The sequence below is a fragment of the Triturus cristatus genome, chromosome 2_2 (genome assembly GCF_964204655.1).
Source record: "Triturus cristatus chromosome 2_2, aTriCri1.1, whole genome shotgun sequence".
NCBI lineage: Eukaryota > Metazoa > Chordata > Amphibia > Caudata > Salamandridae > Triturus > Triturus cristatus.
The window spans coordinates 479,780,525-479,852,613 of NC_140582.1; positions in this window are offsets into that span (position 1 = coordinate 479,780,525).

The window sequence follows — 72,089 nt, forward strand, 5'->3', positions numbered from 1 at the left end:
TTTCATTGGGCTTAGCATCAACATTCGGAGGAAACAAACGCATAAGTGGGGATTCAGCATTTAGAAAAGGACGGTTATTCAAAATCAATAGCGCTTGAGGCAAAAAGTCTCGCCAATTCTTATGCTTGTCATCTGTTAATTTACGTAACTGATCTTTCAGCAGGCCATTCAACCTCTCCACAAGACCCGAGGCCTGTGGATAATATGGTATATGAAACACCCATTCAATATTGTTTTCCACACAGAATTCCTGTACCAATCTTCCACGAAAATGGGATGCATTATCAGATTGAATTTGGAATGGCACACCATAATACATCATAATCAATTCCAATGTTTTAATAGTATTCAATTGGGTAGCTTGCTTACAGGGAAGGGCCACCAGCAGGCCACTGTATGTATCAACAATAGTGCAAACATATTGACAATTCCTACTCATAGGAAGTGGACCGATGTAATCAATCTGCCAAATTTGAGCGGGCAATTTCCCGCGATGTAAATGACCTTTAATAATTTGGGGCACTTTGCGCTGCCTGATATGCTGACAAATGGGACAATGTAGAATAACATTTTTGATTAAATCTAGGGGAATATAAATTCCTCGATCAGCGGCCCACCTGCTAGTGGCTTTCTCTCCAAAGTGTCCTGCTTTCTGGTGGGCCCATTTCGCCAATCCCGCAATATCAGAATCTTGCCTGTCCACCACTGCCTCAGCAATTTTAGATTTCTCATCTGCAATGTTATGAAAGAATTTGTCAAGAGAGTCTATCGGGGTATGAGCATCCACATGGAAGACTGTAACAGTACTCTGTGGGAGCATTTCCCAAATCCCCTGCCATAATTCTTTTCCCCACAGTTCTTTTGAATGCAATTTCCAACTATGGGAATGCCAAGTCGGTAACCAAACTGCCAGTCCATTGGCAGTAGACCAAGAATCGGTGAAAATATGACATGTGCCAGGTAACTCTTGTTTCAGAACTTGATAAACAGCATAGAGTTCAGCAAATTGACTGCTCTTACCCTCACCAGTTGTACTCAGCAATTTTTGTGTGATCGGATTATAGGACACCGCCTTCCAATGCCGTTTCGTCCCTATGAACCTTGCTGAACCATCCGTAAACCAGACATGGTTTCTGTCCTCCGCGGACAAATCATCAAAAGGTCTACCCCACTTAACAGGAGACTCCTGTACTAAAGGTACGGAACATTCACTCTCAGTCTCAGTCGATGGCGCCCGCGCCACCTGCTCATGCAAAGATGCAACTCCTTTTTGTCCCACACGTGCCCTGTCTTGTATATACCATTTCCATTTAATCACACTCGCCTCTTGAGCGTGTCCAATTCGGTGAGTTTTCGGCGAACTCATAACCCACTGCATGATAGGAATTTCAGGTCGCAAAACTATATCATGTCCCAAAGTCAATTGCTCGGTATCCACCAGAGCCCAATAACATGCAAGTAACTGTTTCTCAAAAGGTGTATAACGCTCACCAGCATCAGGTAACTTTTTGGTCCAGAAACCTAACGGTACTCTACTCTTGCCTTGTTTCTGCCACAAACTCCAATTCGCATAAAGGCCTTGTACAGACACATTCAAATCCACATCACCATCACATACAGGCCATAAATCCAGAGCATGCTGAATTGCTTCTTTTGCCAGACTGAACGCATCTTGCTGTGGTTTATCGCATTCAAATGCATTCTTTTTACGAGTGACATGGTACAAAGGGGCCAATATTTGACTCAAATGAGGAATATGCTGGCGCCAAAAACCAAACAAACCAATGAAGCTTTGGGCTTCTTTCCTATTCCTCGGAACTGCAAAATCAAGAATTTTCTGTTTAACCTGAGGGATCACTTCTCGGTGCCCCTCATGCCAATTAATACCCAAAAATTTCACAGCCTGGGACGGACCTTGTAATTTATCCGGGTTGATTTCCCAACCTTTCTCACGCAGGCACTCAATGACTCTGTCCAATTGGGTCTGAACTTCCTCTTGTGTTTCGCCTTGGATCAAAATATCATCAATATAGTGACATATCTGAATTTGCGGATGAACCGGTACCTCAGCCAAATGCTCTGCCACCAGCCGGTGACATATCGTAGGACTATGCACATAGCCCTGGGGAAGACTTCTAAACGTCATCTGACGCCCGTTCCACGTAAAACTGAATTGTTCCTGACACTCAGGGGCAATCGGAATCAAAAAGAAAGCATTAGCAATATCAATGGACGCATACCATGTACCTGGATGTTTTTGGATTCTTTCAATTAGGGTAATAACATCCGGTACTGCAACAGTCAAAGAGGGTGTGTGTCTATTCAATTCTCGATAATCAACAGTCATGCGCCAAGAATTATCACTCTTACGTACAGGCCAAACAGGATTATTCCAAGCAGAAGTAACTGGGGTTATAACTCCTGCATCCACCAACTCCTGAATAGTGGTACTAATCTCTTCATGACCACCTGGAATACGATACTGCTTCTGACAAACCACTTTTGTCGCCTGGGGAACTTTTATGGGGGGCATTCTTAAACGACCAACCCGTACAGGCCTGGACGATATATAATGTTTAGTTCCAAATTGGTAACATCCATCATCTAAGTGCAAAGTCATTCCTTTCAAAATATCAATTCCAATTATGAATTCTAAGAGTGGCACCACTAATACAGAGTATTCTTTTCTAGGAATTCTACCTATTCTCATTTCAAGTAAAGTTTGAACTGCGGGAGTTTCCTTTCCACCTAATCCGGTAATTGTAAAAGGCTGACCTTTAAACTTCTTTGATTTTCCATGAATAAGAGTGGCCTCCGCTCCTGTATCTACCAATGCTCGGGCCCTTTGGACATTACGATGTCTCCAATAAATATCAATATCTACATAGGGTCTATTATCTCTGTGAGCCCATCTGTGTACTGGAGCTTGACCTATTTCCTAGTCATTTTTACTGCGTTCTGTGTACCAGGATAAATCAGGATAAAGACTCTCACGTTTCTCAGGTATCGATACCTCCTGTTCATATCCATCTCTATTACGAAATGGATTCCTGTCCTCTGCATTGTACTGCGGGTTACGATCGGCCAATCTGTGTCGATCCTCTCTCCTTCTCAACTCAGTGGATTGATCCCTATCATCTCTACGTCTGCTGTTAACATAATCATCTCTCCCCCTTTCTCTTTCCCCCTCTCTCTCTCTGTCTCTCTCACGACGGGGGGACAAATCACGTACATAATGTCGATCATCACGACGATCAGAGCGCCCACGGCGGTCGTCATCACCGCTACCGTCAGAAAAACCACGATCACACTCAGTCGTCCGAACACGCCGAGCACCCTCCTTTCGATCCAAACCACGTTTGCGAAACATTTCCCACAAACGAGGAGTAGTCTTACCGTCAATGTCCTCCTTCCGCACACCATCGGCCATAAGACCAAAAAACATATCACGTCTAGTAAGTTTATTGTCACCAGGAGTACGAGTGTCAGGCCGGGACTGCCGTTCAGGTTTAAACCACTCACCCAACTTACCGAGTTGGCGTACCGATTCCAGCACCATAGATAACATGTTACCAGTCTGATTAATCAATAAAGTCATCATGACCTGCTTATAAGCAACAGGGGAAGAACGAATAATACGATTCCGCACAGAAGATGTCAACAAACCATCAAGCAACCTGTCAGCAGTATTCAGAAAAATTGCCGTTTTCATCACCTCCTCTTTGAGACGTTGTGTAGCATCGCGCAAAGTATACCACGGTTTGTCATTCACAGGCCAGTCAGACTCAGTAGGATATTTTTGATTACAACCCTCAGTCGCCAATTGAAGCAAAGTAATTTGACCACCACCATTAAAGTTACGAAAATGATCCTGTATAGTAGAATCCGAACTCAAGGAACAAAACTTCAAACAATCGCCAGCATCCAACATAATGCCAGCAGCGCCCAGTTCATAAAGGCGCACCATCCATGTGAGTAAGGTCTCACCAGCTCGCTGCCGAAATCGCTGCACAATATCACTAATTTCTTGTTGAGTAAAATCCTCCAAAGAGTCTAAAGCAATACCATTCGGAGCACCGGGAGCCTGCTGCAACTTCCGCCGAAAAACTGGATGCACCGAGACCGCGGGACGAGCATTACAAGGAGCTCGATCAGTACACGTAGAGGAACAATCAGTGTAAGAAGCATCGACCCCACTCGAAGGACGAGCGCAATCACGGGGTGCACCATCAGAGGCGCAAGAAGCAGACTTACAATCACGGCCGGAGCGAGAGGACTCGCACTTGGCAGACTCCTCACCCGAGGAACGAGAATCACTCGAGTTCCAGATATTACCATCCCATTCATCAGGATTCCAATCCAGTCCGGCTTTCGCCACGACCAGACGCACCTTTCGCGTCGAAACCCGACCACGCCGATTCTTGTATTTATAACGAGCAATTCGCACAGCCGCCCTCTCGGCAATAGTTTGGTACGTCTCAAGTTTGTCAGCAAGCAACTTATTTTGACACCGCAACAAAGTATGAGCATTCTGAATCTCAACAAAGTTCGCTTCCACATCCTTATGCAATTTCTGTAACTTGAACAACCTCTCATGCAGAATCCTGTACGCAGACAGAACAATCCAACCTCTGCGCCCCAAAACGGGAAGCTCATCACCCTTAGATACCGGCGCCTTCTGTAAACAAGTAATCACATTAGCCGGCTCCGCCAGCTCCATAAAAGAATTCCAATTCTCACTCAAACCAGTAGAATCAGCCCACTCACGGGCTAAGGCTTCATAAGGTGTTGAATCCCAGCCGGGAATATCAACGGGCAACTTAAAAGTAGATTTCGACTTTCTAGAAAACATCTCGGAAAAGAAAGGAAAAAAAAAAAAAAAAAAAAAAAAACTATACACACAATTATATACAAATAATATACAAACGAAACCACGCACGCGCCGAAAGCAAACACGACACAACCACAACGCACACAGGTTTCGTAAACGGTTCGTGACGCCAAATGTTCTGCTTGGGTTTTCGAATCAGATAGAACCCGCTCATCCGAGCCTCACTAACCCAGCCAGAACGTTACCCCCTCCCCCTCCCTAGGGCCTATTTACAATAGGTAACCACATATATCTACCACCTAAGGACAGGGAATTCCTACTATACATACCAAGACCTCTTATAATCGGCGGCCTCGCGATCCCATACGGATCCAGACCTCTCTACCCAGACGGCAGTCTCAGCACAAGTGGCGGCCTCGCGATCCCATACGAATCCAGACCTCTCTACCCAGACGGCAGTCTCAGCACAATCGGCGGCCTCGCGATCCCATACGGATCCAGACCTCTCTACCCAGACGACAGTTCATACGACAGTTTATCCTATGATCACCATAACATACAAAAAGGGAATCAGTCTCACTATTCATCAGATCACACAAGGACTGCCAGTTCGAGCATAGCCTGTTCTCCGGTTCGAGGGGCTCCTCTCTCCCTTATTCAGTTACCACTTACCTGATCAGGGTTAACATCTGTTCATGTAGCCGCAGCTGACTAGAAGAATAGGCTACCCTCTCATACAAGAACACGCAGCACATGTTGGTTCACTACAAACTGGGTACTTTATTACTCATTACATACGCAATCACATAACATTACAAATAACACATAACCTGCAAAGAAAAGTGAAAGATTAAGTTGTGCACTCTAATAAGAAAGGGTCGACATCACCTTAGTAGTGTGTAGCCTGCACTCAGTGGTCATCTAGGTCCCCTTCTCGTCTGTGCCTCGGCTCGCCTGGAAGTCACACCTCCGCAGTCACGGATACACGTCTGCACCACTATGCGCTGTTCCCTTCACCCTTCTCCGAGTCACTGGGACCTCTTCCTTATCGGCTACTCTCTCCTCTCTGGCTATTCTGCTAGGAGAGTATCTGTCTCTCGGTTTTCCTCCGCCTTCAAGATGGCGTCTGTCTTCCCTGGAATAAGTAGTAGCTTTACTGCTAACGGCTAGATGCCGCCTACGGACTGAACATGTAACTGCCTCAGACTTTCACTAATATAGAGGTGCGTTTCCTCATGGAAAATTCCGGCCCGTAACCTGCCGCCCACCAAATTCTTGTACCTCCCCGTACCAAGGACACGTTCCCAGCCGGCCGGCCTGATGTAGTGTCTTCGGCATGAAGAAAAATATAATCCTTCGATAAGGGCCGGCCTGAACCGGTTCTCTCCAAGCGAATAACACCTCATAACTAAAACATTACATTTGACCTAGAAGCATCCCAAGCTGCCGGAGCAGAAAGAAAGATGGTGTCTCTCCCGCTTGAGGCCTACCAGGCCTGAATTCAGCACGGCTCCATGAAATACCCTCACTACAGGACAGGTTATCCCTAATACTAACGAATCTATCCCCTAGGCTATGTGTGCAAGTCCTGATCTATGGGGAAGAGCACAGGATCATGTCGAAGTGCCTAGTAAATAGGCTCCATTCACTACTCTAACCCTTAGACTTGAATGGTAAGAGACTGAAGTCACATTCAATCACCTTTCCTCACAAGAAGGCCGGGAAAATCGAGCAGAACACACTCTCACAGTCATTCACTCTCATGTATAGTCATTTATATACTCCAACACTCACACGTACTGCCTTTCACATATGAAGTTACTCACACATATTCCATTGAGACATCCATTCACTCACCAACACACCCATACACACACTCACCCACCCACTCAGCTCTTCAAAGATGCACTCTTGAACCTATACACCCAGTGAATCACCCACTCACACATCTATGCACCGAGTCACATACTGTACACCCCCACCCACTCACACAGACAATCAGGCACCCATATATATACTCAGACAGTCAATCAATAACTCACATAGACAGTGATATAGCTACTCACCAACCCATACAGCCACTAATACACCAACTGACAGACTGATACAGACATTTACACAGTTTACTCACTAACCCATGCATTCAGTAAGACACATTTAGTTACTCACTTATACAATCAGTCACACACCTACTAAATCATCCATTCAGACACTTATACACCCACTCATTCTTCAATACACCTTAGCATATATCTACATAAAACATATTTAAACTTTACAGAAACACACATTCACTGGATGATGTCATCAGTGATGTCATTTGAGATGTCATGAGTGATGTTATCAGTGATGTCACTGACCATGTCATGAGTGATGTAATATGTAACGTCATAGGCAGTGTATTGCGGGAGCGCGAGTTATAGTTATCTCTACTAACTATAATGGCTGAATTTCTCTGGTTTGTACGAGTGAAATGTCCAACTAACTATAACATCCCTGATACCTGTGTTTTTTTTTAGTGAATTTCTAAGGTTTTTTAAATGCTAATTTCTAACTATAACTTCCCTGAAACCTATGGATGGATAGATAGATAGATAGATAGATAGATAGATAGATAGATAGATAGATAGATAGATAGATAGATAGATAGATAGATAGATAGATAGATAGATAGATAGATAGATAGATAGATAGATAGATAGATAGATAGATAGATAGATAGATAGATAGATAGATAGATAGATAGATAGATAGATAGATAGATAGATAGATAGATAGATAGATAGATAGATAGATAGATAGATAGATAGATAGATAGATAGATAGATTCACTGAAAAAACATAGGTTTCAGGGATGTTAAATAGTTAGTTGGACTTTTCACTCATAGAAAACCAGAGAAATTTGGCTGTTATAGTTAGGTGAGCTAACTATAACTCCCGCCCCTACAATGCCCAGCTGATGACGTCACTCATGACATGGTCAGTGACATCCCTCATGACATCACTGATGACATCACAAATGACAACACATTTGGCTATAAAATGTCCAGTTAGAGTACTGAATTAGGGTGACAAAATATATTTATTGCAACTCTGTTCCTATTCTAGACCCGTATCAAGGGGTTCAAGACCATTTGAAACAACATTTATGGCGATGAGAGTAAAAACATTCGGACAAAAATAAGATTAGGCTCAACGCCCAGCACCACAAGTTAAGGTGAGAATAGTTAAATGACATTTTTTTCTAAACTAAATAGGCTAGTATTTTAGTCCTTTCACAATATCTACAAATAAATCACCTCTTTTTACCATACAGACTAACAATTGTAGAAACTGAGGCAAAGGATCCAAGGTTATTAAGAGACCGTGAAGCTCTTTTATTTAGGAGTACAAGGTAACTGTCTTAAGTTGTGATTAGAATAAAGAAGTCTTTATATCTAGCAGCTCCTTGCTTATATTTAGCTCATAAGAGGTGATGGAGCACTTATTGTGAACAGCATGTGATACAGGTCACATAGCCAAGTGCGATATAGTATGAATAGCTGAATGTATATTTCTCAATTTTAATTGTAATTTTAGTTTGGTTTAATTTGTACCGTTATCAAGGTTCATCATTGTAAGAAAACATCTAAATATCTGACGATTTGCAACTGTTCAGGACATGTACTCTTTGTAGTCAGGAAGTGAATTTGAAAGTAAAATCTTCTGTACAGTATGAAGAGTGTTGTTAAATAGGATAGTCATTGTCTATAGCTTTAGATATGTATAATTGATATTAAGTTTATGTTTGTAACAGCTCTGAAGAAGCGCGGTGGAGTGCGAAACACGTGTTGGCTGTTTTCTGTGGCTGTGTATTGTATTAAGACTAATTGGCTATATTGCCAAAAAGAAAAAACTGAAGAAAGAATAAAGAGTAACTAAAGAGTCCAAACAAGAAGTTCGTTAATCATTGGTGTTTGCTGAAGTCTCAGTACTTTGTGTTTTATATGTTTAGAAGAATATACTGGTGGGGACCAGTGAATGGGATACATAGCACCGGGCAAGGTTTCTGTTACCCAAAGTATACGTTATGTATATATATATATATATATATATTACCTATAGGTAGTTATAGTTAGGACCCCTTTTCCATAGGAAATCCGCAACATTCTATTTTGAATAACTTTGGCGCCGGTCGACGAATCCTCGCGAATTTTTCAAAATAGATTGGGCGCTACGCTCCGCTCCTACCCTGAAAGTCTCGGGGGGATTCGTCAAGCGGGGGCTGAGATAAAAGGGGGGTCCCAAAACGCGTTTTTCCCATGCATTTTTCCATAGGACCTTTAGACAGGGCTACAGCCCGAACGGCTGAACAGAATTACTAGAAATTTGGCAGAGAGGTAGTCCCTAGGTCAAGGAAGTGCCTTTTGTAGGTTTGGTGTAAATCTGTTCAGTAGATTCTGAGAAAATAGCCTTTAAATCAATATATATATCTGAGCCAGCTTACGGTACGCGTACCGTAAGCTTACCGTACGCGTACGGTGGCGTGCGCGAGCGCGATTCTGATTGGCTGTTAGATCTTAGTAAACATTTGAATCGGCCGAAACCAGGAAGCGGCGGCCGCCATTTTGTGTGTTTCACTCAGAAAAAAAAAGAGTGAAAACAAGAAAAGGGGGCAAGGAGGAGAGTTACAGACCCCCTTACATCCATTTACTTGCATATACAGTTATACACACACCACCACACTTACTTCTACGGAAACTTGCACATAATTAGTCTTTTAAACAATCACTTATAGAAACACATACTTATTCATACAGGAACTCTTTCAATCTCTCACTCTCACATATACTCACTTATATACACCAATAGTCACATATACTAGTTTAAAGCATATGTAGTTACTCATAAAGACACTATTGAGACAGTCATTCACCCACTAACACACCCATGCACACACTCATCCACCCATACAGTCCTGCACACATGCTGTCTTCAACACATACAAAGAGTGAGTCACTCATTCATGCACCTATGCACTACGTAATACCCCCCACCGAACCATACAGATACTCAGACTCATACTCAAAAAAACAACTAATAACCTATATAGACACCCATGTAGCTGCTCACCAACCCATGCAGCCACTTATACACAAACTGAGAGACTGATACAGATATATACATATTTAAACATTACTCACTAAGCCATGTATTCACTATGATACACCTAATCATTCAGTTACACAATCAATTTTTCAAAAACATATCATCCATTTAGACACTTATATACCCATTTATTCTTCCATTGACCTTGAGATATACATATATAAAACATATTTAATTTTCAGAAAAACACACATTCACGGGATGATGTCATCAGTGATGTCATCAGTGATGTCATTTGAGATGTCATCAGTGATGTCATGAGTGATGTCACTGACCATGTCATGAGTGATGTAATATGTGACGTCATCAGCAGTGCATTGCGGGCGCGCGAGTTGTCCAGCTAACTATAACGTGTGTGAAACCTTTGGTTTTTTCATTGAATTTCTAAGGTTTTTTAAATGCTAATTCCTAACTATAACGTGTGTGAAACCTATGGTTTTTTCATTGAATATATATATATATATATATATTTCCTACTGGCGGTCGCCAGTAGGTAGTTATAGTTAGGACCTATTTTCAATAGGAAATCCGCAACATTCTATTCCCAATAAGTCTGGCGCCGGTTGACAAATCCTTGCAAAATTTTCCAAACTTTTGGCCAGCTCCGCTCCGCTCCTACCCTGAAAGTTTTGTGGTGATCCATCAATCGGGGGCCGAGAAAAAAGGGGGGTCCCAAAACACATTTTCCCCATGCAATTTCCCATAGGATCTGTTGTCGCAGCTACAGCCCGAACTGCTCAACGGAATGACACCAAATTTTGCAAAGAGGTGGTCCCCAGTTCGGACTCGTGCCTTTTGCATATATGGTGTGAATCTGTTCAGTAGTTCCTGAGAAAAGTAGAGTTAAAAGTACATATATATCTATGGCCTCGGAGGATCCGCGCACCCTACCCGCACCGTAAGCGCACCCTCCCCGAACCGAGCGTGCACCCTCCTGATCGCGCGCTGAATGCTAATTGGCTGTCGAGTGTCTCTCTACATTCAAAATCAGGAACTGTTGGTGGCCATTTTCTGCCTCGGTAGAAGAGAGGCTGAAGAAGCAAGGGGAAAAACTGTGTAAGAGTGGAAATACTCTAACCCTCTAGAGGTGCTTAGGGGGTCCCAGAAAGACCCCCTGGGGCCCCTTTCTTATAAAAAAAAATAAGGCGAAATGCGCGCACGGTGCGCTCATCCTGTCGCGTTGGATGCACGGATCCTCTCGCGGTGGGTTCGCGGATCCAAGGGAAAAAAAATGAAAGCGTAGGAATCGTGAACGGTGCGCTTAGGGTGCGCGGATCCAAAAACATTTAAAAAAATATATATAAAATAAAGTTTTGTACATATAGTTCAAATAATAGTTTGAAAAATATAAAAAAATATGTTTGAAAAAGCAATTAATTTCAAATAATATTTTTTAATTTTTAAAAGAATTAATTGAAAAAATAAGTTTAAAAAATGGTGATAAAAAAGTCTATAAAAAAACATAATTAATGAATTTGACACACTGAATTTGAAAAATATACAAATCCAATCAAAATCATTAAATATGACATCTTCAGAGATAAGTTAAAGATAGGAATTAGCATTTAAAAAACCTTTGAAATTCACTGAAAAAAACATAGGTTTCATGCATGTTTTAGTTAGGAATTGGCATTTAAAAAACCTTTGAAATTCACTGAAAAAACCAAAGGTTTCAGGCACGTTATAGTTAGGAATTGGCATTTAAAAAACCTTATAAATTCACTGAAAAAACCATAGGTTTCAGGGGCGTTATAGTTAGCTGGACATTTCCCTCGTACAAAACCCTAGAAATTCCCCTGTTATAGTTAGTTCAGCTAACTATAACTCGCGCCCCCGCAATGCACTGCTGATGACGTCACATATTACATCACTCATGACATGGTCAGTGACATCACTCATGACATCACTCATGACATCTCAAATGACATCACTGATGACATCACTGATGATGTCATCCATGTGATAAATTAGTGCATCTTCTCACACCCTAATATAACCTTTGAGATACACCGACTCAAAATTTCAGACGGCCATTTTGACAACCATAGATACTCCAATACCAATAACTACTCACCCACTCATTGACTTTTAGGTCTACATACATGTCCACTCACTCACCTCTACAGTCACTTATACTTACAGTCACTCTGTGCATTTATACACCTATATAGACACTCACACACCGCCAATCATCCATTAAGGTACTGACACATCTAGTCAGTCATGCAAATAATTAATCACAGTAACATTTTCTCACCTATACAGTTAAACACACTCAAGTTCACTTACTCATAAAAATACTAACACATTCTGTGTCTTCCTGCAGAAAAAACAAACAGCACATGACACAGATATCCTTGCACTATGGCACATACAGCCTCTCCCAAAATCACACACTCTCACATATAGATAGTTATATACTCTTACACGCATATACACTGCGTTTCACATATGTAGTTACTGACACATGTACAACTGAGATATACATTCAATCACTAACACACCCATACATACACTCACCCAACCATACAGTGCATCACAGATGCACTCTTAAAACCATGCACCCACTGAATCACCCACTCACACATCTAGTCACAGAGTCACACACACACTACCCACACAAATACTCAGGCACCCATACAGATACTCAGACTACCAATCAATAACCCATATAGACACTCATATAGCTATTCACAAAACCATGCAGCCACTTATACACCAACACACAGACACATACAGACATTCACACAGTTTAGTCACTAGTCTGCAGTAAGATACATTTAATGACTCACTTATAGAGTCAGTTACGCACCTAGAAAATCATCCATTCACACACTTGCACACCCACTTATTTTTCAACAGGCCTTTCCCTATATATATATTAAACATATTAAAACTGTTCAGAAACACATACTCAATGAATGATGTCATCAGTGATGTCATCAGTGATGTCACTGACCATGTCATGAGTGATGTAATATGTGACGTCTTCAGGAGTGCATTGCGGGGGCGCGAGTTATAGTTAGCTGAACTAACTATAACAGGGGAATTTCTAGGGTTTTGTACGAGGGAAATGTCCAGCTAACTATAACGCCCCTGAAACCTATGGTTTTTTCAGTGAATATATATATATACACACACACACACATATATATATTTATATATCTCTGATGTGAGTAACTCTATGGATGAGTGGCATTGTGTGACTGCATGTATAGATGTATGAGTGCATATTATAGTCCTCTATTGATGAGTAACTACATGTATAAGTGACTGGATGTGTGTGTAGACCTAGGAAATAGTGAGTGCTATGTAGTATATGGCATACTTATGTGTATGGTTTAAAAAATAGTAATCAGCATTTTGCAATGGGTGTATCAAAGTTTATATTAGAGCATCAGTATGTGCATCAGATTGTAAAGAGTGATGTCATCAGTGATGTCATTTGAGATGTCATCAGTGATGTCATCAGGGATGCATTGCGGGCACTAACTTTTCAACTACATAAAATAAACTGCAAAAGTACTATGTAACGTAATACATTTCACAAATTACAATGAGTTTTTAAATAATACAAAACAATTTAACATTCAGATTACAATTTTTCTCCCTTTTTTTGCTGTCATCAGCTACTACTTAACTTCACTATTCACAGTGATGCCAGTGTAGTTTCATCATAAACAGCAGGAAAAAAAACGAATTCTCTCAAATATAATACAACATCAACACAAATAACACATTCAATAGTTTTTCAAATGTTCAAAGCTTACCTTTACTTCGTAAATTGTCTGCAAATTTACCCAATACGCCTGATAATGTATCAAAAATTTTGCTTTGAAAGCATCCAGTAGGAATTCCTTCAAGATCTTACGTAGTGTCTCTGCACATTTTCCCAATACATCAGATAATATATCAAAAATGTCGCTTTGAAAGCATCCAGTGTGAATTCCTTAAAGATATTACGTAGTTTCTCTGCACAATTTTTCCAATACATCACATAATGTATAAAAAAATTCGCTTTGAAAGCATCCAGTATGAATTCCTTAAAGATCTTACTTAGTTTCTCCGCACATTTTCCCAATACGCCAGATAATGTATCAAATATTTCACTTTGAAAGCATCCAGTATGAATTCCTTAAAGATCTATACACCTTCCCATTAAAGCCGAATAATGTATCTAAAATCTTTGTTTCAGAAAAATTAAGTATGAGTTGGGTAATTCATAAGGCAATCTCAGTTTCATTTCCAAGTGTGTATCATTACAGTGACTCCAACCATTATTACACTATAAATAAACTGCATAATGTCCACTTGTAGTAGTACTTCCAGAATGGAAAACAATAGCAACTGTTGCAAAAGTTCTTCCAGAAATAGATACTTGATTAGCAACAACATTTTACATTTTGGTTTCCACTTTTGTTCCATTTGGTCGACAGCGTTGCAGCATTATAATCAAATATTTTCCATTTCTTTGTAGGCATAATGCAGATAGCATTCTTGATTTACAACGAGAACACATCATCTCATGATCAGCTTCTTTTACTAATTTGGAAAATGGTACAGATTTGCAGTCAGGTATTGTTAAATATAAAAATCATTCTCTGTCAACTATAGTCCTTGAACATAATAAACACATTGATGTTCCCATTTGTAACTGAGTCCAAATAAACCCTCAATCTGAATTCCTTCATCTTCTAGTACTCCAAGCATAACCATCAGAAATTCTTGTGCATCTTTCTGTATATTAGCACTGAATATTACAGATTCAGTACATGTATCCAACAGTTGGAGAATACCAGAATCAGAATGAATCTTACTTCTATCAGTTCTCAATTCTTGAAATAAAGTGTAGAGTGCAGAACATAAAGTTTTTTCCTGACTTTCCATAATTTCACCACAAACATTTTCAAGATAAAATATAACATTTAGAATGACATTACCATAGCAGTTGACACCAGAAGCATTTTCTCATTGGTATCCAACAACATCATCACTTGTTTGTATTTTCTGCTTCTTTACATCTTTTCTTTTCTGTTGATTTTTTTTCTGCTTTTCAACCATAGTTAACTCTTCAACATATTTGCATTTTGAACACACAACAAGTTTCTCATAAATAGGATAGTCACCTAAATGGGGAGCATAAAGCCTTCTCAAATGATTATATTCTCTTACACAATTAACATCAGCACTAACCTTGTTCTCATCAAAATCAATTAAATACAAACCAGACAACGTTCTAACTAGAGATAATGCAACATATACCATTCCCTCTTTAAACACAGTTTTTCCAACATTTACCAAAGCATTAGCCTCACTTAAACCTTGTGATTTGTGAATAGTTATTGCATATGCAAAACAGAAGGGAAACTGTTTTCTACGAACATACAAGTCTTTTACAAGCAAAAAACGTGCGGCAGAATGTGCAATCTGTCTTACCTCTGCAATTTGATCAAATTTAACTTTCAAAAATTCAATTACATTTCTATTTTGATATTTTACAAAATCAACAATTTCCCCATTGCTCCATTCACTAAACCTTCTTCTACATTCAGATTAGGCTTCAAAATTACCCGACAGTTTAAACATACATCTACATTTTTTTCTAAGCCAGCAGTTTTTGATACAGACTTTTCCAAAGAATCTAATTTAGTCTGTAGTTTTTCTGAAAGAACAATTGTTATTCCTTGATGCTTTATTTTATCAATAGCTTCCATGTGAACTATTTCTTGATTTTACAATTTCATAAGCTCTCTATTAAATGTATAACACTCTTCTGCTGGTGTGTTTTCATTTGTAAACAAGTTCTTTAGTAGACGACTTAGAAAAGCTTGTTTACCATGTTTGCTTAGAACACCAATTCTTACATCCTTTAGAATATTTGCATAATCTTCATTTCTTGCTTGTCGCATATTGTGAGTGAGTTCTTTATATTCAAAATGTAACCTCAGATTCACATTTCCAACACTTCCCAAAGATTTCTTAGTTTCTTCATGTAGAAGAGTTTTAAACACTGGTTTTGCTTTTACAGGGGTTAGTTGTAGCAGATCTCCAAATACAATTAAATGTTTTCCCCCAAAGAGAACGTCATAATCTGTTTTTAATACCTGTTGCATTGTTAAGTGTTGAAAAGCAAGCATTAAGTTTGAGACCATGCTCACCTCATCAATAATTAAAAGTTTCATTTTCTTCAGCACTCTTGACACTTCATAAGAAGCTTCTCGAGACAACTTCTGATTTCTAATTTATTATCATGCTCCACTGGGAACATCAATAATCTATGCAAAGTAACTCCTTTAACATTGTGTGCAGCTAATCCAATTGGAGCTGTTACCACACACCATAAATGTGAACCAGTAGTTTTTTGAAGATAACTGGTCAAAACTTTAATTAAAATACTTTTACCTGTCCCAGCTTGACCACTGATGTACATCAGAAGAGGTTTAAAAGATGAACACAGACATTCTTTTTTTCATGCAACAAACCGTGTTCTATCTGTTCTCTCACTTGCACATATATTTCTTTCTGTTCAACATTTACTTGTTCTTCTAACTTTTCCAATGTTATATTCTCCTAGTGTGCTTGTTGCATTTCAATTTCGACTTCATGCATAGCAATCGCTGCTTCATTTTCCAGCATTGGTTTTCCAAGAGGATCTTGACTGCATGGACCACTACTTTGACTATCTTGAGAACTTTCATGAGCTATTTCAGCTATAATAGTCTTTTCCTGTTCAACTTCATCATTCAACATTTTTAAATATGTAGGGAACTTTAGACATCGGATGCTATCTTTACAAGCATTAAAAGAATCTTCGTAGCAGTCAAACTCTCCAAATAATTCCCTTTCACTACGCCATGGTTTAAACAGCTGCAGAAGTGCTGAATAGTAAACTTCTCGCTTATCTGGAGTTTCACAACTAAGGTGCCGATTCCGATCCTGTAAAACCCGGGTACGAACCGTCGTACGGAGCGCTTTCTCCATCCGACTCATACCCGGGAAAACCACCTTACAAACCTGCAAGTACGATTCGTACAGAAATACCATTTCCGTACGAGTCGTACAAAACACCGACCGGCTAAAATATACCCACAATTCCGATCCGGGACACCGCATACGTGACGTCCGGATGGAGTCAGGCAGCGTTTTACTAACCAGCAAGTACGATTCGTGCCTACGTCACTCGCACGTAGCATTTTTTACGGGAGCCAAAAACTGCTGGGAAATTGAGGATGACGCGAGGAAGGAGCACCTGTACGTGACGGATAGCCATGGACCCCATCCTACGTGTCATCCCGGCCCTCATAGCCTACGACCTGGTGCACAGGAACCGATGCAGACGCCGCAGAAGGTCAGAACAACACCCAGGGGCAAGATTAAGTTGTGCACTCTAATAAGAAAGGGTCGACATCACCTTAGTAGTGTGTAGCCTGCACTCAGTGGTCATCTAGGTCCCCTTCTCGTCTGTGCCTCGGCTCGCCTGGAAGTCACACCTCCGCAGTCACGGATACACGTCTGCACCACTATGCGCTGTTCCCTTCACCCTTCTCCGAGTCACTGGGACCTCTTCCTTATCGGCTACTCTCTCCTCTCTGGCTATTCTGCTAGGAGAGTATCTGTCTCTCGGTTTTCCTCCGCCTTCAAGATGGCGTCTGTCTTCCCTGGAATAAGTAGTAGCTTTACTGCTAACGGCTAGATGCCGCCTACGGACTGAACATGTAACTGCCTCAGACTTTCACTAATATAGAGGTGCGTTTCCTCATGGAAAATTCCGGCCCGTAACCTGCCGCCCACCAAATTCTTGTACCTCCCCGTACCAAGGACACGTTCCCAGCCGGCCGGCCTGATGTAGTGTCTTCGGCATGAAGAAAAATACAATCCTTCGATAAGGGCCGGCCTGAACCGGTTCTCTCCAAGCGAATAACACCTCATAACTAAAACATTACGTTTGACCTAGAAGCATCCCAAGCTGCCGGAGCAGAAAGAAAGATGGAGTCTCTCCCGCTTGAGGCCTACCAGGCCTGAATTCAGCACGGCTCCATGAAATACCCTCACTACAGGACAGGTTATCCCTAATACTAACGAATCTATCCCCTAGGCTATGTGTGCAAGCCCTGATCTATGGGGAAGAGCACAGGATCATGTCGAAGTGCCTAGTAAATAGGCTCCATTCACTACTCTAACCCTTAGACTTGAATGGTAAGAGACTGAAGTCACATTCAATCACCTTTCCTCACAAGAAGGCCGGGAAAATCGAGCAGAACACACTCTCACAGTCATTCACTCTCATGTATAGTCATTTATATACTCCAACACTCACATGTACTGCCTTTCACATATGAAGTTACTCACACATATTCCATTGAGACATCCATTCACTCACTAACACACCCATACACACACTCACCCACCCATTCAGCTCTTCAAAGATGCACTCTTGAACCTATACACCCAGTGAATCACCCACTCACACATCTATGCACCGAGTCACATACTGTACACCCCCACCCACTCACACAGACAATCAGGCACCCATATATATACTCAGACAGTCAATCAATAACTCACATAGACAGTGATATAGCTACTCACCAACTCATACAGCCACTAATACACCAACTGACAGACTGATACAGACATTTACACAGTTTACTCACTAACCCATGCATTCAGTAAGACACATTTAGTTACTCACTTATACAATCAGTCACACACCTACTAAATCATCCATTCAGACACTTATACACCCACTCATTCTTCAATACACCTTAGCATATATCTACATAAAACATATTTAAACTTTACAGAAACACACATTCACTGGATGATGTCATCAGTGATGTCATTTGAGATGTCATGAGTGATGTTATCAGTGATGTCACTGACCATGTCATGAGTGATGTAATATGTAACGTCATAGGCAGTGTATTGCGGGAGCGCGAGTTATAGTTATCTCTACTAACTATAATGGCTGAATTTCTCTGGTTTGTACGAGTGAAATGTCCAACTAACTATAACATCCCTGATACCTGTGTTTTTTTTTAGTGAATTTCTAAGGTTTTTTAAATGCTAATTTCTAACTATAACTTCCCTGAAACCTATGGATGGATAGAAAGATAGATAGATAGATAGATAGATAGATAGATAGATAGATAGATAGATAGATAGATAGATAGATAGATAGATAGATAGATAGATAGATAGATAGATAGATAGATAGATAGATAGATAGATAGATAGATAGATAGATAGATAGATAGATAGATAGATAGATAGATAGATAGATAGATAGATAGATAGATAGATAGATAGATAGATAGATAGATAGATAGATTCACTGAAAAAACATAGGTTTCAGGGATGTTAAATAGTTAGTTGGACTTTTCACTCATAGAAAACCAGAGAAATTTGGCTGTTATAGTTAGGTGAGCTAACTATAACTCCCGCCCCTACAATGCCCAGCTGATGACGTCACTCATGACATGGTCAGTGACATCCCTCATGACATCACTGATGACATCACAAATGACAACACATTTGGCTATAAAATGTCCAGTTAGAGTACTGAATTAGGGTGACAAAATATATTTATTGCAACTCTGTTCCTATTCTAGACCCGTATCAAGGGGTTCAAGACCATTTGAAACAACATTTATGGCGATGAGAGTAAAAACATTCGGACAAAAATAAGATTAGGCTAAACGCCCAGCACCACAAGTTAAGGTGAGAATAGTTAAATGACATTTTTTTCTAAACTAAATAGGCTAGTATTTTAGTTCTTTCACAATATCTACAAATAAATCACCTCTTTTTACCATACAGACTAACAATTGTAGAAACTGAGGCAAAGGATCCAAGGTTATTAAGAGACCGTGAAGCTCTTTTATTTAGGAGTACAAGGTAACTGTCTTAAGTTGTGATTAGAATAAAGAAGTCTTTATATCTAGCAGCTCCTTGCTTATATTTAGCTCATAAGAGGTGATGGAGCACTTATTGTGAACAGCATGTGATACAGGTCACATAGCCAAGTGCGATATAGTATGAATAGCTGAATGTATATTTCTCAATTTTAATTGTAATTTTAGTTTGGTTTAATTTGTACCGTTATCAAGGTTCATCATTGTAAGAAAACATCTAAATATCTGACGATTTGCAACTGTTCAGGACATGTACTCTTTGTAGTCAGGAAGTGAATTTGAAAGTAAAATCTTCTGTACAGTATGAAGAGTGTTGTTAAATAGGATAGTCATTGTCTATAGCTTTAGATATGTATAATTGATATTAAGTTTATGTTTGTAACAGCTCTGAAGAAGCGCGGTGGAGTGCGAAACACGTGTTGGCTGTTTTCTGTGGCTGTGTATTGTATTAAGACTAATTGGCTATATTGCCAAAAAGAAAAAACTGAAGAAAGAATAAAGAGTAACTAAAGAGTCCAAACAAGAAGTTCGTTAATCATTGGTGTTTGCTGAAGTCTCAGTACTTTGTGTTTTATATGTTTAGAAGAATATACTGGTGGGGACCAGTGAATGGGATACATAGCACCGGGCAAGGTTTCTGTTACCCAAAGTATACGTTATGTATATATATATATATATATATATTACCTACTGGCGGTCGCCAGTAGGTAGTTATAGTTAGGACCCCTTTTCCATAGGAAATCCGCAACATTCTATTTTGAATAACTTTGGCGCCGGTCGACGAATCCTCGCGAATTTTTCAAAATAGATGGGGCGCTACGCTCCGCTCCTACCCTGAAAGTCTCGGGGGGATTCGTCAAGCGGGGGCTGAGATAAAAGGGGGGTCCCAAAACGCGTTTTTCCCATGCATTTTTCCATAGGACCTTTAGACAGGGCTACAGCCCGAACGGCTGAACAGAATTACTAGAAATTTGGCAGAGAGGTAGTCCCTAGGTCAAGGAAGTGCCTTTTGTAGGTTTGGTGTAAATCTGTTCAGTAGATTCTGAGAAAATAGCCTTTAAATCAATATATATATCTGAGCCAGCTTACGGTACGCGTACCGTAAGCTTACCGTACGCGTACGGTGGCGTGCGCGAGCGCGATTCTGATTGGCTGTTAGATCTTAGTAAACATTTGAATCGGCCGAAACCAGGAAGCGGCGGCCGCCATTTTGTGTGTTTCACTCAGAAAAAAAAAGAGTGAAAACAAGAAAAGGGGGCAAGGAGGAGAGTTACAGACCCCCTTACATTTGTGAGGGGGTCAAAGAAGGACTGTAAAGTACAAAGAAAACATTTATTGATTTTTAAAAAAATCACGGGGTACGCGTACGGTAAGCTTACGGTAAGCATAAGGAAGAAAAAATAAATTAAAAAAGAAATGAAATGCAGATTTAAGAGTTTAGATATTAGGGAGCTCTAAAAAGAGCCGTTGTGTTTATGAAGTCATTTTTTAAGTGGTACCTACAAGTAAGTACCGATGCAGAGTCTAAGGTTCAAGAGGAAGACTCTGTTCCCTTCATCATTGAAGTGCACACCATCTCCTCTATAAATGTCTTGCATGTCATAACGCAAGTTGTTGTGGTAAATGGCACCCATACCATAGTCACGGAGGAAAGCAGAAACAGATTTGTTGACGTGCTTTCTTGCTTTGTCAATTTGCGGACAGAAATGATTGGACCAGTTCCATTTTTGCCTTTGGCATATGTTGGAAAACACAAAGGCAGTTTTAGGGAAAAGTGAAAACAGTTGTGCAAAGGTGTCCTTCATAAGCATTTCCAGACCTACCCCAGTCAAAGTGCCTAGGTCATTGCCACCACAGTGCACTATTATGAGGTCAGGGTGTTGGATTTGCATGAAGGATTTCACCAATGGCATCAATTGGTGCCACTTTAACCCTCTCTGACCAATCCATTTAATGTCTACATTTGGCAAAGCAAGGTCTCTCACCATACCTGTTTTCTCTGCAAACTTTTCACTCCAGAAGACATAGCTGTGCCCTACAATCCACACTGTGAACATCTTCAAAGGAGAACTGGATGCACTCAGGAGGTGTCTTTCAGTAGAATGGCAATATGAAAAGAAAGACAGTTTGGAAATGGAGGCATACATATTTTTTTCAAAACAAAAATAACTGATTGGCTGTTTCATACCATTCTAGAATAAAAACTAGGCTGTATGTGTAAATTAATAGAAGCATGTTTTGTATTGGTACAAAAAAATGTGTTACCAAAGAACAGTACTATGGATTTGCTGTTAGGTTTGAAAAGTCAAGCACTCTTGCTCTGTGGAATTGAAACATTGTGTGGCGAACTTCTGACCTAACTCCACACAGCAGTGTTCCATGAGCTGTTGCTATGGTAGCAGGCAGAAGTCAAGTTGGGGGAAGGGTACTAGGCAGAAGTCAAGTTGGGGGAAGGGTACTTTTGGAAAAGGGTTGGTTTTCAACCAATAGAAATGTGTGATTACATTTGAAAAAAAGGGGGAAGCACTGAGATTTGAAACTTACATGTATATGTGTGGAAAAATAGAGGGAAAGTTTGCCATTATCTGGTTCTGCTGAGAGGAGAGAGGTGTAGAGAACAGAGATCCTGGCTCTGATAATCTGCTGTTTGAGTGCCACATTTCTTTCACAACTAACTAATTTTAAAGGTGAGTTTAGAGTTAGAGAGGGGATGTATATGGTAAATTAAGAAATGAATAATAGAATTGGAATTCCTTTTGTAGAAGTTGTGTTTATTATTTTCTGTTTTGGGAGAAATTTAAATGTGAGGAACATGTAAAATAATATAGACTATTTTTTCATGATAAATTAAGGTGTACTGGTAAAAATAAGGAATACTTTAAGGGTTTGAGGTTGCAGTCAGTAATGCAAATACATTCAGCATCACTAAGGCTGGTTGCCCTTGCTGGAGTGTAGGCAGTCACCGAGGATACAAAAATCAAAAAAGTGGATTCATAATGTGTCAGTCTGTAAAAGTGATTTTCACTTGCCAAAAAAAAAGAGCAGTAAGTGTGCATTTAAATTGGAAAAGAAATTTCGTTTTGGGACTAATGTGAAAACATGACTCTGTGTGCAAATAGGAATTACAGGCAGAGATTTATTGCGTTTTGCTCTGGTGATTTCACAGTAGCATTAGTAGGAAAAAGGGGGAGCGATTTTTTGGGGGAAGAAGCAGACTCTTAGCACACACCCAGCTGCTTGCCATGTATAATCATGCACAGTATTTACAAGCGAGTGGGGTTTTCAGGTTGCAGTCAGTAATGCAAATACATTCAGCATCACTAAGGCTGGTTGCCCTTGCTGGAGTGTAGGCAGTCACCGAGGATACAAAAATCTAAAAAGTGGATTCATAATGTGTCAGTCTGTAAAAGTGATTTTAACTTGCCAAAAAAAAAGAGCAGTAAGTGTGCATTCAAATTGGCAAAGAAATTTCGTTTTGGGACTAATGTGAAAACATGACTCTGTGTGGAAATAGGAATTACAGGCAGAGATTTATTGCGTTTTGCTCTGGTGATTTCACAGTTGCATTAGTAGGAAAAAGGGGGAGCGATTTTTTGGGGGAAGAAGCAGACTCTTAGCACACACCCAGCTCCTTTCCATGTATAATCATGCACAGTATTTAGAAGCGAGTGGGGTTTTCAGGTTTCAGTCTGTAATGCAAATACATTCAGCATCACTAAGGCTGGTTGCCCTTGCTGGAGTGTAGGCAGTCACCGAGGATACACATGGTGGTGGTCTGAAAAAGCAGTCTGGACATGTGCAATTAAAAAAATCTAAAAAGTGGATTCATAATGTGTCAGTCTGTAAAAGTGATTTTCACTTGCCAACAAATAAGAGCAGTAAGTGTGCATTTAAATTGGCAAAGAAATTTCGTTTTGGGACTAATGTGAAAACATGACTCTGTGTGCAAATAGGAATTACAGGCAGAGATTTATTGCGTTTTGCTCTGGTGATTTCACAGTTGCATTAGTAGGAAAAAGGGGGAGCGATTTTTTGGTGCAGAAGCAGACTCTTAGCACACACCCAGCTGCTTGCCATATATAATCATGCACAGTATTTAGAAGCGAGTGGGGTTTTCAGGTTTCAGTCTGTAATGCAAATACATTCAGCATCACTAAGGCTGGTTGCCCTTGCTGGAGTGTAGGCAGTCACCCAGGATACACATGGTGGTGGTCTGAAAAAGCAGTCTGGACATGTGCAATTAAAAAAATCTAAAAAGTGGATTCATAATGTGTCAGTCTGTAAAAGTGATTTTCACTTGCCAAAAAAAAAGAGCAGTAAGTGTGCATTTAAATTGGCAAAGAAATTTCGTTTTGGGACTAATGTGAAAACATGACTGTGTGCAAATAGGAATTACAGGCAGAGATTTATTGCGTTTTGCTCTGGTGATTTCACAGTTGCATTAGTAGGAAAAAGGGGGAGCGATTTTTTGGTGCAGAAGCAGACTCTTAGCACACACCCAGCTGCTTGCCATATATAATCATGCACAGTATTTAGAAGCGAGTGGGGTTTTCAGGTTTCAGTCTGTAATGCAAATACATTCAGCATCACTAAGGCTGGTTGCCCTTGCTGGAGTGTAGGCAGTCACCCAGGATACACATGGTGGTGGTCTGAAAAAGCAGTCTGGACATGTGCAATTAAAAAAATCTAAAAAGTGGATTCATAATGTGTCAGTCTGTAAAAGTGATTTTCACTTGCCAAATAAAAAGAGCAGTAAGTGTGCATTTAAATTGGCAAAGAAATTTCGTTTTGGGACTAATGTGAAAACATGACTCTGTGTGCAAATAGGAATTACAGGCAGAGATTTATTGCGTTTTGCTCTGGTGATTTCACAGTAGCATTAGTAGGAAAAAGGGGGAGCGATTTTTTGGGGGAAGAAGCAGACTCTTAGCACACACCCAGCTCCTTTCCATGTATAATCATGCACAGTATTTAGAAGCGAGTGGGGTTTTGAGGTTTCAGTCTGTAATGCAAATACATTCAGCATTACTAAGGCTGGTTGCCCTTGCTGGAGTGTAGGCAGTCACCGAGGATACACATGGTGGTGGTCTGAAAAAGCAGTCTGGACATGGGCTTTTTAAAAAAACTGAAAAGTGGTTTCATAATGTGTCAGTCTGTAAAAGTGATTTTCACTTGCCAAAAAAAAAGAGCAGTAAGTGTGCAATCAAATTGGCAAAGAAATTTCGTTTTGGGACTAATGTGAAAACATGACTCTGTGTGCAAATAGGAATTACAGGCAGAGATTTATTGCGTTTTGCTCTGGTGATTTCACAGTTGCATTAGTAGGAAAAAGAGGGAGCGATTTTTTGGTGCAGAAGCAGACTCTTAGCACACACCCAGCTGCTTGCCATGTATAATCATGCACAGTATTTACAAGCGAGTGGGGTTTTCAGGTTTCAGTCTGTAATGCAAATACATTCAGCATCACTAAGGCTGGTTGCCCTTGCTGGAGTGTAGGCAGTCACTGAGGATACACATGGTGGTGGTCTGAAAAAGCAGTCTGGTCATGGGCTTTTTAAAAAAACTGAAAAGTGGTTTCATAATGTGTTAGTCTGTAAAAGTGATTTTAACTTGCGAAAAAAAAAGAGCAGTAAGTGTGCATTCAAATTGGCAAAGAAATTTCGTTTTGGGACTAATGTGAAAACATGACTCTGTGTGGAAATAGGAATTACAGGCAGAGATTTATTGCGTTTTGCTCTGGTGATTTCACAGTTGCATTAGTAGGAAAAAGGGGGAGCGATTTTTGGGGGGAAGAAGCAGACTCTTAGCACACACCCAGCTCCTTTCCATGTATAATCATGCACAGTATTTAGAAGCGTGTGGGGTTTTCAGGTTTCAGTCTGTAATGCAAATACATTCAGCATCACTAAGGCTGGTTGCCCTTGCTGGAGTGTAGGTAGTCACCGAGGATACACATGGTGGTGGTCTGAAAAAGCAGTCTGGACATGGGCTTTTTAAAAAAACTGAAAAGTGGTTTCATAATGTGTCAGTCTGTAAAAGTGATTTTCACTTGCCAAAAAAAAAGAGCAGTAAGTGTGCAATCAAATTGGCAAAGAAATTTCGTTTTGGGACTAATGTGAAAACATGACTCTGTGTGCAAATAGGAATTACAGGCAGAGATTTATTGCGTTTTGCTCTGGTGATTTCACAGTTGCATTAGTAGGAAAAAGGGGGAGCGATTTTTTGGTGCAGAAGCAGACTCTTAGCACACACCCAGCTGCTTGCCATGTATAATCATGCACAGTATTTACAAGCGAGTGGGGTTTTCAGGTTTCAGTCTGTAATGCGAATACATTCAGCATCACTAAGGCTGGTTGCCCTTGCTGGAGTGTAGGCAGTCACCCAGGATACACATGGTGGTGGTCTGAAAAAGCAGTCTGGTCATGGGCTTTTTAAAAAAACTGAAAAGTGGTTTCATAATGTGTCAGTCTGTAAAAGTGATTTTAACTTGCCAAAAAAAAAGAGCAGTAAGTGTGCATTCAAATTGGCAAAGAAATTTCGTTTTGGGACTAATGTGAAAACATGACTCTGTGTGCAAATAGGAATTACAGGCAGAGATTTATTGCGTTTTGCTCTGGTGATTTCACAGTTGCATTAGTAGGAAAAAGGGGGAGCGATTTTTTGGGGGAAGAAGCAGACTCTTAGCACACACCCAGCTGCTTGCCATGTGGAATCATGCACAGTATTTACAAGCGAGTGGGGTTTTCAGGTTTCAGTCTGTAATGCAAATACATGCAGCATCACTAAGGCTGGTTGCCCTTGCTGGAGTGTAGGCAGTCACCCAGGATACACATGGTGGTGGTCTGAAAAAGCAGTCTGGTCATGAGCTTTTTAAAAAAAACTGAAAAGTGGTTTCATAATGTGTCAGTCTGTAAAAGTGATTTTAACTTGCCAAAAAAAAAGAGCAGTAAGTGTGCATTCAAATTGGCAAAGAAATTACGTTTTGTGACTATTGTGAAAAGAAATGTAGTAATATATTTAAATAAAAAAAAGGAATTTTTTTTTAGTTTTTTTCAGGTATTGCTGAAGAGCAGTGGACAAAATTTAAGATGCCTACAAAATCCAGAGTTCAAAAAATGCACAAAAAAAACCTTTATTTGAAGACAACTAGAGGACCAAAGTTAGTAGAAGATGCTCATGTTGGGAAAAAGAAAAAATCTTCTGGTAAGCAGACAAAACAATTTCTAAAAAATATATTCAAAAGAATGAAAAATGTACAAAATGTCTGTACTCGAAAGGATGTTTTGAACAAAAAAGGAGAGGAAAAAATTGACAATTTAGTTAATGCAAATATACCTTCAGCAACTGAAAAGATTTATATAAATAGAAAAACTGCGTTTAAAGAGATACGTAGAAAAATGTTTCAGAGAAGAGTTATGTCCAATTTGATGAAGGATGTGAAGAAATATAAGAAAAAGACAAAGTTTTATAAAAGAAAAAAAGAAATAGAAGCCATTGCAGCAAAGGCATTAGAATTAAAAAGGAAACTATTCATTTTAATTTTGAATAGGATGCGTACATTAGACAAAATGGTTAATGTACTGAAATCACATAGCAAAAGGAAAAGAGTAGTGAACAGAACAAACTTTTGTAAAGTGTTTTTAGGAAAGTGGATGCATAGTTCAAGTAGTGAACCTTTTTTTAATGAAGAGAGCTATTTTCAAAGTAATAGTTTGCTGCATGCAGTTGACACCAGAGGTCGTTCTTACGAAGTAAAAAATGGTTGCATAATGGAGAAGGAGATAATGGTTCCAAGAGATGAGGTACAAGTGATGGCAGATGAGGCTATGGGGAGACGTCCTAAAGCCCCAGTGTACACTTGGAATTGTAGTAGTATTTGCACTGTGCGTCAGGAATCTATTGACAAATTTGAGAGTTTCTAAGAGAATATAGTAAAAAAAGTATAAAACAGAAGATTAAGGTGCTTCAAAGTCTGGATCCATGCAGAGTGAGAGAGAATACTGGTTTGCAGGGTCATTCTCTGGCTTGTCTATCTAGAAAAGTGTGCAATAGTGTTTTCCATCATTTTAGGATGCTGGCTGTTCACCAAACTGAAATGAGAAAGTTTGTGAGACGGTTGTATTTTGCCAAAAGTCCAGCAATAAAGTTAAATGAGTTGAATAGGGCTCTGTTCCGAGGAACGGTATCAGATGTAGAGAAGGTTGTTGATGAAATTCAGTTTTGTTACTTTGGTCCTGAACAAAACAGTGCAGAGAAGGACACAGTAAATGAGGAAGAAGTGGAAGAGAATGTAGAACCCTCTGTAAGTAACACATTTAATGATCACATAAAAAAATTTGCAATAGTCTCTAATGAAAGACCAAATTTTACTTGTATTTGTTGCCGCAGAACTCATTATAGAAAACAAACTAGGAATGTTGATCTCTACAGAAAGAGTGAAAATGAAGATAATTATAAGTGGAAGGATTTTGCCACATATATATTTCTAGAAAATTGTTTTGATTTGGGTGAAGATCAGCGTATTTGTAAATACTGTTACAACAAGTTAGAGGAAAATAGAATGCCGACCAGAGCTGTACATAATAATTTAGAATTGGATGCTATTCCTGCTGAACTTTCTGAATTAAATACATATGAGTCTATACTCATTCAATGTGTTCATCCGTTCCAGACCATAGTACGTATGGAGCCCAAAACTGGTAAATTACCTCCTTCAGATTTACTGAGAGGTTTAAAAGGAAGAGTGGTGTATTTGCCCTTGGATTTGAAAAAAAATATGGAAACTATTGATGCGGATACTTTGGAAACTGAACCATTAGTTATTCTGGTTAATGGTGTACCTACAAAAAATAAGAAGATTTGGCAGGAGCTGGTAGATGTGCGGAAAGTACAAAGAGCAAATTTGTATTTGAAAAGGAATAACAAATGGTATGAATCAATTTATATAGAAGAAGAAGAAGAAGAAGAAGATTTACAAGAAGACACAGAAACACCAACTGGACAAATTGAAAAAGTGGACAAGTCAAAGGAAGAAGACATTTATGAACATTTTAGCATACATCCTCTTCATTCAAAAGAAGTTATGGGAGATAATATTGATCTCTTTCAGATGAAGAAAGCAAAAGGAACTCCCGTGAGTGTATGGGAGGAGAGCTTGGAAGATCGATGTTTTCCCCAGCTGTTTCCTAAAGGAAAAGGAGGACGATACGATGAACGTCCAGAACAGATTCCAGCTTCTGAGTATCGGACTACAAGACTATATGCTGAAGATCCCAGATTTCGACAAAGTATTCCTTATTTGTTCCATCTTTTATTTGAAAGCGACTTGTCTGCACTGTCTTATGCAGTAAATCACATTTTAAAAAGTGGAGTACATTTACAAAATGTGTCTGCTAAGGATTTTATGGAGAAAGTGCAGCACCGAGATGATCATTTGGAAACACAACTGATCAATCTGATGGCTTGTCAGCGTGGGACAAATGAATATTGATACCGACGCCATGGTGAACTAAAATGCATGTTACGCAATTTAGGAACACCAACATGGTTCGTTACCCTAAGCTGTGCGGAGTACGCTTGGGATGATTTACTGGATTTTCTACGAGAGGCAAATTCAAACATTAAAAACATCGAATACAAGACAGCAGGAGAACTGTGCTCATTGGATCCGGTTAATGTTTGCAGATATTTCAATCATAGATTTGAGGCTATGATGTCCTTCATCTGCAATAAAAAAAATCCACCTCTTGGAGAAGTAGTAGATTTCTTTTGGAGAAAAGAGTACCAGGCAAGAGGTGCTCCTCATATTCATATGCTGTTGTGGATCAAGGATGCCCCAAAGTTTGGAACAGATACTGATGAAGCAGTGTTATCTTTCATTGAAGAATATGCAACATGTGCTATACCAAAAAGCACAGAAGAGAAAAAGTTAAAGGAGCAAGTTTTACGTTTCCAAAGTCATCGGTGTGGAAAATACTGTCGACGGAAATACAAGAGCAAAGATAAATACTACACTAAATGTCGATTTGGATTTCCTAGACCTGTTCTTTCAAATGGAAGAGTCAACAGTTTTATGTCAGCTGTGAGACATACTATCACAAGAAAATCACCTAAGAATACCTACAACCTAAAAAGAAAAGAAGAATCAAAAAATATAAATGACTACAACCCAGTCATTTTATCCATGTGGAACGCTAACATGGATATACAGTATGTAGCTGACAATTCCATTGCTGTTGCTCGATATGTAACGTCTTACATTACGAAATCAGAAAAAACAGAATTGAAGGAAATGTGGGAAGAGATTTCTCACGAGAAGACTGTCAGTAAGAAGCTGTACAGTTTCAGTTTGAAGATGTTATCGCATCGAGAAATTGGATCCTACGAATGTTCAGATAGGTTATCTTCTGCAAGTCTCTACTCGAAGTCAAGAAGAATAATTTGGGCAAGTTTAGGCCTTGCAGCAATGAGAAATCGGGTACTGAAATCTGTAGGAGAAATTGAATATTTGGCCGAGAATGACCCAGAAAGTACAGATATTTTGAAATCAAACATGTTGGACACATATTATCCCAAGAGAAGTCAACATCTGGAGAACATGTGTCTCTATGAAGTGCTGCAGAACTACATTTATTCACGGAAAGCCGCAGAAGACATCAACAATGGAAAATATAAAGTCGTTGGTGAGGAAGGATGTTTGGTGAAGCAAACAAAAGGAAGTTTGATAAATCACAGGAAGCTGAGTTGCGACACTACTGACAAGAAGGAATTTTACTACTTGGCTCTTTTACAGTTGTTTAAACCATGGCGTACAGAGGATGAACTACTGGGAGAATTTCAAAGCTATGAAGATTCTTTTAATGCTTGCAAAGACAGCATACAATGCAGTACATTCTCAAGTTATCTGCAAATGTTAAATGAAGAAATTGAACAGGAAACTACAATTGCAGCAGAAATAGCTAGAGACAGTTCTCAGGACAGCCAAAGTTCAGGAACACTCAGTCAAGATCCCCTAGGACAACCAATCGTTGAAAATGAAGCATCAATAGCCATGAATGAAGTGGAAACGGCTATGAATCAAGCTCAAGAAGAATTTATAGACTTAGAAAATTTGGAAAGACAACTGAATCAAGAGCAGCAACAAATTTATGAAGAGATCAGAAACAAAATTGATCATGGATTTCTACATGAAAAAAAAGAGTGCTCATGCACATCATTTCATCCAATCAGGATGTATGTAAGCGGACAAGCTGGAACTGGAAAAGTTTCCTTATAAAAGTCATCAGAAGCTACCTACAGCAAAAAACAGATTCTACTTTGTCTTGTGTGGTTACTGCTCCAACTGGGTTAGCAGCATATAACATAAAAGGAATCACTTTACATCGTTTGCTAATGTTACCAGTGGAGCATGAGAACAAAATACAATACAACAAGCTAACTGGAGAAGCATCCTTGGAAGTTTCAAGAATATTGAAGAAGATGCAAGTTCTCATTATTGATGAGGTGAGCATGGTATCAAACTTAATGCTTGCCTTTGTGCATTTAAGAATGCAGCAAATTTTGAAGACAGACTATGACATGTTATTTGGTGGAAAACACGTCATAGTTTTTGGAGATCTTTTGCAACTTACTCCAGTTAAAGGACAACCAGTGTTTAATACTGTCACACATGAAGACACGAAGAAGTCATTGGAAAGCATCGGAAATACAAATATTTGGTCCTTCTTTGAGTACAAGGAACTTACTACTAATATGAGGCAAGCAAGCGATGAAGAATATGGAAGTATTCTGAAAGATATCAGAATTGGTCTACTCACAGAAGTTGGCAAAAAAGCATTACAGAGTCGGCTGCTACATAATTTATTTCCAAAGGAAGAAATAGTTGCAGAGAAAATATACAAGAACATTGCAGAAAACAAAAGTGTCATCTGCTTAATGCCAACTCTACGTGAATGCTCAATATTTAATGAGGAGCTTTTGAAATTGGAAAAGGAAGAGATCAGGAAATTGGAAGCAGTGGACAAAATTGAGGATGGAAGAATTACTGTCACAGTAACAGGCAAACTGAAAAATAAATTGGACTCACTAGAGAAGAACATCTCCAAAACAGCTGGATTAGAAAAAAATCTATATGTTTGCATGAACTGTAGAGTATTTTTAAGAAGAAATTTGGATGTTGAAAAAGGTTTAGTTAATGGAGCTGTGGGAAGAGTTGTGGGTTTTATTAATTATCAGAAAAAAGATGGAATTGAATGTTTAAAAATAAAATTTGATCAGATAGAAGAAGTTAAAGATATTTGTCGTTGTACAGTTCGTTTCATGCTTGTGAAAGACTTATATGTACGTAGGAAGCAGTTTCCGTTTTCTCTAGCATATGCTGTAACTATTCACAAGTCTCAAGGATTGACTGTAGATTGTGCATTTGTGAACATTGGTTCAACTGTGTTCAAAGAAGGTATGGCATATGTTGCTTTGTCACGAGTGAAAACATTATCAGGTTTATTCATGATAGACTTTGATGATTCAAAAGTTAGTGCTGATACAAACTGTGTAAAGGAGTATAATAGATTAAGAAGAAGCTATGCTCCTCATTTAGGTCAGTATCCTGTGTTGGAGAAACGTGTAGTTTCTCGTAAAAGAAAAAATGAGAATATCTGTAATGAAGATGTAGAGAAGAGGAAAAAAAAGAGGAGTGATGTAATTGCAAGCAAAAAGAAAAAGGAAAATGAAGAACAGGTTGTAGGATGTCATTTTGAAAATAGCTCTGGTGTCAACTGCTACGCAAATGTAGTGCTGAATGTTGCATTTTATCTGGAAAGTTTGCAAGAGCAGATAATAGTAAATCAGGGAAAAAGATTCTGTTCTGAGCTGAGTCTCCTTTTTCAAAAGCTGAGTAAAGATAAAACTCAAATAGAAAGTGCTACTGAAATTAGAAAACTTTTAGATATATGTTCAGGACGAACACAGTTTTCTCAAAATGAACAGCAAGATGCACACAAATTTTTGATGTATTTTCTTCAAGTACTGGAAGTAGAAGAAGTTGCAATTGATATTTTATTTGGTCTCTCTTATAAATGGGAACATAGTTGTGAAAACTGTTATAATATATGTGGCTCTAATGTTGATAATGAAAGGTTTATTTATTTGACATTGCCAGAGAGTAAAACAGTCACTTTTGCAAAATTAGTTAAAGATGCTAATCATAGCATGAAATGCAGTGAGTGTAAATCTGACATGTTTTCAACATTAATTTTAAAGGAATACGGACAGTATGTAATTTTAATGATGCAACGATGTAGAGCTGATGGTTCAAAATTGGATACTTTAATAAAGAAGTTTACAGGACAGCAATTATCAATTTCGGGAAAAACTTTTGTAACTGTTGCAATAATTTTCCATGATGGACCTACTGTTACTTCTGGACATTACACAGTTTATCTTAAATGTGAAAAAGGCTGGACACTGTGTAATGATTCCCAATTGATTTTCAAACAACGTTTGCCTTTTGATTTAGCAAATTCCTATCTAATCTTCCTGAAACCTAAATTTTAGAGAGACTTTGCAAGATCTGGACAAAATAATTTTACCATTTTACTGGATTACCATTGGAATTTTCTAAAAAAAAGATTTTTTAAATTATCATTTGGCCTAATGGAAAGATAACCAATTGTAATGTGGACTTTTTTAATTTTTAATGAAACTTTCAAAAACCAATAATTTAGAGATAATCGGTAACATCTGCACAATTTAAATTTTGGAATGTTATTGGAGTGCCATTGGAAATTTTTTCAAAAATGATTTTAAAAATTACTATTTGGACATGCGGAAAAGTAACCAATTCTATTGTGGACTTAATAAATTATTCAAAAAATTTTCGTGAACCAAAATGTTACAGAGAATCGGTGAGATCTGGACAAATTAAACTTTAGAATTTTATTGGATTACCGTTGGAAATTTAATCCAAAAAAAAATTTTAAATTACTATTTGGCCTAAAGGAAATGGAATCAGATGTATTGTGGAGTTATTTGAGATATAATATTGTGATTATACTTCTGAAACAAACATATCAGACGGTATTTTAAAGAAATAAGTATTGGTATTAGATGATATTTTTTTAGAATATTATGCATTTCTATAATGTTAAGTTTAAGTAAAAAGAGATTCTGGGCTTTTTTAATACAATCTTTGAGATTGTTATTTTTTTTTGCCCGCTGTAAAATGATGAATGCAATTGCTTTCACAATTTATAGTGAAATGCAATATATTCTGAAAACAGCAAAAATAAGGCAAAAATATTTTTTGAAAAATATGTAAATATGTGTACTGTATTATAAAATGTTTTAAAAATATTAATACTTTTTTCTTTTTTTTCAGATTGATATAGAAAATTTTCGAAAACTAGAACCATTTTTAAAGCAATTTTTTTTTTAAAACAAATGAATAAATATTTTTTTGAGTGGGTATGGTAAGTCAATAATAATAATTGTAGTCTCTCAAGGACCTTGTAATGTGATAATTGATTTTTACTGTTTAAAAAAAAAAAAAAAAAAAAATTACGCGTACCGTACGCGTACGGTAAAAAAAAAAAAAAAAAGTTTTTAAAAACATATATAAAAAATAGATGAAAGGTAAGGTTGGCTCTTAAAAGAGCCGTTGTGTTCATGCAGGGACAGAGGAAAGAAAGATTGGGAATATTAGACGGTACGACAAGTGTGCTGATCTATTTTACTGTTCACTAGGGAAACACTGGTCTCCCTATAAGTAATTAGATCGTGACAATGGGCGCACCGTACTTCAACCCTCGCAAACCGAGGGTTAATTTCCAGAGGGCCAGCAAAAGGAGATGCTCCCCCCACAGATGAAGGGCTCACCTGACCTGCAGAAGAAGGAGTCAGCCCTGCAGATGATGGTCCAGGCTGAGCTGCTGTGGATGTGCTTGGTTGACTTTCTGAAGAGTTACCTCCAAAAAGTCGAGCATGTGTCCTTCTGTGTACATCCTTGAGGTGTCTCTTCATGGTATGATTCCCAAAGGAATACTTCCTGTCAGGATTACCTCTTGAAAGTACACGCTTACACAGCCTACAAGTTACTAAGGGTGCATTTACCTTTTGCTGGCCTTCAGGAAAAGTAAAATAATCCCATACATAAGAAGTCTTTTGTTTCCTCGCTCTCTGCCTCAAGGTAGTGCTGCTAGTGCTAGCCTCACTCTCAGAAGAGCTCTGCTGGTCTGCCATCGTATCACAAAGACAACCCAGCTCCTTCTCCTAAGGGATCACAAGCAGAAATGAGAGGAATGGGTGTGGTGTAGGAGAGTTCTAGAACTGAAAGTAGTTTCAACCAATCAAAAGTTGTGTTTCATGATCACATGACCTACCGTACGCTTACGGTACGCTTACGGTACGCTTACGGCAAAAATGCGCATGCGCGTAAAAAAGTCACGCGCTTGCGCGCATACGCATAACAGTCACTACCCGACACTTCCGCGTAACGTGCGCGTGTAGCGTACGCGCGTACGCGTCCCACGCGGAGTACGCGCGGCTACGTAAATTGCGTAACTATACGCAAACAGCGTAGATAAATTACGGGCATTGCGTAAACCGTACGCTTACCGTAAGCTTACGGTACGCGTACTAAAAAAAAAAGAAAAAATGAACTGCAAAAAATTATAACATGTTTATTTTATGAAATATATTTAAAAAAACATATTAAAGAATTTTAATAATTTAACCATAGTCTTTATAAAAGGTAAGAACATTAAATTAAAAATATGTTTAAAAAAATAGAAGAAAAAAAAAAATTAGCATTTAAAAAACCTTGCTAATTCAATGAAAAAACCATAGGTTTCACACACGTTATAGTTAGGAATTAGCATTTAAAAAACCTTAGAAATTCAATGAAAAAACCAAAGGTTTCACACACGTACCAAAGGTTTCACACACGTTATAGTTAGCTGGACATTTTACTCGTAAAAAACCATTGAAATTCCCCCGTTATAGTTAGTTAAGCTAACTATAACTCGCGCGCCCGCAATGCACTGCTGATGACGTCACATATTACATCACTCATGACATGGTCAGTGACGTCACTCATGACATCACTGATGACATCTCAAATGACATCACTGATGACATCACTGATGACATCATCCTTGTGATAGAGTGGCAGACCTCCTCTCACCCTAATATAACCTTTGATACACACATTTATAAATAGAGACTACAATTTTCAAAACAAAGGACATACCAATACCAGTTACAACAACCTCTTCAGTAATTCTAAGATCCACATACACATCCACTCATTCACCAACAGTCCTATACAGTCACTCATACATGTACTCACTCATCATATGTACTCATACACCTATACATCCTGTTACACAATGCTACTCATCCGTAGAGTTACTCACACACATAGTCACTCATGCTAATAAAGAATCAAACATCCATTTACTTGCATATACAGTTATACACACACCACCACACTTACTTCTACGGAAACTTGCACATAATTAGTCTTTTAAACAATCACTTATAGAAACACATACTTATTCACACAGGAACTCTTTCAATCTCTCACTCTCACATATACTCACTTATATACACCAATAGTCACATATACTAGTTTAAAACATATGTAGTTACTCATAAAGACACTGTAGAGACAGTCATTCACTCACTAACACACCCATACACACACTCATCCACCCATGCAGTCCTGCATACATACTATCTTCAACACATACAAACAGTGAGTCACTCATTCATGCACCTATGCACTACGTAATACCCCCCACCGAACCATACAGATACTCAGACTCATACTCAAAAATATAGACACCCATGTAGCTGCTCACCAACCCATGCAGCCACTTATACACAAACTGAGAGACTGATACAGATATATACATATTTAAACATTACTCACTAAGCCATGTATTCACTATGATACACCTAATCATTCAGTTACACAATCAATTTTTCAAAAACATATCATCCATTTAGACACTTATATACCCATTTATTCTTCCATTGACCTTGAGATATACATATATAAAACATATTTAATTTTCAGAAAAACACACATTCACGGGATGATGTCATCAGTGATGTCATCAGTGATGTCATTTGAGATGTCATCAGTGATGTCATGAGTGATGTCACTGACCATGTCATGAGTGATGTAATATGTGACGTCATCAGCAGTGCATTGCGGGCGCGCGAGTTGTCCAGCTAACTATAACGTGTGTGAAACCTTTGGTTTTTTCATTGAATTTCTAAGGTTTTTTAAATGCTAATTCCTAACTATAACGTGTGTGAAACCTATGGTTTTTTCATTGAATATATATATATATATATATATTTCCTACTGGCGGTCGCCAGTAGGTAGTTATAGTTAGGACCTATTTTCAATAGGAAATCCGCAACATTCTATTCCCAATAAGTCTGGCGCCGGTTGACAAATCCTTGCAAAATTTTCCAAACTTTTGGCCAGCTCCGCTCCGCTCCTACCCTGAAAGTTTTGTGGTGATCCATCAATCGGGGGCCGAGAAAAAAGGGGGGTCCCAAAACACATTTTCCCCATGCAATTTCCCATAGGATCTGTTGTCGCAGCTACAGCCCGAACTGCTCAACGGAATGACACCAAATTTTGCAAAGAGGTGGTCCCCAGTTCGGACTCGTGCCTTTTGCATATATGGTGTGAATCTGTTCAGTAGTTCCTGAGAAAAGTAGAGTTAAAAGTACATATATATCTATGGCCTCGGAGGATCCGCGCACCCTACCCGCACCGTAAGCGCACCCTCCCCGAACCGAGCGTGCACCCTCCTGATCGCGCGCTGAATGCTAATTGGCTGTCGAGTGTCTCTCTACATTCAAAATCAGGAACTGTTGGTGGCCATTTTCTGCCTCGGTAGAAGAGAGGCTGAAGAAGCAAGGGGAAAAACTGTGTAAGAGTGGAAATACTCTAACCCTCTAGAGGTGCTTAGGGGGTCCCAGAAAGACCCCCTGGGGCCCCTTTCTTATAAAAAAAAATAAGGCGAAATGCGCGCACGGTGCGCTCATCCTGTCGCGTTGGATGCACGGATCCTCTCGCGGTGGGTTCGCGGATCCAAGGGAAAAAAAATGAAAGCGTAGGAATCGTGAACGGTGCGCTTAGGGTGCGCGGATCCAAAAACATTTAAAAAAATATATATAAAATAAAGTTTTGTACATATAGTTCAAATAATAGTTTGAAAAATATAAAAAAATATGTTTGAAAAAGCAATTAATTTCAAATAATATTTTTTAATTTTTAAAAGAATTAATTGAAAAAATAAGTTTAAAAAATGGTGATAAAAAAGTCTATAAAAAAACATAATTAATGAATTTGACACACTGAATTTGAAAAATATACAAATCCAATCAAAATCATTAAATATGACATCTTCAGAGATAAGTTAAAGATAGGAATTAGCATTTAAAAAACCTTTGAAATTCACTGAAAAAAACATAGGTTTCATGCATGTTTTAGTTAGGAATTGGCATTTAAAAAACCTTTGAAATTCACTGAAAAAACCAAAGGTTTCAGGCACGTTATAGTTAGGAATTGGCATTTAAAAAACCTTATAAATTCACTGAAAAAACCATAGGTTTCAGGGGCGTTATAGTTAGCTGGACATTTCCCTCGTACAAAACCCTAGAAATTCCCCTGTTATAGTTAGTTCAGCTAACTATAACTCGCGCCCCCGCAATGCACTGCTGATGACGTCACATATTACATCACTCATGACATGGTCAGTGACATCACTCATGACATCACTCATGACATCTCAAATGACATCACTGATGACATCACTGATGATGTCATCCATGTGATAAATTAGTGCATCTTCTCACACCCTAATATAACCTTTGAGATACACCGACTCAAAATTTCAGACGGCCATTTTGACAACCATAGATACTCCAATACCAATAACTACTCACCCACTCATTGACTTTTAGGTCTACATACATGTCCACTCACTCACCTCTACAGTCACTTATACTTACAGTCACTCTGTGCATTTATACACCTATATAGACACTCACACACCGCCAATCATCCATTAAGGTACTGACACATCTAGTCAGTCATGCAAATAATTAATCACAGTAACATTTTCTCACCTATACAGTTAAACACACTCAAGTTCACTTACTCATAAAAATACTAACACATTCTGTGTCTTCCTGCAGAAAAAACAAACAGCACATGACACAGATATCCTTGCACTATGGCACATACAGCCTCTCCCAAAATCACACACTCTCACATATAGATAGTTATATACTCTTACACGCATATACACTGCGTTTCACATATGTAGTTACTGACACATGTACAACTGAGATATACATTCAATCACTAACACACCCATACATACACTCACCCAACCATACAGTGCATCACAGATGCACTCTTAAAACCATGCACCCACTGAATCACCCACTCACACATCTAGTCACAGAGTCACACACACACTACCCACACAAATACTCAGGCACCCATACAGATACTCAGACTACCAATCAATAACCCATATAGACACTCATATAGCTATTCACAAAACCATGCAGCCACTTATACACCAACACACAGACACATACAGACATTCACACAGTTTAGTCACTAGTCTGCAGTAAGATACATTTAATGACTCACTTATAGAGTCAGTTACGCACCTAGAAAATCATCCATTCACACACTTGCACACCCACTTATTTTTCAACAGGCCTTTCCCTATATATATATATTAAACATATTAAAACTGTTCAGAAACACATACTCAATGAATGATGTCATCAGTGATGTCATCAGTGATGTCATCAGTGATGTCACTGACCATGTCATGAGTGATGTAATATGTGACGTCTTCAGGAGTGCATTGCGGGGGCGCGAGTTATAGTTAGCTGAACTAACTATAACAGGGGAATTTCTAGGGTTTTGTACGAGGGAAATGTCCAGCTAACTATAACGCCCCTGAAACCTATGGTTTTTTCAGTGAATATATATATATACACACACACACACATATATATATTTATATATCTCTGATGTGAGTAACTCTATGGATGAGTGGCATTGTGTGACTGCATGTATAGATGTATGAGTGCATATTATAGTCCTCTATTGATGAGTAACTACATGTATAAGTGACTGGATGTGTGTGTAGACCTAGGAAATAGTGAGGGCTATGTAGTATATGGCATACTTATGTGTATGGTTTAAAAAATAGTAATCAGCATTTTGCAATGGGTGTATCAAAGTTTATATTAGAGCATCAGTATGTGCATCAGATTGTAAAGAGTGATGTCATCAGTGATGTCATTTGAGATGTCATCAGTGATGTCATCAGGGATGCATTGCGGGCACTAACTTTTCAACTACATAAAATAAACTGCAAAAGTACTATGTAACGTAATACATTTCACAAATTACAATGAGTTTTTAAATAATACAAAACAATTTAACATTCAGATTACAATTTTTCTCCCTTTTTTTGCTGTCATCAGCTACTACTTAACTTCACTATTCACAGTGATGCCAGTGTAGTTTCATCATAAACAGCAGGAAAAAAAACGAATTCTCTCAAATATAATACAACATCAACACAAATAACACATTCAATAGTTTTTCAAATGTTCAAAGCTTACCTTTACTTCGTAAATTGTCTGCAAATTTACCCAATACGCCTGATAAGGTATCAAAAATTTTGCTTTGAAAGCATCCAGTAGGAATTCCTTCAAGATCTTACGTAGTGTCTCTGCACATTTTCCCAATACATCAGATAATATATCAAAAATGTCGCTTTGAAAGCATCCAGTGTGAATTCCTTAAAGATATTACGTAGTTTCTCTGCACAATTTTTCCAATACATCACATAATGTATAAAAAAATTCGCTTTGAAAGCATCCAGTATGAATTCCTTAAAGATCTTACTTAGTTTCTCCGCACATTTTCCCAATACGCCAGATAATGTATCAAATATTTCACTTTGAAAGCATCCAGTATGAATTCCTTAAAGATCTATACACCTTCCCATTAAAGCCGAATAATGTATCTAAAATCTTTGTTTCAGAAAAATTAAGTATGAGTTGGGTAATTCATAAGGCAATCTCAGTTTCATTTCCAAGTGTGTATCATTACAGTGACTCCAACCATTATTACACTATAAATAAACTGCATAATGTCCACTTGTAGTAGTACTTCCAGAATGGAAAACAATAGCAACTGTTGCAAAAGTTCTTCCAGAAATAGATACTTGATTAGCAACAACATTTTACATTTTGGTTTCCACTTTTGTTCCATTTGGTCGACAGCGTTGCAGCATTATAATCAAATATTTTCCATTTCTTTGTAGGCATAATGCAGATAGCATTCTTGATTTACAACGAGAACACATCATCTCATGATCAGCTTCTTTTACTAATTTGGAAAATGGTACAGATTTGCAGTCAGGTATTGTTAAATATAAAAATCATTCTCTGTCAACTATAGTCCTTGAACATAATAAACACATTGATGTTCCCATTTGTAACTGAGTCCAAATAAACCCTCAATCTGAATTCCTTCATCTTCTAGTACTCCAAGCATAACCATCAGAAATTCTTGTGCATCTTTCTGTATATTAGCACTGAATATTACAGATTCAGTACATGTATCCAACAGTTGGAGAATACCAGAATCAGAATGAATCTTACTTCTATCAGTTCTCAATTCTTGAAATAAAGTGTAGAGTGCAGAACATAAAGTTTTTTCCTGACTTTCCATAATTTCACCACAAACATTTTCAAGATAAAATATAACATTTAGAATGACATTACCATAGCAGTTGACACCAGAAGCATTTTCTCATTGGTATCCAACAACATCATCACTTGTTTGTATTTTCTGCTTCTTTACATCTTTTCTTTTCTGTTGATTTTTTTTCTGCTTTTCAACCATAGTTAACTCTTCAACATATTTGCATTTTGAACACACAACAAGTTTCTCATAAATAGGATAGTCACCTAAATGGGGAGCATAAAGCCTTCTCAAATGATTATATTCTCTTACACAATTAACATCAGCACTAACCTTGTTCTCATCAAAATCAATTAAATACAAACCAGACAACGTTCTAACTAGAGATAATGCAACATATACCATTCCCTCTTTAAACACAGTTTTTCCAACATTTACCAAAGCATTAGCCTCACTTAAACCTTGTGATTTGTGAATAGTTATTGCATATGCAAAACAGAAGGGAAACTGTTTTCTACGAACATACAAGTCTTTTACAAGCAAAAAACGTGCGGCAGAATGTGCAATCTGTCTTACCTCTGCAATTTGATCAAATTTAACTTTCAAAAATTCAATTACATTTCTATTTTGATATTTTACAAAATCAACAATTTCCCCATTGCTCCATTCACTAAACCTTCTTCTACATTCAGATTAGGCTTCAAAATTACCCGACAGTTTAAACATACATCTACATTTTTTTCTAAGCCAGCAGTTTTTGATACAGACTTTTCCAAAGAATCTAATTTAGTCTGTAGTTTTTCTGAAAGAACAATTGTTATTCCTTGATGCTTTATTTTATCAATAGCTTCCATGTGAACTATTTCTTGATTTTACAATTTCATAAGCTCTCTATTAAATGTATAACACTCTTCTGCTGGTGTGTTTTCATTTGTAAACAAGTTCTTTAGTAGACGACTTAGAAAAGCTTGTTTACCATGTTTGCTTAGAACACCAATTCTTACATCCTTTAGAATATTTGCATAATCTTCATTTCTTGCTTGTCGCATATTGTGAGTGAGTTCTTTATATTCAAAATGTAACCACAGATTCACATTTCCAACACTTCCCAAAGATTTCTTAGTTTCTTCATGTAGAAGAGTTTTAAACACTGGTTTTGCTTTTACAGGGGTTAGTTGTAGCAGATCTCCAAATACAATTAAATGTTTTCCCCCAAAGAGAACGTCATAATCTGTTTTTAATACCTGTTGCATTGTTAAGTGTTGAAAAGCAAGCATTAAGTTTGAGACCATGCTCACCTCATCAATAATTAAAAGTTTCATTTTCTTCAGCACTCTTGACACTTCATAAGAAGCTTCTCGAGACAACTTCTGATTTCTAATTTATTATCATGCTCCACTGGGAACATCAATAATCTATGCAAAGTAACTCCTTTAACATTGTGTGCAGCTAATCCAATTGGAGCTGTTACCACACACCATAAATGTGAACCAGTAGTTTTTTGAAGATAACTGGTCAAAACTTTAATTAAAATACTTTTACCTGTCCCAGCTTGACCACTGATGTACATCAGAAGAGGTTTAAAAGATGAACACAGACATTCTTTTTTTCATGCAACAAACCGTGTTCTATCTGTTCTCTCACTTGCACATATATTTCTTTCTGTTCAACATTTACTTGTTCTTCTAACTTTTCCAATGTTATATTCTCCTAGTGTGCTTGTTGCATTTCAATTTCGACTTCATGCATAGCAATCGCTGCTTCATTTTCCAGCATTGGTTTTCCAAGAGGATCTTGACTGCATGGACCACTACTTTGACTATCTTGAGAACTTTCATGAGCTATTTCAGCTATAATAGTCTTTTCCTGTTCAACTTCATCATTCAACATTTTTAAATATGTAGGGAAAATTAGACATCGGATGCTATCTTTACAAGCATTAAAAGAATGTTCGTAGCAGTCAAACTCTCCAAATAATTCCCTTTCACTACGCCATGGTTTAAACAGCTGCAGAAGTGCTGAATAGTAAACTTCTCGCTTATCTGGAGTTTCACAACTAAGGTGCCGATTCCGATCCTGTAAAACCCGGGTACGAACCGTCGTACGGAGCGCTTTCTCCATCCGACTCATACCCGGGAAAACCACCTTACAAACCTGCAAGTACGATTCGTACAGAAATACCATTTCCGTACGAGTCGTACAAAACACCGACCGGCTAAAATATACCCACAATTCCGATCCGGGACACCGCATATGTGACGTCCGGATGGAGTCAGGCAGCGTTTTACTAACCAGCAAGTACGATTCGTGCCTACGTCACTCGCACGTAGCATTTTTTACGGGAGCCAAAAACTGCTGGGAAATTGAGGATGACGCGAGGAAGGAGCACCTGTACGTGACGGATAGCCATGGACCCCATCCTACGTGTCATCCCGGCCCTCATAGCCTACGACCTGGTGCACAGGAACCGATGCAGACGCCGCAGAAGGTCAGAACAACACCCAGGGGCAAGATTAAGTTGTGCACTCTAATAAGAAAGGGTCGACATCACCTTAGTAGTGTGTAGCCTGCACTCAGTGGTCATCTAGGTCCCCTTCTCGTCTGTGCCTCGGCTCGCCTGGAAGTCACACCTCCGCAGTCACGGATACACGTCTGCACCACTATGCGCTGTTCCCTTCACCCTTCTCCGAGTCACTGGGACCTCTTCCTTATCGGCTACTCTCTCCTCTCTGGCTATTCTGCTAGGAGAGTATCTGTCTCTCGGTTTTCCTCCGCCTTCAAGATGGCGTCTGTCTTCCCTGGAATAAGTAGTAGCTTTACTGCTAACGGCTAGATGCCGCCTACGGACTGAACATGTAACTGCCTCAGACTTTCACTAATATAGAGGTGCGTTTCCTCATGGAAAATTCCGGCCCGTAACCTGCCGCCCACCAAATTCTTGTACCTCCCCGTACCAAGGACACGTTCCCAGCCGGCCGGCCTGATGTAGTGTCTTCGGCATGAAGAAAAATACAATCCTTCGATAAGGGCCGGCCTGAACCGGTTCTCTCCAAGCGAATAACACCTCATAACTAAAACATTACATTTGACCTAGAAGCATCCCAAGCTGCCGGAGCAGAAAGAAAGATGGAGTCTCTCCCGCTTGAGGCCTACCAGGCCTGAATTCAGCACGGCTCCATGAAATACCCTCACTACAGGACAGGTTATCCCTAATACTAACGAATCTATCCCCTAGGCTATGTGTGCAAGCCCTGATCTATGGGGAAGAGCACAGGATCATGTCGAAGTGCCTAGTAAATAGGCTCCATTCACTACTCTAACCCTTAGACTTGAATGGTAAGAGACTGAAGTCACATTCAATCACCTTTCCTCACAAGAAGGCCGGGAAAATCGAGCAGAACACACTCTCACAGTCATTCACTCTCATGTATAGTCATTTATATACTCCAACACTCACATGTACTGCCTTTCACATATGAAGTTACTCACACATATTCCATTGAGACATCCATTCACTCACCAACACACCCATACACACACTCACCCACCCATTCAGCTCTTCAAAGATGCACTCTTGAACCTATACACCCAGTGAATCACCCACTCACACATCTATGCACCGAGTCACATACTGTACACCCCCACCCACTCACACAGACAATCAGGCACCCATATATATACTCAGACAGTCAATCAATAACTCACATAGACAGTGATATAGCTACTCACCAACTCATACAGCCACTAATACACCAACTGACAGACTGATACAGACATTTACACAGTTTACTCACTAACCCATGCATTCAGTAAGACACATTTAGTTACTCACTTATACAATCAGTCACACACCTACTAAATCATCCATTCAGACACTTATACACCCACTCATTCTTCAATACACCTTAGCATATATCTACATAAAACATATTTAAACTTTACAGAAACACACATTCACTGGATGATGTCATCAGTGATGTCATTTGAGATGTCATGAGTGATGTTATCAGTGATGTCACTGACCATGTCATGAGTGATGTAATATGTAACGTCATAGGCAGTGTATTGCGGGAGCGCGAGTTATAGTTATCTCTACTAACTATAATGGCTGAATTTCTCTGGTTTGTACGAGTGAAATGTCCAACTAACTATAACATCCCTGATACCTGTGTTTTTTTTAGTGAATTTCTAAGGTTTTTTAAATGCTAATTTCTAACTATAACTTCCCTGAAACCTATGGATGGATAGAAAGATAGATAGATAGATAGATAGATAGATAGATAGATAGATAGATAGATAGATAGATAGATAGATAGATAGATAGATAGATAGATAGATAGATAGATAGATAGATAGATAGATAGATAGATAGATAGATAGATAGATAGATAGATAGATAGATAGATAGATAGATAGATAGATAGATAGATAGATAGATAGATAGATAGATAGATAGATAGATAGATAGATAGATAGATTCACTGAAAAAACATAGGTTTCAGGGATGTTAAATAGTTAGTTGGACTTTTCACTCATAGAAAACCAGAGAAATTTGGCTGTTATAGTTAGGTGAGCTAACTATAACTCCCGCCCCTACAATGCCCAGCTGATGACGTCACTCATGACATGGTCAGTGACATCCCTCATGACATCACTGATGACATCACAAATGACAACACATTTGGCTATAAAATGTCCAGTTAGAGTACTGAATTAGGGTGACAAAATATATTTATTGCAACTCTGTTCCTATTCTAGACCCGTATCAAGGGGTTCAAGACCATTTGAAACAACATTTATGGCGATGAGAGTAAAAACATTCGGACAAAAATAAGATTAGGCTAAACGCCCAGCACCACAAGTTAAGGTGAGAATAGTTAAATGACATTTTTTTCTAAACTAAATAGGCTAGTATTTTAGTCCTTTCACAATATCTACAAATAAATCACCTCTTTTTACCATACAGACTAACAATTGTAGAAACTGAGGCAAAGGATCCAAGGTTATTAAGAGACCGTGAAGCTCTTTTATTTAGGAGTACAAGGTAACTGTCTTAAGTTGTGATTAGAATAAAGAAGTCTTTATATCTAGCAGCTCCTTGCTTATATTTAGCTCATAAGAGGTGATGGAGCACTTATTGTGAACAGCATGTGATACAGGTCACATAGCCAAGTGCGATATAGTATGAATAGCTGAATGTATATTTCTCAATTTTAATTGTAATTTTAGTTTGGTTTAATTTGTACCGTTATCAAGGTTCATCATTGTAAGAAAACATCTAAATATCTGACGATTTGCAACTGTTCAGGACATGTACTCTTTGTAGTCAGGAAGTGAATTTGAAAGTAAAATCTTCTGTACAGTATGAAGAGTGTTGTTAAATAGGATAGTCATTGTCTATAGCTTTAGATATGTATAATTGATATTAAGTTTATGTTTGTAACAGCTCTGAAGAAGCGCGGTGGAGTGCGAAACACGTGTTGGCTGTTTTCTGTGGCTGTGTATTGTATTAAGACTACTTGGCTATATTGCCAAAAAGAAAAAACTGAAGAAAGAATAAAGAGTAACTAAAGAGTCCAAACAAGAAGTTCGTTAATCATTGGTGTTTGCTGAAGTCTCAGTACTTTGTGTTTTATATGTTTAGAAGAATATACTGGTGGGGACCAGTGAATGGGATACATAGCACCGGGCAAGGTTTCTGTTACCCAAAGTATACGTTATATATATATATATATATATATATATATATATATATATATATATATATATATATATATATATATATATTATATATATATATATATATATATTTCCTACTGGCGGTCGCCAGTAGGTAGTTATAGTTAGGACCTATTTTCCATAGGAAATCCGCAACATTCTATTCCCAATAAGTCTGGCGCCGGTTGACAAATCCTTGCAAAATTTTCCAAACTTTTGGCCAGCTCCGCTCCGCTCCTACCCTGAAAGTTTTGCGGTGATCCATCAATCGGGGGCCGAGAAAAAAGGGGGGTCCCAAAACACATTTTCCCCATGCAATTTCCCATAGGATCTGTTGTCGCAGCTACAGCCCGAACTGCTCAACGGAATGACACCAAATTTTGCAAAGAGGTAGTCCCCAGTTCGGACTCGTGCCTTTTGCATATATGGTGTGAATCTGTTCAGTAGTTCCTGAGAAAAGTAGAGTTAAATGTACATATATATCTATGGCCTCGGAGGATCCGCGCACCCTACCCGCACCGTAAGCGCACCCTCCCCGAACCGAGCGTGCACCCTCCTGATCGCGCGCTGAATGCTAATTGGCTGTCGAGTGTCTCTCTACATTCAAAATCAGGAACTGTTGGCGGCCATTTTCTGCCTCGGTAGAAGAGAGGCTGAAGAAGCAAGGGGAAAAACTGTGTAAGAGTGGAAATACTCTAACCCTCTAGAGGTGCTTAGGGGGTCCCAGAAAGACCCCCTGGGGCCCCTTTCTTATAAAAAAAAATAAGGCGAAATGCGCGCACGGTGCACTCATCCTGTCGCGTTGGATGCACGGATCCTCTCGCGGTGGGTTCGCGGATCCAAGGGAAAAAAAATGAAAGCGTAGGAATCGTGAATGGTGCCCTTAGGGTGCGCGGATCCAAAAACATTTAAAAAAATATATATAAAATAAAGTTTTGTACATATAGTTCAAATAATAGTTTGAAAAATATAAAAAAAATGTTTGAAAAAGCAATTAATTTCAAATAATATTTTTTAATTTTTAAAAGAATTAATTGAAAAAATAAGTTTAAAAAATGGTGATAAAAAAGTCTATAAAAAACATAATTAATGAATTTGACACACTGAATTTGAAAAATATACAAATCCAATCAAAATCATTAAATATGACATCTTCAGAGATAAGTTAAAGATAGGAATTAGCATTTAAAAAACCTTTGAAATTCACTGAAAAAAACATAGGTTTCATGCATGTTTTAGTTAGGAATTGGCATTTAAAAAACCTTTGAACTTCACTGAAAAAACCAAAGGTTTCAGGCACGTTATAGTTAGGAATTGGCATTTAAAAAATCTTATAAATTCACTGAAAAAACCATAGGTTTCAGGGGCGTTATAGTTAGCTGGACATTTCCCTCGTACAAAACCCTAGAAATTCCCCTGTTATAGTTAGTTCAGCTAACTATAACTCGCGCCCCCGCAATGCACTGCTGATGACGTCACATATTACATCACTCATGACATGGTCAGTGACATCACTCATGACATCACTCATGACATCTCAAATGACATCACTGATGACATCACTGATGATGTCATCCATGTGATAAATTAGTGCATCTTCTCACACCCTAATATAACCTTTGAGATACACCGACTCAAAATTTCAGACGGCCATTTTGAGAACCATAGATACTCCAATACCAATAACTACTCACCCACTCATTGACTTTTAGGTCTACATACATGTCCACTCACTCACCTCTACAGTCACTTATACTTACAGTCACTCTGTGCATTTATACACCTATATAGACACTCACACACCGCCAATCATCCATTAAGGTACTGACACATCTAGTCAGTCATGCAAATAATTAATCACAGTAACATTTTCTCACCTATACAGTTAAACACACTCAAGTTCACTTACTCATAAAAATACTAACACATTCTGTGTCTTCCTGCAGAAAAAACAAACAGCACATGACACAGATATCCTTGCACTATGGCACATACAGCCTCTCCCAAAATCACACACTCTCACATATAGATAGTTATATACTCTTACACGCATATACACTGCGTTTCACATATGTAGTTACTGACACATGTACAACTGAGATATACATTCAATCACTAACACACCCATACATACACTCACCCAACCATACAGTGCATCACAGATGCACTCTTAAAACCATGCACCCACTGAATCACCCACTCACACATCTAGTCACAGAGTCACACACACACTACCCACACAAATACTCAGGCACCCATACAGATACTCAGACTACCAATCAATAACCCATATAGACACTCATATAGCTATTCACAAAACCATGCAGCCACTTATACACCAACACACAGACACATACAGACATTCACACAGTTTAGTCACTAGTCTGCAGTAAGATACATTTAATGACTCACTTATAGAGTCAGTTACGCACCTAGAAAATCATCCATTCACACACTTGCACACCCACTTATTTTTCAACAGGCCTTTCCCTATATATATGTTAGAAAGGGGTAGACGGACCGGGAGGGTCGGCCGGGGTCAGGAGGAGAGGTCTCCGGGGAGAGCCGTCTCCAGCGATCGTACAGACAAGTAACTTCCCCCCCACAGACAAATACCACACACGGATAAGGTTCAGGGTTCTTTATAAGCACTTCTTAGGGTACGGTTGACTGGTACAAGGAGGTCTGGACTCAGGGGTCCCCTCGATTCAAGTCTCTCAAAGCAGGGTAAGGGGTAGCGGGACAGTCTGTCTACCAGTCAGGTAGTTTGGATGAGATGATGATTAGCTCACAATCCTCGAGCTTGGTTGGTACGGGCCGCGGCAGCGCCAGCAGGTCCCGGAAAGATGGTCGAAGGACGGTCCGCGGCAGCGCCAGCAGGTCCCGGTGAGGATGGTCGTTACAACGGGCCGCGGCAGCGCCAGCAGGTCCCGACGAGGGTGGTCGTTACAGCGGGCCGCGGCAGCGCCAGCAGGTCCCGACGAGGGTGGTCGTTACAACGGGCCGCGGCAGCGCCAGCAGGTCCCGACGAGGATGGATGTTGTAGAAGGCCGCGGCAGCGCCAGCAGGCAGGATGATGGTTCACAAGAGCGGGCTACGGCAGCGCCAGTAGTCCGTCAAGGCTGAGTTCTCTCGGTGTCTCTCGACTCCAGGATACAACTGCCTTCCTGCTCCGGAGTTGTCCCAGTTATAGGGCAGGCGCCCTTTGATGTCCGGACCCTCGCACTTGGAGGTCGGAGGGCCCGGGATGAAGGTGTCCAGACACCCAGCAGGGGGTGGAGCCAGCGCCTGGGGGAGCTGGAGGCGATCGGCACCTGGCGGGGGAAGAGCTCTTGACACTTCGTTCTCCCATTGACCTGCCAAGTGGTCCGCTCACCTCCCGGGTGGACGGTGGTGCCGGGATGTCGGGGCCGGTCAGGCCCGGGGTTAGGGTCGGGGCGAGGCCACGCGGCCTCGTGGTGCAGGGCCCAAGATGGCGGCTTGAACCGGCCGGGGGAGCCGGTGGGGCTGGGCCCCGTGAGGAGTAGAGGTCCGAGGGCAGAAGATCCGTCGTGAGACGGGGTACCGGTGCTTTTCGTGGGTTATGCCTGGTGGGCCGGAGCTCGGGCCCTGTCGTGCGGGGAGGGAGCAAGCCCTTCGTGTGGCCTGTCCAACAATATATATTAAACATATTAAAACTGTTCAGAAACACATACTCAATGAATGATGTCATCAGTGATGTCATCAGTGATGTCATTTGAGATGTCATCAGTGATGTCATCAGTGATGTCACTGACCATGTCATGAGTGATGTAATATGTGACGTCTTCAGGAGTGCATTGCGGGGGCGCGAGTTATAGTTAGCTGAACTAACTATAACAGGGGAATTTCTAGGGTTTTGTACGAGGGAAATGTCCAGCTAACTATAACGCCCCTGAAACCTATGGTTTTTTCAGTGAATATATATATATACACACACACACACATATATATATTTATATATCTCTGATGTGAGTAACTCTATGGATGAGTGGCAGCGTGTGACTGCATGTATAGATGTATGAGTGCATATTATAGTCCTCTATTGATGAGTAACTACATGTATAAGTGACTGGATGTGTGTGTAGACCTAGGAAATAGTGAGTGCTATGTAGTATATGGCATTCTTATGTGTATGGTTTAAAAAATAGTAATCAGCATTTTGCAATGGGTGTATCAAAGTTTATATTAGAGCATCAGTATGTGCATCAGATTGTAAAGAGTGATGTCATCAGTGATGTCATTTGAGATGTCATCAGTGATGTCATCAGGGATGCATTGCGGGCACTAACTTTTCAACTACATAAAATAAACTGCAAAAGTACTATGTAACGTAATACATTTCACAAATTACAATGAGTTTTTAAATAATACAAAACAATTTAACATTCAGATAACAATTTTTCTCCCTTTTTTTGCTGTCATCAGCTACTACTTAACTTCACTATTCACAGTGATGCCAGTGTAGTTTCATCATAAAAAGCAGGAAAAAAAACGAATTCTCTCAAATATAATACAACATCAACACAAATAACACATCCAATAGTTTTTCAAATGTTCAAAGCTTACCTTTACTTCGTAAATTGTCTGCAAATTTACCCAATACGCCTGATAATGTATCAAAAATTTCGCTTTGAAAGCATCCAGTAGGAATTCCTTCAAGATCTTACGTAGTGTCTCTGCACATTTTCCCAATACATCAGATAATATATCAAAAATGTCGCTTTGAAAGCATCCAGTGTGAATTCCTTAAAGATATTACGTAGTTTCTCTGCACAATTTTTCCAATACATCACATAATGTATAAAAAAATTCGCTTTGAAAGCATCCAGTATGAATTCCTTAAAGATCTTACTTAGTTTCTCCGCACATTTTCCCAATACGCCAGATAATGTATCAAATATTTCACTTTGAAAGCATCCAGTATGAATTCCTTAAAGATCTATACACCTTCCCATTAAAGCCGAATAATGTATCTAAAATCTTGGTTTCCGAAAAATTAAGTATGAGTTGGGTAATTCATAAGGCAATCTCAGTTTCATTTCCAAGTGTGTATCATTACAGTGACTCCAACCATTATTACACTATAAATAAACTGCATAATGTCCACTTGTAGTAGTACTTCCAGAATGGAAAACAATAGCAACTGTTGCAAAAGTTCTTCCAGAAATAGATACTTGATTAGCAACAACATTTTACATTTTGGTTTCCACTTTTGTTCCATTTGGTCGACAGCGTTGCAGCATTATAATCAAATATTTTCCATTTCTTTGTAGGCATAATGCAGATAGCATTCTTGATTTACAACGAGAACACATCATCTCATGATCAGCTTCTTTTACTAATTTGGAAAATGGTACAGATTTGCAGTCAGGTATTGTTAAATATAAAAATCATTCTCTGTCAACTATAGTCCTTGAACATAATAAACACATTGAGGTTCCCATTTGTAACTGAGTCCAAATAAACCCTCAATCTGAATTCCTTCATCTTCTAGTACTCCAAGCATAACCATCAGAAATTCTTGTGCATCTTTCTGTATATTAGCACTGAATATTACAGATTCAGTACATGTATCCAACAGTTGGAGAATACCAGAATCAGAATGAATCTTACTTCTATCAGTTCTCAATTCTTGAAATAAAGTGTAGAGTGCAGAACATAAAGTTTTTTCCTGACTTTCCATAATTTCACCACAAACATTTTCAAGATAAAATATAACATTTAGAATGACATTACCATAGCAGTTGACACCAGAAGCATTTTCTCATTGGTATCCAACAACATCATCACTTGTTTGTATTTTCTGCTTCTTTACATCTTTTCTTTTCTGTTGATTTTTTTTCTGCTTTTCAACCATAGTTAACTCTTCAACATATTTGCATTTTGAACACACAACAAGTTTCTCATAAATAGGATAGTCACCTAAATGGGGAGCATAAAGCCTTCTCAAATGATTATATTCTCTTACACAATTAACATCAGCACTAACCTTGTTCTCATCAAAATCAATTAAATACAAACCAGACAACGTTCTAACTAGAGATAATGCAACATATACCATTCCCTCTTTAAACACAGTTTTTCCAACATTTACCAAAGCATTAGCCTCACTTAAACCTTGTGATTTGTGAATAGTTATTGCATATGCAAAACAGAAGGGAAACTGTTTTCTACGAACATACAAGTCTTTTACAAGCAAAAAACGTGCGGCAGAATGTGCAATCTGTCTTACCTCTGCAATTTGATCAAATTTAACTTTCAAAAATTCAATTCCATTTCTATTTTGATATTTTACAAAATCAACAATTTCCCCATTGCTCCATTCACTAAACCTTCTTCTACATTCAGATTAGGCTTCAAAATTACCCGACAGTTTAAACATACATCTACATTTTTTTCTAAGCCAGCAGTTTTTGATACAGACTTTTCCAAAGAATCTAATTTAGTCTGTAGTTTTTCTGAAAGAACAATTGTTATTCCTTGATGCTTTATTTTATCAATAGCTTCCATGTGAACTATTTCTTGATTTTACAATTTCATAAGCTCTCTATTAAATGTATAACACTCTTCTGCTGGTGTGTTTTCATTTGTAAACAAGTTCTTTAGTAGACGACTTAGAAAAGCTTGTTTACCATGTTTGCTTAGAACACCAATTCTTACATCCTTTAGAATATTTGCATAATCTTCATTTCTTGCTTGTCGCATATTGTGAGTGAGTTCTTTATATTCAAAATGTAACCACAGATTCACATTTCCAACACTTCCCAAAGATTTCTTAGTTTCTTCATGTAGAAGAGTTTTAAACACTGGTTTTGCTTTTACAGGGGTTAGTTGTAGCAGATCTCCAAATACAATTAAATGTTTTCCCCCAAAGAGAACGTCATAATCTGTTTTTAATACCTGTTGCATTGTTAAGTGTTGAAAAGCAAGCATTAAGTTTGAGACCATGCTCACCTCATCAATAATTAAAAGTTTCATTTTCTTCAGCACTCTTGACACTTCATAAGAAGCTTCTCGAGACAACTTCTGATTTCTAATTTATTATCATGCTCCACTGGGAACATCAATAATCTATGCAAAGTAACTCCTTTAACATTGTGTGCAGCTAATCCAATTGGAGCTGTTACCACACACCATAAATGTGAACCAGTAGTTTTTTGAAGATAACTGGTCAAAACTTTAATTAAAATACTTTTACCTGTCCCAGCTTGACCACTGATGTACATCAGAAGAGGTTTAAAAGATGAACACAGACATTCTTTTTTTCATGCAACAAACCGTGTTCTATCTGTTCTCTCACTTGCACATATATTTCTTTCTGTTCAACATTTACTTGTTCTTCTAACTTTTCCAATGTTATATTCTCCTAGTGTGCTTGTTGCATTTCAATTTCGACTTCATGCATAGCAATCGCTGCTTCATTTTCCAGCATTGGTTTTCCAAGAGGATCTTGACTGCATAGACCACTACTTTGACTATCTTGAGAACTTTCATGAGCTATTTCAGCTATAATAGTCTTTTCCTGTTCAACTTCATCATTCAACATTTTTAAATATGTAGGGAAAATTAGACATCGGATGCTATCTTTACAAGCATTAAAAGAATCTTCGTAGCAGTCAAACTCTCCAAATAATTCCCTTTCACTACGCCATGGTTTAAACAGCTGCAGAAGTGCTGAATAGTAAACTTCTCGCTTATCTGGAGTTTCACAACTAAGGTGCCGATTCCGATCCTGTAAAACCCGGGTACGAACCGTCGTACGGAGCGTTTTCTCCATCCGACTCGTACCCGGGAAAACCACCTTACAAACCTGCAAGTACGATTCGTACAGAAATACCATTTCCGTACGAGTCGTACAAAACACCGACCGGCTAAAATATACCCACAATTCCGATCCGGGACACCGCATACGTGACGTCCGGATGGAGTCAGGCAGCGTTTTACTAACCAGCAAGTACGATTCGTGCCTACGTCACTCGCACGTAGCATTTTTTACGGGAGCCAAAAACTGCTGGGAAATTGAGGATGACGCGAGGAAGGAGCACCTGTACGTGACGGATAGCCATGGACCCCATCCTACGTGTCATCCCGGCCCTCATAGCCTACGACCTGGTGCACAGGAACCGACGCAGACGCCGCAGAAGGTCAGAACAACACCCAGGGGCAAAGGTGGGGGGCAGGGGCAGGAAACATAACCCCCACCCAAGGCAAAATGTATACATGCCCTGTACATACCGTACCTCCAGGGACTGGTCACTCGGGGGGGGGGTGTCCACCAAGGCCTGCGTCCCGCCACAACGGAAGTGGACAAGGACGTGTCCCGTCACCACAACAATTGTGGTACGGCCCGTACCCAGGCTTGAAGAGCGTGGGTATGGGTCGCACCATGCGTACCCCTACGTCACCCCAACAATGGTGGTACGGCCCGTACCCAGGCCTGAAGAGCGTGGGTACGGGTCGCACCACGCGTACCCCTACGTCACCCCAACAATGGTGGTACGGCCCGTACCCAGGCCTGAAGAGCGTGGGTACGGGTCACACCACGCGTACCCCTACGTCACACCAACAATGGTGGTATGGCCCGTACCCAGGCCTGAAGAGCGTGGGCACGGCTCGCATCACGCGTACCCCTACGTCACACCAACAATGGTGGTACGGCCCGTACCCAGGCCTGAAGAGCGTGGGTACGGGTCACACCACGCGTACCCCTACGTCACACCAACAATGGTGGTACGGCCCATAGTCAGGCTGGGTACAGGCCATACCACCATTATTGGGGTGACATAGGGGTACGCGTGGTGCGACCCGTACCCACGCTCTTCAGGCCTGGGTACAGGCCGTACCACCATTGTTGGGGTGACATAGGGGTACGCGTGGTGCAACCCATACCCACGCTCTTCAGGCCTGGGTACAGGCCGTACCACCATTGTTGGGGTGACATAAGGGTAGGCGTGGTACGACCCGTACCCACGCTCTGTAGGCCTGGGTATGGGCCATACCCCTACGGCACCCCAACAATGGTGGTACGGCCCATACCCAGGGCTTCAGAGCGTGTGGGCGGGTGGGTGGGTGTCGTGCTACGATCCACATCAGTGGACAGAGACATAGGGGTGTGTGCCTATCACTCCCAGCAGTGCCCAGACATATGAGGGGTGGATGCCTATCACTCCCAGCAGTGCCCAGGCATATGAGGGGTGGGTGCAGAGGAACCCCAGTAGCGCCAAGACATATGAGGGGTGGGTGCCTAACACTCCCAGAAGTGCCCAGACATATGAGGGGTGGGTGCAGAGGAACCCCAGCAGTGCCCAGACATATGAGGGGTGGGTGCCTATCACTCCCAGCAGTGCCCAGACATATGAGGGGTGGGTGCCTATCACTCCCAGCAGTGCCCAGACATATGAGGGGTGGGTGCCTATCACTCCCAGCAGTGCCCAGACATATGAGGGGTGTGTGCCTATCACTCCCAGCAGTGCCCAGACATATGAGGGGTGGGTGCAGATGACTCCCAGCAGTGCCCAGACATATGAGGGGTGGGTGCAGAGGACCCCCAGCAGTGCCCAGACATATGAGGGGTGTGTGCCTATCACTCCCAGCAGTGCCCAGACATATGAGGGGTGGGTGCCTATCACTCCCAGCAGTGCCCAGACATATGAGGGGTGGGTGCCTATCACTCCCAGCAGTGCCCACACATATGAGGGGTGGGAGCAGAGGACCCCCAGCAGTGCCCAGACATATGAGGGGTGGGTGCCTATCACTCCCAGCAGTGCCCAGACATATGAGGGGTGGGTGCAGAGGAACCCCAGCAGTGCCTAGACATATGAGGGGTGGGTGCAGAGGACCCCCAGCAGTGCCCAGACATATGAGGGGTGGGTGCCTATCACTCCCAGCAGTGCCCAGACATATGAGGGGTGGGTGCAGAGGAACCCCAGCAGTGCCCAGACTTATGAGGGGTGGGTGCCTATCACTCCCAGCAGTTCCCAGACATATGAGGAGTGGGTGCCTATCACTCCCAGCAGTGCCAAGACATATGAGGGATGGGTGCCTATCACTCACAGCAGTGCCCAGACATATGAGGGGTGGGTGCAGAGGACTCGCAGCAGTGCCCAGACATATGAGGGGTGGGTGCTGAGGACTCCCAGCAGTGCCCAGACATATGAGGGGTGGGTGCAGAGGACTCCCAGCAGTGCCCAGACATATGAGGGGTGGGTGCCTATCACTCCCAGCAGTGCCCAGACATATGAGGGATGGGTGCCTATCACTTCCAGCAGTGCCCAGACATATGAGGGGTGGGTGCAGAGGACTCCCAGCAGTGCCCAGACATATGAGGGGTGGGTGCAGAGGACCCCCAGCAGTGGCCAGACATATGAGGGGTGGGTGCCTATCACTCCCAGCAGTGCCCAGACATATGAGGGGTGTGTGCCTATCACTCCCAGCAGTGCCCAGACATATGAGGGGTGGGTGCCTATCACTCCCAGCAGTGCCCAGACATATGAGGGGTGGGTGCAGAGGACCCCCAGCACTGCCCAGACATATGAGGGGTGGGTGCCTATCACTCACAGCAGTGCCCAGACATATGAGGGGTGGGTGCAGAGGAACCCCAGCAGTTCCCAGACATATGAGGAGTGGGTGCCTATCACTCCCAGCAGTGCCCAGACATATGAGGGGTGTGTGCCTATCACTCCCAGCAGTGCCCAGATATATGAGGGGTGGGTGCAGAGGTACCCCAGCAGTGCCCAGACATATAAGGGGTGGTTGCCTATCACTCCCAGCAGCGCCCAGACATATGAGGGGTGGGTGCCTATCACTCCCAGCAGTGCCCAGACATATGAGGGGTGGGTGCCTATCACTCCCATCAGTGCCCAGACATATGAGGGGTGTGTGCCTATCACTCCCAGCAGTGCCCAGACATATGAGGGGTGGGTGCCTATCACTCACAGCAGTGTCCAGACATATGAGGGGTGGGTGCAGATGACTCCCAGCAGTGCCCAGACATATGAGGGGTGGGTGCAGAGGACTCCCAGCAGTGCCCAGACATATGAGGGGTGTGTGCCTATCACTCCCAGCAGTGCCCAGACATATGAGGGGCGGGTGCCTATCACTCCCAGCAGTGCCCACACATATGAGGGGTGGGTGCAGAGGACCCCCAGCAGTGCCCAGACATATGAGGGGTGGGTGCCTATCACGCCCAGCAGTGCCCAGACATATGAGGGGTGGGTGCAGAGGAACCCCAGCAGTGCCCAGACATATGAGGGGTGGGTGCAGAGGACCCCCAGCAGTGCCCAGACATATGAGGGGTGGGTGCCTATCACTCCCAGCAGTGCCCACACATATGAGGGGTGGGTGCAGAGGAACCCCAGCAGTGCCCAGACTTATGAGGGGTGGGTGCCTATCACTCCCAGCAGTGCCCAGACATATGAGGAGTGGGTGCCTATCACTCCCAGCAGTGCCCAGACATATGAGGGGTGGGTGCCTATCACTCACAGCAGTGCCCAGACATATGAGGGGTGGGTGCAGAGGACTCCCAGCAGTGCCCAGACATATGAGGGGTGGGTGCTGAGGACTCCCAGCAGTGCCCAGACATATGAGGGGTGGGTGCAGAGGACTCCCAGCAGTGCCCAGTCATATGAGGGGTGGGTGCCTATCACTCCCAGCAGTGCCCAGACATATGAGGGATGGGTGCCTATCACTTCCAGCAGTGCCCAGACATATGAGGGGTGGGTGCAGAGGACTCCCAGCAGTGCCCAGACATATGAGGGGTGGGTGCAGAGGATCCCCAGCAGTGGCCAGACATATGAGGGGTGGGTGCCTATCACTCCCAGCAGTGCCCAGACATATGAGGGGTGTGTGCCTATCACTCCCAGCAGTGCCCAGACATATGAGGGGTGGGTGCCTATCACTCCCAGCAGTGCCCAGACATATGAGGGGTGGGTGCAGAGGACCCCCAGCAGTGCCCAGACATATGAGGGCTGGGTGCCTATCACTCACAGCAGTGCCCAGACATATGAGGGGTGGGTGCAGAGGAACCCCAGCAGTTCCCAGACATATGAGGGGTGGGTGCAGAGGACCCCCAGCAGTGCCCAGACATATGAGGGGTGGGTGCCTATCACTCCCAGCAGTGCCTAGACATATGAGGGGTGGGTGCAGAGGACCCCCAGCAGTGCCAAGACATATGAGGGGTGGGTGCCTATCACTCCCAGCAGTGCCCAGACATATGAGGGGTGGGTGCCTATCACTCCCAGCAGTGCCCAGACATATGAGGGGTGGGTGCCTATCACTCCCAGCAGTGCCCAGACATATCAGGGGTGGGTGCCTATCACTCCCAGCAGTGCCCAGACATATGAGGGGTGGGTGCTTATCACTCCCAGCAGTGACCAGACATATGAGGGGTGGGTGCCTATCACTCCCAGCAGTGCCCAGACATATCAGGGGTGGGTGCCTATCACTCCCAGCAGTGCCCAGACATATGAGGGGTGGGTGCCTATCACTCCCAGCAGTGCCCAGACATATGAGGGGTGGGTGCCTATCACTCCCAGCAGTGCCTATCACTCCCAGCAGTGCCCAGACATATGAGGGGTGGGTACCTATCACTCCCAGCAGTGCCCAGACAAATGAGGGGTGGGTGCAGAGGACTCCCAGCAGTGCCCAGACATATGAGGGGTGGGTGCCTATCACTCCCAGCAGTGCCCAGACATATGAGGGATGGGTGCCTATCACTTCCAGCAGTGCCCAGACATATGAGGGGTGGGTGCAGAGGACTCCCAGCAGTGCCCAGATATATGAGGGGTGGGTGCAGAGGAACCCAGCAGTGCCCAGACATATAAGGGGTGGTTGCCTATCACTCCCAGCAGCGCCCAGACATATGAGGGGTGGGTGACTATCACTCCCAGCAGTGCCCAGACATATGAGGGGTGGGTGCCTATCACTCCCAGCAGTGCCCAGACATATGAGGGGTGGGTGCCTATCACTCCCAGCAGTGCCCAGACATATGAGGGGTGTGTGCCTATCACTCCCAGCAGTGCCCAGACATATGAGGGGTGGGTGCCTATCACTCACAGCAGTGCCCAGACATATGAGGGGTGGGTGCAGATGACTCCCAGGAGTGCCCAGACATATGAGGGGTGGGTGCAGAGGACCCCCAGCAGTGCCCAGACATATGAGGGGTGTGTGCCTATCACTCCCAGCAGTGCCCAGACATATGAGGGGTGGGTGCCTATCACTCCCAGCAGTGCCCAGACATATGAGGGGTGGGTGCCTATCACTCCCAGCAGTGCCCACACATATGAGGGGTGTGTGCCTATCACTCCCAGCAGTGCCCAGACATATGAGGGGTGGGTGCCTATCACTCACAGCAGTGCCCAGACATATGAGGGGTGGGTGCAGATGACTCCCAGCAGTGCCCAGACATATGAGGGGTGGGTGCAGAGGACCCCCAGCAGTGCCCAGACATATGAGGGATGGGTGCCTATCACTTCCAGCAGTGCCCAGACATATGAGGGGTGGGTGCAGAGGACTCCCAGCAGTGCCCAGACATATGAGGGGTGGGTGCAGAGGACCCCCAGCAGTGGCCAGACATATGAGGGGTGGGTGCCTATCACTCCCAGCAGTGCCCAGACATATGAGGGGTGTGTGCCTATCACTCCCAGCAGTGCCCAGACATATGAGGGGTGGGTGCCTATCACTCCCAGCAGTGCCCAGACATATGAGGGGTGGGTGCAGAGGACCCCCAGCAGTGCCCAGACATATGAGGGGTGGGTGCCTATCACTCACAGCAGTGCCCAGACATATGAGGGGTGGGTGCAGAGGAACCCCAGCAGTTCCCAGACATATGAGGGGTGGGTGCAGAGGACCCCCAGCAGTGCCCAGACATATGAGGGGTGGGTGCCTATCACTCCCAGCAGTGCCTAGACATATGAGGGGTGGGTGCAGAGGACCCCCAGCAGTGCCGAGACATATGAGGGGTGGGTGCCTATCACTCCCAGCAGTGCCCAGACATATGAGGGGTGGGTGCCTATCACTCCCAGCAGTGTCCATACATATGAGGGGTGGGTGCCTATCACTCCCAGCAGTGCCCAGACATATCAGGGGTGGGTGCCTATCACTCCCAGCAGTGCCCAGACATATGAGGGGTGGGTGCCTATCACTCCCAGCAGTGCCCACACATATGAGGGGTGGGTGCAGAGGACCGCCAGCAGTGCCCAGACATATGAGGGGTGGGTGCCTATCACTCCCAGCAGTGCCCAGACATATGAGGGGTGGGTGCAGAGGAACCCCAGCAGTGCCCAGACATATGAGGGGTGGGTGCAGAGGACCCCCAGCAGTGCCCAGACATATGAGGGGTGGGTGCCTATCACTCCCAGCAGTGCCCAGACATATGAGGGGTGGGTGCAGAGGAACCCCAGCAGTGCCCAGACTTATGAGGGGTGGGTGCCTATCACTCCCAGCAGTGCCCAGCCATATGAGGAGTGGGTGCCTATCACTCCCAGCAGTGCCCAGACATATGAGGGGTGGGTGCCTATCACTCACAGCAGTGCCCAGACATATGAGGGGTGGGTGCAGAGGACTCCCAGCAGTGCCCATACATATGAGGGGTGGGTGCTGAGGACTCCCAGCAGTGCCCAGACATATGAGGGGTGGGTGCAGACTCCCAGCAGTGCCCAGACATATGAGGGGTGGGTGCCTATCACTCCCAGCAGTGCCCAGACATATGAGGGATGGGTGCCTATCACTTCCAGCAGTGCCCAGACATATGAGGGGTGGGTGCAGAGGACTCCCAGCAGTGCCCAGACATATGAGGGGTAGGTGCAGAGGACCCCCAGCAGTGGCCAGACATATGAGGGGTGGGTGCCTATCACTCCCAGCAGTGCCCAGACATATGAGGGGTGTGTGCCTATCACTCCCAGCAGTGCCCAGACATATGAGGGGTGGGTGCCTATCACTCCCAGCAGTGCCCAGACATATGAGGGGTGGGTGCAGAGGACCCCCAGCAGTGCCCAGACATATGAGGGGTGGGTGCCTATCACTCACAGCAGTGCCCAGACATATGAGGGGTGGGTGCAGAGGAACCCCAGCAGTTCCCAGACATATGAGGGGTGGGTGCAGAGGACCCCCAGCAGTGCCCAGACATATGAGGGGTGGGTGCCTATCACTCCCAGCAGTGCCTAGACATATGAGGGGTGGGTGCAGAGGACCCCCAGCAGTGCCGAGACATATGAGGGGTGGGTGCCTATCACTCCCAGCAGTGCCCAGACATATGAGGGGTGGGTGCCTATCACTCCCAGCAGTGTCCATACATATGAGGGGTGGGTGCCTATCACTCCCAGCAGTGCCCAGACATATCAGGGGTGGGTGCCTATCACTCCCAGCAGTGCCCAGACATATGAGGGGTGGGTGCCTATCACTCCCAGCAGTGCCCAGACATATGAGTGGTGGGTGCCTATCACTCCCAGCAGTGCCCAGACAAATGAGGGGTGGGTGCAGAGGCCTCCCAGCAGTGGACAGAGACATGGGGGTGTGTACATCATCCTCCCATTAGCAAAACTCCATGGGTGCATGAAGGCATCCACAATGTGCGACTATGTTGATAGTGCCATGAAAACACATCACTGACAGCAGTGTCCCACTCCCATGAGGATGGATGTCCTTCCCCCAATGCATGACACACCACATGTGGGTGTGATGACAAATTACACATGAATACCCACCCCTGGCGGTGGCAGCACAATACACACACTGAGATCATGCAACAAGACTGTATCCTCATGTGAAACCCCACTAAACTGAGAGAGCCTAAGGGAACACACACTGTCACCCACATTCCAGGACTGATAGGAATATACAGGTGCTGGGGCAGCCAACAAGTTGTTGCCTCACATGGAAGGAAAAGGGTGGAGTACCCACAGATACAATGCCCACAATTGTCAGTCAGGTGCCCAAATACCATGCAGAACAAGTAACACATGTGTGCTAGGCTGGGAGTACACACATGCATAGCGCGGAAAAGGGACCATGTCCACATTAAGCCATGGCAACATACTCCATACACAAGTACAGTGACTACCAAGGATGGCACAGACGATGCAGGCGTAGACATTGCTGAGCAGGCATGGGCAAAGTTGAAGGGATCCCTCACACAGCAAGGAACTGTAGACACAGGTCAGCACAACAATTGGGAAACACCCTGCAGGGAAGAAGTCAGATGCCACAGAGGAAGGAACACTCCTTGGGACAATGTCACCATACAGTAAGAGCTTACATGACCAAAGATTATTTGCAGAGACCTTGTGATGGCACGCAGATACCAGGGTCCTCCCCATGAGCAGCACACTACAACATTTCCCAGACACCTAACACATTATCACCACCCCAACTCAGGGAGCAGCAGCAACAACAGCAATACCAGAAAGGTATTCATGTGCAAATGAAAAACAAAATGCTTTATTCAGCACAAAAAAAAATTGGATTTGAAATGTACACTATATACAAGGCCCATAGGCCAGTCCATATGCGAATTACGGGGGGGGACACATTGGGACGCGTCTTCCCTAGCTTGCCTACACAGTTCACAGTTCCTTTCCATCCACAGGGGGGGGCATCATGTGGGGGGGAAGGACCAGGCACCGCAGGGACAGGAGGGGCAAGGGTAGGTGTTGTGGGTGCAGGGTCGGACGACTCCACCACAGGGGGTGGGGCAGCGCCAAAGGTGGTGGTTAGGATGGCGCTGCACACGGTCGCAAGGTCTGCCAGCATCTCCCCTGCACCCGAAGGAACCACAGGCCCCAAGGAGGGGGTAGGGTCGGAGGGATGGGTTGCAGCGCTACTGGGGGAGGGTGTGGACAGGGGGGGACTCAACTCCCCTGCCTGAGGACTTCCTCGACCGCTTGCGGGGTGGTGTCACACTGGGGCTGAGGGACAGACTGGCCATGAAGGACTCTTTGTCCGACTGTTGGGCAGGGGAGCCAAGGAGAGTGGTTTTGGAGGAAGTGGGTTGTGAGGACTGCGGACTCCCACTGTGGTTGCGTGGTTGCTGTTTGCCCCCCGACCCAGTGGGTGTGCCTACTTCCCCCTGTGTGTGTGACTGGAGGAGTGTGCTTGGTCTTCCCTGTTGGTGTGCTGCCTGTGTCTGGTGGGGTGCGTGCTTGGGGATGTCTGGGTGTGCTTGGGACAGGCATGGGAGTGGGAAGTGTGGATGGGGCAGGGGTGGGGGGGCGGAGTGCTGCAGGAGACCCACTGCTGCCGTCAGTGACGAGTCCATGGACCTCAGCAACATCCGTTGGTCAGACATCGCTGATGACATGCCCTCCATGTACAACACCATCTATGTCAGCAGTCTGATGTGGCCATGGAGGACATTAAGCAGCGATGTCTGACCAACCTGCAACTGCCGCAGGATGTCCACAGACTCGGCATTGACGGCAGCAGGGGACACAGGGGCAGGGGGTGCGGTGCCTGGCACGAAGGAGACATGTGGCCGCCTAGCACGGACAGAAGGGACCCGAGCAAGTGGGAGGGCTGTGATGGGAATGGAGGGGGCAGCGAGAGATGTACTGCTGCTTTCAGCTGTGGGATCAGCCTCCGCCCCCTCTGGGAGCTCAGCCTCGGACCCGTCAGCGTCAGAGTCAGTGTTGGGACTGGACAGGTCCTCCGCCTGACTCCCCTCGCCCTCCGTGCCACTTTCTGCGCCAGACTCCCCAGCACTGGTGGCACCGGTGCTGGATCCCTCCTCCACGTCCGTGCCAGTGTCTTCCTCGGTGTCCCCCCAACGATGCTGTGGGCAAGGTGAAGAGACAGGAAATAATCAGACACCTGTATACATATGACACATGAGTCCAAACTACATAGGTCACAGTGCATAGCAGGAAAAGCATCATGAGTAACATCTACAATACTACGCACATATGTAGGCCATGCACTACACAGTTGGTTGAGCCACCATGCCACTTTGAAACAATGGAGAGCATGACACAACAGCAAAGAATTTGATATCGAATTATACAGAGAAGCTAGTGTCTGTGGACAGTCGAGCACAGCATCTGGACCACACACCGTTGGCAAAAATGGATGAGCAGGAACCATGTCTTTTAACTTTTGACACATGCTGCAAAGCACAAACATTAAACCCTGCACAACATGACTGGGTCAATACTTGTTGAGTGTCTGTTCCGACTATCATCACACACAGGCCAGACCTGGCAAGGAGACATATGCTTTGGACATGTAGGCCTTGCCCGCACAAACCCCCCCCCTACCTGAGACAATGTGATTGAGACAGAGGAAGGACTTACACCTCTTAATCAGGGATCACATTAATGGGCTCCATTAAAGCCTAATTGCACTCTAACTACCCCTCGTGGGGCTGACCACACATATTATTGACAAACAACCATCATCAGATAGTTGTACACATACACACAGGCATTGGCCAGTGTGAGGATGCACAAGCTACATTGGGTCACCCTGCACACTTTACGTAAATACAAATGAGGCCAGGGTACAATGCCACAGAGGCCAACCTATGCTGAAGACACTGAGAATGTCCACAGTGTTGGATGACACACATGATTCCTAGGAAAAGGTGTCTCAGGGGACTGTAGTGGCCACACTGCTCCATGGTCCTGGATAGATCTGACTGCAACAGGAACAACCTTCCCCGCACTATGCATATCTCCCCCTCATGCACATCATGTCTGAGGCCACAACATAGGTCATGCATGCTGCAAGGCAGTTCATTTTAAGCCTCACACTCCTATGTTGAGACTCTGCATCAGTGCCAACAATCATGGACCCCCAAATGACTGAACTGGACAGGGCACTGGCAAGGTCCCAACACATGTCACAGACCACCCCCACACATGATGCTGCAAGCATTGGACACTTGGATTAACTGCCAGCCTAGATTACCTTGTGCAAGAGTGACTACACACAGACCAGGGAACACATGTCAAGGAGGGGAAGGGAGGAAGAACAGGACCGGTTGACTTTGGGGAACAGGATATGCACTGCACATATAAACCCTGGCACTGTATCCAGGCGACTGAGCACTTCCAAAAGCTGGTGACACACAACAAACACACATGTACCTACCCCCTTCCTGCTGCTGCTTCTCCTGTAGCCGCCTATCCATGTCAGGGAGGACCACCGCCAGGACACGCTTCATTTGGTGGGTCAGGCGCCGGCACCCGCGGTTCTTGCCCTCTGGTGAGTCCCCCAGCAGGACCCGGGCGATCCTCCTGGTCCAGCACCGGATATCCTGCCAGCGTTTCCTCACCTGGGCCAGGTGCCGACTGCGACCCTCCACCGACCTCACGGCCCTGACGGCCCGCTTCCAAATCTCCCCCTTGGCGTAGGTGGCTACCTGTGAGGATGACAAAGTGAGACAACTTCAATACACCTGCTCCATGTCACAGAGACACACATTAGAACAATTGGGCTTGTTTGAACAGAGCATAGTATGCAGCAAACTCATTGCACCTTTGTCATAGGGACATTATCCTCTGGGGAAGGCCAAATGCACTATGTGGCATTTAAAGTACACAGGTGGCATGAGGGGTGCGAGAGAATCAATGATCATGGCTCACACTGTGCATCACAAGCAACACCAGGATAATGGGCAGCACCTCAAAGCAGTCACATGCCCCAGGCCACTGACGCAACCTCAGCGGAGTACACAGACACACACAGGCACAGGACAATCACCTGCCATTGGCAACTGCGGGTACAAACATCACTCTGCACATGTGCCACTTGACTGGGGGGAGTCACAGGTGTGGGCCTAGCTCAGCACGTTAGACACACAGCATGGCTCCCTGCTCACATCAGATGGGTAGGGCATATGCATCCTCCATGCAGCTGGGGTGCAACACTTCACATAGACACTCACCCACAAGACAGGGGACTTACACACACACACCAATGTCCAGGGGCCGTACACATCATTTGGACACTATCACCACAGGTACACTCAACTCACACACATCTGTGGGTACAGTCACCTGTCACACTGGGGGGACCACAGAATCACATCAGGACTATGGAAACAACATTCCCAAGGGGATTAGCCAGGCTGAATGTGGCATGCACCATGCAGTGATTGCCACAGTAAGCACAATGCAAGTGAGGAGTGCAGATATGAACCACATCAGGCTCTGCATGGGAGACATAAGGCATTCCCCCCTGGGACCCACCATGAACAACATTGCATGTCTGTCACACCTGGACACAATGCCAGAAGTGACAGACACAAAAAAGGGGCACAGTCACAGCTAGTGGAGTCAGCACTCACCTGCTCCCCTGGTCTCCCATATAGGCAGGGGTACTGTGGGAGGATGAATGGCTGGGCCCTCTCCACAGACCTGGACATGGTGCCAGAGGAATCACGAGCAGCAGCAGTGGTGTGGAATGAAAGGTTGTGCAGGCAAGTGCTCTCTCATGGGTCCTGGCTGCCTTATATCTCCCTTGCTGGGCTGTTTCATTTACAGGAGTACAGAGTGATTGGTCAATCTCATTTGCATCCTACGTTTCCTCCAATCCCTTTAAACCTACCCCAGTGAGGGCCTTTGCATGGTTCAAAATTTGAGCATGATGTCAAGTCAACAACCACTTTGCAACATAGTATATTGTCTCCAACCGACTTTTGCTGGCCACCTGATGCAAAAATTTGAACTGGAAACTCGGTCTCCATGACAACCAGCATGCATTTAGGCCCTTATACTTGTCCCTCATGTGTCCTCTATGTAATTTCACTATCCACACACAGGTATGGTGTGTTCCACACGTACCCCTAGGGCACCACTACTCCAGTGATACGGTCCGTACCCACGTGTGTAGGGCCCGTATCACTTCGGTAGTGTTGCCGTAGGCATACGCCATAGAGATAGGGCTCGTACCCGCGTATGTACGGCCCGTATCTCTGTGGCGTACGCCTACGGCAACACTACCATAGTGCTACGGGCCCTACACACGCGGGTACGGCCCGTAGCACTAGGATAGTGTTGCCTTAGGCATACACTATAGAGATACGGCTCTGTACGCCTACGGCAACACTACCCTAGTGCTACGGGCCGTACCCATGTGTGTAGGGCCCGTAGCACTATGGTAGTGTTGCCGTAGGCGTACGCCATAGTGCTACGGGCCGTACATACGCAGGTACAAGCCATATCTCTATGGCGTACGCCTACAGCAATACTACCCTAGTGCTACGGGCCGTACCCACGTGTGTAGGGCCCGTAGCACTAGGGTAGTGTTGCCATAGGCGTACGCCATAGTGCTATAGGCCGTACATACGGGGGTACGAGCCGTATCTCTATGGTGTACGCCTATGGCAACACTACCCTAGTGCTACAGGCCGTACCCGTGTGTGTAGGGCCCGTAGCACTATGGTAGTGTTGCCATAGGCGTACGCCATAGTTCTATGGGACGTACATACGCGGGTACAAGCTGTATCTCTATGGCGTACGCCTACGGCAACACTACCCTAGTGCTTCGGGCCGTACCCGCGTGTGTAGGGCCCGTAGCACTAGGGTAGTGTTGCCATAGGCGTACGCCATAGTGCTATGGGCCGTACATATGTGGGTACGAGCCGTATCTCTATGGCGTACGCCTACGCCAACACTACCATGGGGATAGGACCAGTGTGTACACGTATGTGTGTACGGTCCTTGCACACACGCGTACTCCTACCCAAACCCCATATTGTGATACGACCGTACACACGCCCTCAGAGCGTGTGTACGGTGCGTTTCACAGCTTATACTGGTGATAGGAGGCACACAGGAAAGGAATGGAGGTGTATGACTCGCACAAGGATGGAAATCAAGTCATTGTCAGTGCAGTGCATCATGTGTAGGGCCTAGGTGTGTCAGGCAGTGAGCTGGCACATGTCTCCTCATGTTTTAACCCAATAGTTGTGTGATGACCTGTGTACACATGTCATGTGTGATGGGGCACCATGTGGCGCACTTCCCCTTCACACATTTTACATGTGTGCATGTATTTCAAACTTGTCAAGCACTGCATCACTTGGATGGCACAGTCCCCAACACCCGCAAATGTCCCCTGATGCCAGGTACATGGATGATGACACCTGACATCTCACTACCAGCGTGCCACGATGTGACTATGTCATGTGTGTGTCATGTGTTCCCATGATCTTGCTGTTGGTGTTCCGTCAACGGCATCTGCTGTAGCTGCATCCAACATGTGTCTGTGTGTAGATGCCCATGTCACACTATTACGCACACCAGGACACATGTGGAATAACACGTGACGTGTGTCTGTATGCATCTAACAGGGACTTGCGAGCTTAGGACATATCTGCGTAGTCTCAATGTCTGTGTGATCATATTTGACATGTACCCCTTCATGGCAAGGTGTGTGGTCTGTCCTTTTTCCATTACATGTGACCTGTGCGTCTAGCTTGCCGGCAGCTGTCTGTATGAGATGACATCCTTGTGGATGTATGTCACTCCTGTAATGTGTCTGGCTGTTCACTCACACTGGCCAACAGCTACTTTCATGGCATGTCATGTAGACCTTGACAATCCATGTTTGTAGCTGGCTCTTGGTAGGAGTAGCACCTGGCTGGCATACGTGTGCAGGATGTATTGCACAGACCAGACTCTGTATATGGCATATGTGTATTAGCTGTTGAACATGTGCTCAGTTCATTGACATTGGTGTAGTAATGTACTCAATCTTCGTTATTCCTTCCTATTTTCTGCAGGGTACCGCCTCTCCCCCGACCAATGCCAGACTTGGCTGCCATGAGGGAACGTGACTGCATACGCCGCTACCGATTCCCCCAACGGTTAATTGTGGACCTGACAAACAGGCTGGCACCACACCTCCAACCACGACACAGTTATCCGACTGCGCTGACCCCCAAGATGAAGGTGATGGCAGCCCTACATTTCTTTGCCACCGGTACGTGTCAATTGACCATTGCTGATGTGGGTGGCATGTCTCAGACCATGTTCAGCCGTGTCCTGCATGATGTTTTGGAAGCCATGTTGGAGCACCTGGATGAATTCATCCATTTTCCAACTCGTGAACAGTTGACAGGTATCAAGGGTGAGTTCTATGCCCTGGGAGGGATGCCCCATGTAATTGGGTCCATTGATGGGACACATGTGGCTTTGGTACCACCACAGGCGGTAGCCTTCCGTAACCGTAAACATTACCACTCCATTAATGCCCTTGTGGTATGTCTTGCTAACATGGTGATTTCCCATGTCTGTGCACGTTTTCCAGGGTCAGCACACAATGCCGACATCATGAGGCATAGCAGGGTGCCAGAAATGATGCTGCAGCTGCACAACGAACGTCCATGTCTTGTTGGTGAGTAGACTCTGTTTGTCCAGTATTCAGCGTTATCTTAGTATGTGAGCGCATCTCCTGATCCACTTCTTTACATGAGGTTTCCATGTAGGGGACTCTGGCTATCCCAACATGCCATGGCTGGTGACGCCTCTCCGAAACCCGAGAACAGCTGCAGATCACAGTTTCAACAACGCCCATGGGCAGACCAGGCGAGTGATTGAGAGGACGTTTGGCCTCCTGAAGAGCCGATTCCGGTGCCTCCACAAGACCGGCGGGTCCCTCCCATATGCACCGGTGAAGGTCTGGAAAATCTTCATCGTGTGCTGTATGCTGCACAACATGGCAGTGGAGAAAGCTGTGCCACTCATCCTGGATCCCGATGAGCAGGAACATCTACCCGTGGAGGATGACAGCCTTGGTCACGAGGCAAGTGAGGAGGAGGAGGAGGAAGAGGAGGAGGACATCCGGAGTCAGCTCATACGCAACTTCTTCTCATAATGGTGAGTCCCTGGGTCTGAGTGTGCACGCTTTGAGCCTTGTGTGGCATGTGTTGCAATGTGTGTGTCGAGCTGACTGTATGCTAAGTGACTTTGAGGTGTGTGCTGATGTGTCACTCGAGTGCTGATGTCATTCCACACATTTTAGCTGACACACTCAATTGACAACTGGCATGGTGTCAACCTTATTCATGTAGAGTACATGACCATGCATGCGGATGACTATGTTTTTCCTGACTTCTTGTGTGTCTCTCATCCCCAGGTATTTGTGCATGCTGTCTGCTCGTGGCATCGTTGTGCTCCTGCTATTCCTCATGAGTAATGCAACGTGTGCTGAATCAGCGTTACATGCATGGACATGGTGAAAATTCTCCTTTGGGTAAGGATTGCAGCAAGGCTTTTTGGGTGTGGTAGTTGTTTCTAATGTGTGGGTACTGCTCCTGTGCAGGTTATGTTACTATGCATACATGTCGACTCACCATGGGGCACATGATATGTGGCATGACTCACATGAATTGCTAGTCACACTTCGTGACAGTCATCTGTTATGGGATTGTGGTTTGTGATGAAGGCATCAATGTGTGTACAACTTCCCTCTGAAACATGCGGGAGGCTACAGGTGGACGTACTGCGGGACATCCCCATATGATGCTCAATGGGGAATTGCAGCCTCTCCGTGTGCAGCAGGGGCTGTTTGGCTCAACCCCTTCACTTGTGTGCCAGTACAATGGATTTTCAGCATCTGTGGTGCAAAGGGAGTGTCCGGTGTAGGTCCCACATGTTAATCCAATAGACCTGTGAGTCTGTTAATGTTGATGCTTTTGCATAGGTGTGAGCCTGAATAATAAAGGTGTTCCTCAGCCTCCAAGGTGTCTCATCTC